The sequence below is a fragment of the Mustela lutreola genome, chromosome 13, assembly GCF_030435805.1.
Source record: "Mustela lutreola isolate mMusLut2 chromosome 13, mMusLut2.pri, whole genome shotgun sequence".
NCBI classification, from domain to species: Eukaryota; Metazoa; Chordata; class Mammalia; order Carnivora; family Mustelidae; genus Mustela; species Mustela lutreola.
This window is the reverse complement of record NC_081302.1, coordinates 15,579,175-15,651,263: the sequence shown is the minus strand read 5'-3', so window position 1 is coordinate 15,651,263 and position 72,089 is coordinate 15,579,175. Positions and strand designations below refer to the sequence as shown.

Here is a 72,089-nt window from a genome sequence, read left to right as displayed (position 1 = left end):
ATTTTCATCTATCTGCCATCTATTTGGGTGAAAGGAATACAATTAGGAAACCAGTTTTATAATTTTCCAAATGACTAGTCATCCATCCAAGCTCTGCTTATTATATAATCGAACTTTCTCCTACTGAAAATCTGATGAGATTTAGTTCTTATTCTGACATAAATATGAGCTATTGATAAGAACCATTCCTTATGCCTACTTGGTCATCATAGCTATAGCCCCAAACTGAGGCATCTATGTCCCGTATAAGGTTGTTGATTCATGATCACTACCTAAACTACCTGCTAACACAGTGACTAACAGTTCTATCTCTTACTTTTCATCGCCAACAATTACTCCCTGTGATTAAAAATTTAGGAGAATGAAATAGGGAAAGACAGAAACAGCACGAGTCACAAACTTTCCCCCAGTCTACATGGGAACAGATTTGAATGTTTAATATCCCTCTGCCTCTACTCCCCAGGATGAGAAAGCAAACAAAAAGTTAGGTACAAGGAAAACTTTTTTCTTTCCCTCCATCTTCCAATGCTGTGAAGTATTCTCATTTTAACTGAAAATGGGAGATGGGAAAAATTATGTAAAGAACTCACCAGGAAAGAAAGCCTATTGTGTAGTAGTCAAAGGAATTTTGTTAGAAATTCAGTAACCAGCATTTACTAAGTGGGGATGACTCTGACAATCTTGGGAGAGTCTGGATCAGACATCTGGGTTGAGTTACCTAACCAGATGTCCCACCAGAAGTTCAAAGTGTCGTCTTCTGTTTGGTTGATTTCGTGTTCTCTGCTTCAAAGAAAGGGATGCCTGAACCTCACCTGTGTGACAACTGTGTGTCATCTTCCTTAAAGAAGATGAGTCACTGAATGTGGGTCTCCATGGCAGTGGATGTGGGGCCCCATGAAAGCCAAGTTCAGCTTCTTTCGGAAATAAGAGTCGGTGGTGCCACTGTCCCAGGAAAGACTGTGTTCGGACACCTGGAGCTCTAAAGCTTATAAAGGGGAAACACTCTCCTTCCCCCGCTGGGAAAGGGACAGGGAATTCAGAAACAAGACTGGTCTGATGTCCAGCCCTACATTCCTGGGGCAGCTGGTCCCCGGGGAGAGGCATGCATGTGTTAACAAAGGACTAGCACCCAACTTCAGTTCATGCAAAGGAAAAGGGAGGGAGCCCTTCAAAAGACAACAGTGGACGAGGGTGCACAGATCCTTTCAATAAAGAGTGGGCCAGGATGTGGTCAGAGGGTCCAAGCTCCCCGTTATAAATAAGTGGCAGGAGTGTAACATACAACATGATCACCGTAGATAACAATGCCTTATGGTTTATTTCAAAGTTGCTAAGAGAGCAAATCCTGAAAGTTCTCATTACAAGGAAAGAAAACTTTTTTTTTTTTTTTTAGATCTCTATATGAGAAAATGGGTCCTAAGAAGACTCATAATTATTTCATAATATGTCTAACTCAAGTTATTGTACTGTACACCTTATACTTGCAATGTGTTGTATGCCAATAATATCTCAATAAACTGAAAGGGGGGGGGGACATGGAGCCTGAGAAAAGGGGCTAAAAATGTCGAGTAGTTACAACAGGAACTGTCTGGCCAACTGTCTGGTTATTTCAGTGCCTGAAATAACCATCTGTCTCTTGACAGAAGTTTCCAGACCCCTTCCTCAAAACAACAAATATGGTTTTATTACCACAAAATTGAAAAATATGTGTAAAACTGTGGTTTTTATCTAATGGAAAGTAAATAAAATATTAAAGACAACTAAATTCAATTATGATTTCAAATGACTGGTCTTGCAGCCAGCAAGATTTGGATGAGTAAAAAATTTATAAAGATGTAATAAATTTATAAATTTATTTCATAAATCATCCCTTGATATGTTCCATAAAATTGTTTTCTTTTAATTTTAGGAAAGTCAATGTTTTATCATTTCGATTTCACATAATTTATAGTAAAGATTGGAAGCTTAAAAAATACAATATAATCATACTTAAAATATTCAATATTTTCATAAAACTTCAAAGTAAACATAAATTTTAAATTATTTTTCCATTTTGTTTCAAAAGCTTTTTGTTCCACCATACTCAAAATGTGTCAGATTTTAAAAAATAAATATGTTAATTAATTAAACTCAAATTTAAGTCAAAGCTACATAAAAGTCAAATTTGTATTTACTTTTAAACATTTAATAAAACTTTAAAAAATATTTTTGTAACATTAATGAAAAGTGGACCAGTGTGATTGGCTGAATTGTTTGCAACCAGTTTTTTTTAAAATCCACACGTGGAATCCTCAGAAGCAACAGGAAAAACAATTAACAAATTGCCAGTGCTTTCTCCCTCAGGGATGAAGTCCAACTGAAGGCTATGTAAGTCCTGACCGATTTGAGCAATTCAAGAAAGGGGGAAGCCCAAGATGGAAATCCTGAATTTCTTACTAGTTAGTCATATCATATAACTGGAAAAAAAAAAGAAACATGATCCTTGCTGGACCCCGAGGTTACAACTTCAGTCATGCCTACTATTTTTGGAAAGAGGCTTTTTAATAAAGTTAGGAATATAATTTCTATCTGTTAATTGAATTGGGAACAGTGATGAGTTATAAAGGAGTCAAGTTGTATTTGTTTTGTTTCTTTAATTTCTGTTCAGTACGTATATAATGGGCGGCAATGAAGTTTATTTTCTTACATTTAACAGTTTAAATACATGGACATTACTTTGATAGACTGAAGAGCCTAATGAAACAGAATAGTCTGGGGCTAGGATCGCAGGTTAAATTCAGCCTTGGCCAGGGGCACCTGGGTGGTTTGGTCAGTTAAGCAGAGGATTATTGATTTCTGCTCAGGTCCTGATCTCTGGGGGTTGTGAGATTGAGACCAACATTGGGTTCACACTCAATAGGGAGTCTGCTTGGGATTCTCTTTCTGCCTCTCCTTCTGCCCCTACCTCCTCACTCGCTCTCTCTCAACTAAATAAATAAATATTTATAAATAAATAGATAGATAGCTAGCCTTGGCCAAATACTGTTCACCAGATAGCAGCCAAATCTAATTCTAATGATGATAAATGTCCAAAGAGGCTAAAGTTGAAAGCCCAGCAGGAAAGATACATTCCCAGGGAGCAAAACGTATTTCTAAAAATTTTAAGTAACACTTCGCCATTTCCACATAATGTCTGATGATGTATTTTCAGGGTTTTTATTATTCTTTCTATTCTTTTCTTTTGCAACGAAACCCACAGTTAACCAGCTTATGTCCTGCTGGGGTTAAATCTATCTATCCCCACTTGATTTCCATCTTTCACCCACGTGTATTACACTTGTGAAACTTACCACTGGTGTTCATTTCTTTGTTTGTTTGCTTTTGTTTGCCAGTCGCTTTGCTAAAATATTAAGGAGTAAACATGAAATTAAATATTCAAATCCATCAGTACACAAATAGTGCAGGGAGAAGAACCTAAAAAGTCTGCGGAAACTGAGCTGGTGCCTGGCAGCCCCTGCCCCACCTCCCCTGCCACGTGATGTGGCACACAATTTCCTTTGGTTCAATGACCAATAGGCAGATCCCATGTAAGGCAGTCTAAGGGTATCGATGCATGATTTGGGGAAGAATGTTCTACAGCAGTCAGGTATGTGAAAGACACAGACAAAATATGGAAAAACAAAAAATGACCTCTGGAAATTTGAAATGATACACTGCAACTTTCAAATATCCCAACCTGTGCAAGTAGGAGGGGCAGGTGGCTCAGCAGGGGGCGTGGTCTGCAAGGTCTCGGGCTCCAGACCCAGAGAGGTGGGAGGTAGTCAACCCTTTCCCTCCTCACTGTTCAGTCCCCTTCTGTTTCTCTCCCACCTCAAAGCAAACCAAAGGGGCCATCTACAGAAAGGGCAGGTCTGAGGATCCCAGCTCTGTCTGCGGTGAATCCAGCTTGAGCCTGCCAGTAAAGTTCAGGTCTCAGAAAAGAGCAGGAAACTGGGAACATTTGCTCTGGCTTCAGAAGGGGGAAATGCGAAATTGGTAATGAAGCAGAAGCACCATGTCAATTGCTTAAAGTTCACTCACATTTAACATTTCACACACCATTTACATTCCTGCTCTCTCTCCACCAAGTGAAAAAGGCAGTGCTGCCCTTTGGGGCTTAGCGGGATGGTTGGCCTCCTTGAAGTGCCTCTCTCTGTCGCTTTCTCCCTTCCGCGCTCTCCTGACTCAGTGGTGAGAGGTCTTCATGCCAGTTGAAACCATCTGTGGCTCAGTGACACCCGGCCCCCAACGGAGCACCAAGAACTCGCACAGACCCTTCTAGTGGGAAAGAGCAAGGATCCCCCAGCAGAGGCCAGCTTAGTGTTGCAGGTAACTTCTCAGACCCCGCAGAGCCAGCTTTTGCGTTTCGGTGCTGCGATCGCCTGGCTGGATCCGTGGGATTTCACCTGCAGCACTGGTGTCACACACCGGGCTTTCCAAAGGGACCTGACAAGTGACTTCGACCTTGACAGAGCGACTTCTCTGTTCCAGGCTGTTATAGGCTGAATTTTGCCCCGCCCCCCGTTTATATGTTGAAATTCCAGCCCAGGGTCCCTCAGAATAGAACCATATGTGGAGATAGGGCGTTTAAAGGGGATGATTAAGTTACAATGAGGCAATTAGGGAGTCCCCATGCCATGGGACTGGTGTCCTTAGAGGAAGAGGAAATGTAGACACCAAAAGGGAGACACCAGACCGCGTGCAGAAGTGGCAGGAGAGCAGTTGTCTTCAAGCCAAGGAGAGAGTCGTCGCGTCTTCAAGCCAAGGAGAGAGTCGTCGCATGAAACCAACTCGCCCGGCACTTTGGTCTTCTACGTCCAGTGTCCAGAACTGGGAGGAAATAAATTCCTCCTGTTTGGACCACCCAGTGTAACACACAGGCAGGGGTGTGAAGAACTTACATATATGAACTCAACTCACACATCCATGTGTGCAGGGAGAGGGAGAAACACTATTAATATCCTTTTGCAGGCAAGGAAACAAAAGCCCAGAATAGGTAAAAATTAAAATTTAGAAATAAAGATTAGGCAGCAAATAAGAGATCAAGTTGGGATTTTAATCCCATACAGTATATGGCCTCTGAATGCACCCCTATACTGTAGGGCCCCCTACCTTAAGAGGAGCCCTTGCTTCCCCACCAATGTCTTTCTTGCAATCTTTAAGGAACAAAGAAAAAAATTTTACCCAATAAAGGCATAATTATGGTGTCTGAAAATAAGGAAACCGGTTCCTCTTCTTTCTCACTTCATTTTTTTTCTAGATATTTTTATTTTTATTTATTTGAGAGAGAGGGAGTCAGAGAGAGGGAGAACAAGTGGGGGTGGGGGGGAGCAGGAGCAGAGAGGGGGAGGAAGAAGCAGATTCCTCACTGAGCAAGGAGCCTGACTCAGGGCTCTATCCCAGGACCCCAGGATCCACCAACCTGGGAGCTGACTCAGAAGGCAGATGCTTAACTGACTGAGCCACCCAGGTGGTCCTCTCACTTTATTGTTGAATTCCCTGAAAATGGGGAGCTACTTGGCTCACTCAGTTAAGCATCTGACTCTTGGTTTCAGCTAACGAGATGATTTCCCAGTTGTGGATCGAGTCCCCACAGTGGGCTCTGCAGTCAGTGCAGAATCTGCTTTAGAGTCTTTGTCCCTCTCCCTTCTACTCTCAAATAAATAAATAATTAAATGAAATCTTTCTTAAAAATTCCCTGATGATGAGTTTATCTTCATATTGTAAGAGAAACTCAAGCTTAAACTGGCCTAAATTTAAAAAAAAAAAAAGAAAAAGAAAAAAAGTGTCCTCTCACCTTCGAACTTTCCCTCAAGGAGACAAAATGGCTGCTGTGATTCCGGACTTCATGTCTTCACACTGTAACACTCTGGCGTAAGACCTTGTCTTTGGGCTTTACTTCCCAGAAACCAGCAAAGATTTCTTTCCAATGTTAAGGCTTTCAGTTCTACATTCGTGGCTGGAACACTGCAGCCAGAGGTATGGGATAGAGTCATTGACTTAAGACAATAAGTTTTCCAACCAAAACGCAGAGCTGAGGGTCTCAGGATGGAGATGGGAGAGACTCCTGGATAACTTGTTAAATAAAGGTTTCCAGGGGCTGGGGGGAGGGGGATGTGAGGATTATTGTTTAGCAGGCACAGGGTTTCTGTTTGGGATGACCACAAAGCTCGGGAAACAGTTGGTGGTGACAGTGTACAGCATTGTGGATGTACTTAATGCAGCTGAACTGGACATTTAAACGTGGTTAAAACAGCAAACTGTATGTTATCTATATTTCACTGCAAAAAAAATTTAATCTAGAAAATAAAATAATACTTTCTTAATGCATTTCCCTTGCATGTCAGCTGAAGCCAGTTGGTATTTCATCCCTGAAGTGCCCCTCTGCCATTGAAAATAGCCCTTGGGGGGCACCTGGGTGGCTTAGTGGGTTAAGCCTCTGTTTTCAGCTCAGGACATGATCTCAGGGTCCTGGGATCGAGCCCCGCATCGGGCTCTCTGCTCCACGGGGGGGCCTGCTTCTCCCACTCTGTCTGCTGCTCTGCCTACTTGTGATCTCTGTCTCTGTCAAATAAATAAATAAAATCTTAAAAAGAAGAAGAAGAAGAAGAAATCTCCACACTGTTTTCCAAAGTGGCTGCACCAACTTGCATTCCCACCAACAGTGTAAGGGGGTTCCCCTTTCTCCACATCCTCTCCAGCACTTGTTTACTGTCTTGTTGATTTTGGCCGTTCTAACTGGTGTACAGTGGTACCTCAATGTGATTTGAATTTGAATCTCCCTGATGGCTAATGATGATGAACCTTTTTTATGTCCCTGTTAGCCATCTGTATGTCTTCTTTGGAGAAGTGTCTGTTCATGTCTTCTGCCCATTTTTTGATGTGATTATCTGTTTCGTGTGTGTTGAGTTTGAGGAATTATGCTCCATCAGAAAGGATGAATACCCAACTTTTGTATCAACATGGACGGGACTAGAGGAGATTATGCTGAGTGAAATAAGTCAAGCAGAGAGAGTCAATTTATCATATGGTTTCACTTACTTGTGGAGCATAAGGAATAACATGGAGGACATCGGGAGTTGGAGAGGAGAAGTAAGTTGGGGGAATGGGAGATGGACTGTGAGATACTGTGGACTCTGAGAGACAAACTGAGGGTTTGGGAGGGGAGAGGGGTGGGGGGTTGGGTGAGCCTGGTGGTGGGTGTTAAGGAGGGCACGTATTGCATGGAGCACTGGGTGTGGTGCATAAACAATGAATCTTGGAACACTGAAAAAAAATTAAAATTAAATTAAAAAAAAAAAAAGGAAGGAAGGAAAAGAAAATAGCCCTTGGGAACCTTCCCTAGCCACTGACCCAGGGCCAGGGCCAATGGGCATTAAAGGAAAGCTGCCAAACGTCAACACAGAGAATTATGCTCAGATTGTATTGAACACTGGCCTTTGACAGGGCTCAGGAAATACCGTGCTATTCACGGGGGCAGAGAACCCTTATCTTAGACTGCCAGATATTTCACACGGGGAGATAATTAAGGTCAAGTCTCATACTGGTGGTTTGAATGGGAAAAAATAGCGGGCTTTTTAACAGATATTTTCCAGTGGCACTTTTTAGCATAGGGAGGAAGGGAACAAGCTCCAGCTGTAAATGGAAAATGAGTTGCAGCATCTGTTTTGTTCTGTGTCTAAGTATAGTGAGGTTCACACGCAGACATCTCAGCCAAGCCCTCCAGAGAGTGAAGCTCTTGCCTTCTGACAGCTACAACAAAGGTGAGCAGATTGCTCTGGGATAAGTTGCATCCTGTCACCGGCAAGTGGAAAACCAGGTCCGAGGCAGCCATCTAGCTGCAAGGTGAGTTCACTGTCATCTGACGTTCTGAGCAGCTGTTGTTCAAAAACAATGAATTTACATCCGCGACGGCCTGTGTCAATTTCAGAATGATTTTATCGCGCCTGCTCTTGTCACCGCTAAGCTGGAAAATGCAGACTGTGACATACTGAAGCAAAAAAGGGACAAATTTGCACGGTACTGGGCTGGAAGAGCCCTTTGATGGTTGGAGATGCCCGATGATGCTGTCAAGCACAGAAGACAGGGCACCGGGGACGCAGCAGATCTCCACTCCCGGAGGCTGACAGCAAACGATTTAGAATCTGCACAAAATCAAAGAGTTGGGTCTATCTCAAGTAAAAGTGTTAGAAACACAAAGAAGCCGGCATCTTGATAAGAGGATATCAAGAGGCGAGAAGTGCACAGAGAGAAAGAAAACGACCTTGAGTCTGTAATGTGTTACAAGCCTCGGAATTGCAAAATGCCTGAAATGAAAAGAAAACGTGCAGCTCAAATGAGAATTGTGGAGCCGAAAAGGTCGGAAGTTGTAGGCTTGTCACAAAGAAGAGACAGGGGAACAATAGAGTTCCATAGGATTATGGCTGAGATTACATGTCTGTGTTCAAGGCTGATCACTTGCTTGCATAAGTAGGTCTGAAACTTGGAGCTCCGACACACATGTGTTTTAGCTGAGTGTACCTCCTTGGTGTCAAGCACAAGACTTTTTGAAACACAAATATTCTTTTAAGAAGAGAACTGATCCCTGGCAATGGTCAAATCAACCTTTGCTATTTAAAGAAGCAAATAAAAATACTGAAAATGAGACCTTCTGTAGAAACACTAATACGAAATTAACTGCTTTGGGAATTAGCTTATCTGCAAAGTGTGTCATATAATAATATGTCTTTCGGTGGGAAATATATTAATGATTCCCTTCAAGAGAGGGCTTCATCTCTGTCAGCGTTCTAAGTGCTTCAAATCTGACTCCCCAATTTTTGTTTTTTTTTTTTTTTTTCCTTTTTCCTACTTTCCATGCAAACAACTACCATTACCATGTCTGGAGTGAACATTGGAATGAACCACCAGAGAAAGAGTAACAGGTAGATCCAGCTGGGAAATTTGGAGCATCCATTTTTCTCACGTAAAGATAACATCTCAGAGGGGTGCCTGGGTGGCTCAGTGGGTTAAGCCTCTGCCTTCGGCTCAGGTCATGATCTCAGGGTTCTGGGATTGAGCCCCGCATCGGGCTCCCTGCTTGGCAGGGAGCTTGCTTCCCCCTGTCTCTCTGCCTACTTGTGATCTCTGTCTGTCGAATAAATAAATAAAATCTTAAAAAAAAAAAAAAAAAGAAAAGACAACATCTCAGAATAAGCAAAGCAAAACAAAACCAAAGGGTTGGGGGGCGGGGGTCGCCTGAGTGGCTCAATCAGTTAAACATCAGACTCTTGATTTCAGCTCAGGTTATGATCTCAGGGTCATGAAATGGAGTCCCACATCCGGTTCCTCCCTGAGCATGAAGCCTAGTTAAGATTCTCTCTCTCTCTCTCCTCTGCCCTCTGCTCATTCTCTCTCTCTCTCTCTCTCTCTCTCTTTTGGAATGAAGGAAGGAGGAGAGGGAGGAAGGAAGGAGAAAAAAAAGAAAAGAAGAAAAAGAAAACCCTTGCCTGTATGTCCCCCTTTAATCTTTACCTGGATAAATATACTAGAAGGACAAACGTTAGACAACATGCTTTCTTTACTTTTCGAGTCCCTTTTTCAATCACCTAATATCAGATAAACCTCAGAAAACTTTCAAAAACTTTTTCAAAATTTACCAGCTTCTTGGTAACAGTTTTTAATTGAAAAAGAAATTTCCCCAACCTCCAGCTATGGTATGAGCATCTAAATAATATGGTGTGATAAATTCTCCCCTGTGCATATTTGACAAGCATACAAGAGTTTTGCCTGGCGGCTGAAATGGTTCCCCAAATTTTTACTGGTTTGTTGTTGAACATTCAACATTTCCAAAATATATTAAAAGGGAAATTCTAAGAGCCTTCATCACGACTACCTTGCCTGCACAGGAAATCATTTCCTCCTAAATGCTATGCTTTATCTGTTCTGATTTCTGAATTCACGGCAAATCTTTCAGTATTTGTCTCCCCAACCTAGGCGATTAACCAGGATAGAGGTAAACAGCTCTAAGAACTTCACCACTTGGCGCAATTTTCTAATAAAACACAAGAGGGCAGGGTTTGCTTTATTGTAAGCCTAATTCCACTCTGCTCCTCCTCAGGATGGTCCAGAAAGGCTTAATAACAGAGGAAGTGAATGAGTCATCAGACTGTGTTCTGGCAGCGAAAGCTCTGCTATTTTATTTTTTTTTTTTTAATTTTTTTTTTTTTAATTTGACAGAGAGAAATCACAAGTAGATGGAGAGGCAGGCAGAGAGAGAGAGAGGGAAGCAGGCTCCCTGCTGAGCAGAAAGCCCGATGCAGGACTCAATCCCAGGACCCTGAGATCATGACCTGAGCCGAAGGCAGCGGCTTAACCCACTGAGCCACCCAGGTGCCCCAGCTCTGCTATTTTAATGAAGGACAAGTGTAAGCCTTTCTATGAGGCGTTATTTACGACACAGAACACAATCGCGCCTGGGAGACACAGTGATAGTTTTAGCAGAGAATGGTCTGAAGAAGAGAGCACCAAATTCAGTCCTATTACAGGCGTGAAGTCTGACTTGAGTCCATGGGGAAAACAACACAAGTGGGTTAAGGGTTTTTGCCAAAGAGACACAGTCTTGATGAGACTGTATGAAGCATACATGCTTTGAATAGGAACCTTGGGTTGTGTTTTATTTTCTTCTGGGAAACTTCGATTTATCCTATTGCTCACAATTTTCTCATGTGTTGTTTTCAAGATTTCATTAAACTACTTGCCAAAGCGTAATCATATTCACAGGGGTTATTTTCAGCTTGAATGACCCTTGTAGCTAAAGCCAAATGATCATGTCATCGGTGGACAGTTTCTGAAGAAACATCTTGGGTCCCTCTCCATAAGAAAGGCACTGGTTTGCCTGCCTTCATAATTCGGCCGCCAACTCTTTCCCCTGAAACCAGGCTTTTAAGACTTCAGATAGTGGAGGACCCTAAAATGATGTCATGACGTCTTCCCTTTCTATCTTAGTCCCTACACATGGTAGAATGAAGGTCTACCACTGGTGGGAAGAATAAGATAGCTGGCCGTGTGCCCTTTAATTAGTTTGCATGGAGTAAATGTCCACAGAGTGTCCAGACAACTCAGAACTGAAAGACGGGTTGCTACTAATTTCATGGCAGGAATTGAAGACCCCACTCTCTTGTGTTTTATCCTGCTAATGCTAAAACAGATGCCAGAGGCCCTGAATGAAAAGTTTTCCTTTGAGATCAGTTCGTTCCTTAAAGAATATTTATAAAATAGTCAGGATGAGTAAGGTTCTGCAGAAATAGGACGAGTTCCACGTTGAGTTTGACCATTGCATTGGGGAGAATAATTATGTCTCCACTGGGGAGCGAACTGGTTCTTTTATGTCCCTGTATCAATTAGCCACCACCAGTTTCTGGGTACTTAAAGTGCTTTGATAAAATGGCATTGGAGCTGTACAGAGAGGTGTCTAAACTGACATCTAGAAGCTTCCGTTCTTAATGCAGAAGCAAACTCCACATAACTTACATTACTTCATTGTTTTCTTCCGGGGTCTCCAATGAAATGATTGAACTGGAGAGCTTCCAGGAGAATCAGCAAGTTAGCTGCTGTGGGACTTTGCCTCCCTGGTCAGTGACTTGAGGCAGCCACTCCACCCCATCCTGCAACCCAAGATTGTGGGGACATCAAAAGGAACTCTGTGCCTGGGAGTAGAGGGATGTCTTGTTTTTCTGCCTGTAAAACTGAGAGCCAGGAAGTAGCAATTGCCAAGAAACTCAAAAGAAAGTAGAAGCCTCCGTTTATCTAAGACCTTATTTTCAAGACTGAAATTGTAATTATGTATGTTATATATATATTTGTATATACATATATGGTTATATGTATACATCTGTATTTATGTATTATATATATACATATATTCTAATGTATGCATACTGAGTGCCAAAAAGATGGGAACTGATGTTCACAAATCAAAAAACAATAGCCTCCAACAGACGAACAATAACCTGCAAAACATTTATTTTTATTTTCTTCTTTAATACATTTTTTATTTCTTGTTAACATGAGATTAAAAGTATTCATTAGGATTATTATAATTAACAATGTTAAATCCTAAGCAAGACACAAATTACTATCAAAGAATTTTAAAATTAGAAGAGAATTAAAGGAAACAGGCGATCAGATTTCAGTCACTTCTGAATGTTAGCTTTCTAACAGCATTTCTTTTGAAACAGTAATTCATAGATATACAGTTTTTCTAATTCTGAGGCTAGAAGCATGTAGAGTGATCTATTCATTTTCTTCAAGGTTGAAGTTTTCCCCCTATCATTGAGAAATACCACCAACTCTACAATGCTTCGTGGTATTTTCTGAGTTTATATCCATGAGATTCAGTGTAAATGCAAACTAACTTGTTCATCCTAACAGGTTTGTTCTACCTTTAAATTTCTTAAAAGGCATTCATCGCTAACTGACTGTAATGTCAGGAAATGTTAGAAAATTTTATTCCTCTTTTATGAACTACAAAATTAGGAAATCATTTCTGTTAGGAAGGCATTATAAAACAGTATCTTTTAGAAGTTGCATCTGCTATAGAAAAAAGTAGCCAAGTATAAATGATTACCCTCTATTTCTGGCTTTAAATAAATTGCTTGGGAATATGATGAATGAAAATTCTGATGTACCAGAGAGACAAGAGAGAGGTGGTTATTTGCTTTATGGAAGTATTCATATAGTTTATCTATAAAAAGTCATTTTCCCTGTTACTTTTATTTTTATTTTTTAAATTTATTTTATTTATTTGAGAGAGCAGGAGAATGAGAGAGAGCATGAGTGGGAGGGGCAGAAGAAAAGGGAAAATCTCAAGCAGACTCGCAGGGGAGGGCAGAGCCCGACTCAGGGCTCCATCTCATGACCTTGAGATCATGACCTGAGCCGAAAGCAGGAGTCAGGCACTCAATTGACTGAGCCATCCAGGGGCCCCTCTCCTGCTACTTCTAACATGCAATTAATTTAAATGTAACTTTTCAGAAACACACCTACCATGCACAACTATGTCTTCATTCCATTATATCTCTTTTGGCTTAAAAGTAGGGTGTAAAACTGTGATCCCCAACAATCCTGAGTTTGGAGCATAAACCTTCTGGAATGGAGTACATTCATCAAACTTTGCCGAATTTTCCATAGATACTGTTAAAGGCAGGAATTGAGATCTACGTGTGGTGGGGGGTGGCTAGAGACCCAAGCAGGGCTTCGGCCCATGAAGGACCCTGGGCTATCTTGACTCTCACATGCTGGGCTCACACATCAGATGTGTCCGTGGCTTTTTGATGCTTGCTCAGACTCCAATTCAGTTCTGACTGGGATTTGTCCCTTTCTCTGGCTTTTGCTATCTTATTTTGGAGGGATAACACTGTTTTGATGAATCTAGCCCCCTCCCCCATAGGTAGAAAGCAGCTGGCTCCAAGAATCCTCTTCTCACCCAACCTTCCCACACATCTATTCCAGTAGAGAGCAGCTGAAATGCGTGGACAGACAGGCTACCTTCTAGAACTTTGGACTCAGCCCTGAGGCACAGGTAGCAGATATGAGCAGATGAAATTTACCTTCAATCTCAGTAACTGCTAACTGCTCAGAAGGAGGGATCCTCTTGGTAAGTCTGAGCATCTTAGTAAATAAAGATAGCTTCATTCTTACCTCTCATGAGATGATGATTACTTAGTGGAGCATAACCATTTAATTCTGAAATGTTATATTTTGTATGGATGGTTTGCTTTTAAATGATAAGGCTTAATTGATTAGCATTCCTAAGTAACTGTCAGAACACCACAGCATGAGTAAAATCGGAAGCCAACTCCTAAAAATACACGCGGATAATTTTCCATCTGAGGCTACCTGGTAAAGAAATTTGCTCAGGATCAGCCAAATGAGACCTCAAAGCAATGAAACTCTACTCAGATCGTCAGGGGTCTAGCCCCACAACCTTTTCCAGCCAGCCTTTCCTGGGAGAAGTGATTCTATAGATGTTAGGAGACTTAAAACAGTATATTAATTAACTAGAAAACTCTATCATTTAATCTCTTGTCTATTTTTCACTATAGAATCAATGTTTATCTAGCTATTGAATATCTGTTAAGAACTACAGATTCTGATAAGTTCTGGAAAGTCTAATTTGCAAACAAACAAACAAACAAACAAACAAAAAACAAACGGATCATTCATTCCTTCATTTACTCTCCATCCTCTTCGGAAAATAAGGCCTATTTTCATCTTCAAGGCTGTTTTAAAGGCTAGAAAAGAAGACACAGAGAGAAGAGAAGTAAGCCACCGGAAGATAACCAGGAAGGCACCTAGAAGCACGGATGTTTGTAGCTAAGCTCACGGAGACGCAGGAAGCATCTTCCGCTTCAACCCTGCTTGCCCCTTTACAAAGGAACACACTTGGGTTAAGAAAAAATGAACCGTGATCTTGCCCAGGTCTCAAATTACAGTGACCTCCAAAATAAAATGAATCCCCTTTATCAGTTGCATGCCTGTGTGTGTGTCTGTGTGTGTCTTCTCAGAACAGGAGGAGGCTTAATACGGGGACTTACTATCAGATAACACAAATTGTCAGCTCTGCCTTTGTCTGACGGTCAAGATAGCCTCAAACATTCCCGTTTGTGTTTGTTAAACAGTAAGTAAACCAGCGACTACAGCTGCACATCCTCTGTCTTGAGAATGAGCACCACAGTAGCAGCAACCGTGTCAAACATCTTCTGCTAAAGGAAGAACACTGACTAATAGCGCGTTCATCCACAGGGTCAGACCTGTGGCTTGGCTGGTGCCTCTCCAGGGGAAGGCGTGAGCTCTCTAGGCTTCTTCTGTGTACTTCTTGTTGTTTAAATGTGTCTCTGCTAGGGGTGTGTAGCCTTTTTGGAGTCTTCTGTACTGAAGGAAAAACAGCACCACAAAAACACCAGCCAAAGCCACCAGCATTCCCATGACCACCAAGAGGGTTGGGGTCCAACCTGGAGTTTCTTCAGCTGGAATTAAAGCAGAAGAGAAGGGTCAACAGTTGGGATTTTCATCAGCTAAAGACTCTCAGAGAAGAATGAACTCATTTGCTTCTCGTGTACATTTTTGTTGATAGAGCAGAAGGATACTGGCTAGGATAAAATTTATCTTCTTCCCCCACCAACAGTTTGTCATACCCACAATTGTTTTTCTTGAGGAAATGGCATTCTATTTAAATACAGCTGACTGCATGTTTTAAATTTCTTCCAATACACATTTACACAGAATAAACCCTCCAAGGAAGTATATAACTACTTTTGTGAGTTAGAAATTCATTTGTTAAGCTGTATGCTAACGTAGTATCTGGGGAACTGGAAATATACAAGCTCCAGATGGAGGAATTCTGCTATTGTCTCTACCTTTTTATAGGGTGATAAATGTATAAGGCAGATCAGATTGGCTATTATAATAGGAGACATTCAATAGCAGGAGCTGATGAAATTTGTACCCATTTAAAGAGTCGTGAATAAAATCTGAATCTTGCACTTGATAAATCTAGTTCTCTACTCAGATATATTTTATTTATTCATTTGAGCGAGAAAGAGATCACAAGTAGGCAGAGCAGCAGGCAGAGAGAGGAGGGGGAGAAGGCTCCCGCAGAACAGAGAGCCTGACACGGGGCTCGATCCCAGGACCCTGAGATCATGTCCTGAGCCGAAGGCAGAGGCTTAACCCACCGAGCCAGCCAGGTGCCCCAACTTTATTTATTTTTTTAAGAGGGTTGGGAGAGCACAAGCAGGGGCAGGGGAAGGGGCAGTGGGAGAGGGAGAAGCGGGCCTCCTGCTGAGCAGGGAGCCTGGTGCGGGACTCGATCCCAGGACCCTGAGATCACGACCTGAGCAGAAGGCAGACACTTAATGGACTGAGTCTCCCAGGCGCCCCTAGGCCAGCTGCCCTTAAATTCAGTTTCTCTGACCTGCGTTCTTGTTCTTCACCCTATACTTGGCTAAATGTAAAATCCTCCTTCTCGTTTTTCCTCCATTCCCCAGAAGGTCCCTCCTTATCCTGCAGGGATTCCTCCAAGATCATGGTAATTTTTCTCTTCTTGTGACAATCCAACATCTGTTGCCAGAACCATCTTCTTCAAACGCAGATGTTTATTCTGACATTTCTTTGTTCGGGAACCAAAGATGATTGTTCTTTTCATTGTGGTAAAATACACGTGAAACGTGTGTTTCATCATCATAATCCTTTCTAAATGCTCAGGTGTGGGGCCTAGTGCTTCACACGCTTGAGCAACCATCAGCACCACCTACCCGCCAGACTTTTTTTCATCTTGCAAATCTGAAATAAGATCTCCCCAGTGCCCCAGCTCTCCAGCCTCTGCAACCCCCATTCTACTTTCTGTCTCCGTAAACTCGACGACTCTAGACACCTCATATAAGGGGAATCATACAGTTTTTGTTGTTTTGTGACTGGCTTTTTCATTTAGTGTATCTCCAAGACTCATGCGTGTCATAGCATATGACAGGCTTTCCTTCCTTTTTAAAGCTGCGTAATATTCCATTGTGCGCATATGCCTCCACTTTGTTTATCCATTCGGCCATCAATGGATGTTGAGTTCTTTCTTGTGTCTATTGTGAATAATACTGCTACAAACAGAGGTTTGCAAATAATCTATGTGAGTACTTGCTTTCAGTTCTTTGCTGGGTCATATGGTAAATCTGATGTTCAGTTTTTTGAGGAGCTGCCATTTTGTTTTCCACAAAGGCTACCTACCCCTCTGCATTCCCACCATCAGGGCACGAGGCCTCCAATTACCCCACAGTCTCATCAGCACTTATTACCTGCTGTTTTGTCAGTAATAGCCATCCTAATGTGTGGAAAGCGGTGTCTCATTGTGGTTTCTGCCTAGCTTTTAAGGCCCTCTGTAATCAGGCTCTTCTCACAGATCTGGACTTAATTCAGGTAATCTTCTACCCAAGTCTTCCTCTCCAGCCAGGCTTCTTCAGGCAGTCCCCTATACAAACCACACCTTTCACAGCGCTGAAAGCCCTTCAATCTAAAATGCTCCCTTCTTTCCACCTCCTCTACAGAAGATCCACCATCTCTTTGAATCAGACTCAAGACCCACCCCTTTCTAGAAGCCTTTCCCAAATGCCCCACTCCATTCTTCAACCTTCTGCTGTAGTTACGTCTCCCCAGACAAGACTGTCAGTTTCTGTGGCAGACCAACACGTGAAACGTGAATTTGTGTCTCCTGAGGAGTTAACACATTCTGGGCATATTCAGACTCTCAATCTATCCCTGTTAATTGGCTGGTGTCAGAGGAATGGACGTACGGGCAAATGCTCATCCCAAACCTTGTGATTGTTGCTATGTTTGATTCCAGAGAAAAGAGAATGAAGTTTCAAAAGCTATCTCAGCTGTCCAGAGAATGGAAACTTCAAATCAGTAAAGAAAACAAGCAAAGTTGCAGGAGTAGAAGGAAAAGCAAGAGACAGATTCCAGGGCTTGAACGACTCTGAAGTCAGAGACAGGGAGAGATGTGAGCTCACAGGTCATTACTATTACACCACAGACAGAGATTTCAGGAAGATGGAAGAGGCACATGGGGTGAACTCACCAGCAGATGGGCTGTGTGTTTTTCTGAGTTCTGGACAAAATAAGATATTTATTGATTGTTTTACCTTTTCTTTCTCAGCCCGTCCTAAAATTGTTTAAGTGACCCATGGAGCTATATTAGGGCCTGGGCAAATAGAAAGATATGTGCCCATATATATACTTACCAAAACATCCTCCCACATTTTCAACTAAATGGAAAGAGCTACTAAAAAATCTATGATGTAAAAGCATGATTTAAAGAACTTTAATTAAGGACACATATACTTGCAGCCCCATGTAGCCTGAATTGTTGGCAGGCTAACGCCAACCTCATAAAGCAACCCAGCAGGGCTGGCATGGGCTAACTGGAAATAATTGGTCTCATTACAAAATAATGGAGGGGTGAACAAACAATGATCACAACAGCCTGTCTTTATTTAAAATGTTGATATTGTATTCATCTTTTTTGCATTTATTTTGATTTTTTAAAAAATAGTACATTACTCTATTTATCTCAATTACTGAGTTTTTTGGTCTCCCCTTAACCTTCATGCTCACGGTAAGTGCTTTATTTTCTTCACAATAAACCAAGTCCTTCCTTCAGGTAATGATTCTCCAAGTCCTGATGAACCCCATCCACGTGTGGCTAGTGCATTTTGATTTTGTGGGCTAGACATTTCAAACCATAGCCAGGTTTATAATAATTCAGATTATTTTCATATATTTATTCTATGCTATTATTTATTAATTCAATCATCAAACCAGTCCCTTTTCTGATGTTTAGCTGGTAGTGCAAAGGCTCATTTTGCTTAATATAAATATTTTAGAAAATCGCTAATAAAATTAACTAGACCTGCATACTTGAATTTAAGGTCCTGGTTTGCATTTTTGAAAAGAAAGAAAGGTCCTTCAGAAGATCAATGAATTATCCCCTTAGAAGTTGTATTTGTTACCTGGCAGATTGATAGCATAGCTGTAGCCAAGCTGGTCTGCAGTTAAAAAGAATTCCTCATTAGTCACTGGAGGGAAGAAAGGAACCATGTTATACATCCGATTGTGACCGATCGGTGCCAGCTCCTGAGGCCAGGCGTCCACAGAAGGATTGGACCTTTTCATCCACTCATCAAAAATGGCATCAGTAAAGGAATGAAGCACCTGCAAGAAAATTGAACATGGCATTGGACATTGATCTGTCTGTCCCAATCAGGTCAATCTGATTGAAGCTTTCTCTAGAGTGGATTGGGGTTCTTCTGGACATAAGGACTTCTCCATACCCAACCATATCTTAGTGACTTAAGCACTGTAATTTTTAGTTAACGTTTTCAAGGCTTCATGCCATCTCTCCAAACAGGATCATCAACCGCTTTGTCAAGTGAATAAATGAAATTTCACTTGCAGGTTTAACACTGGTTTGAGAACAGTAGATGCCTTCAATATGTGAGTGTTAATTATTAAGTTGGGGAGAAAGGCAAGTATGATAAGATAGATATCTTTGATTTTGTTCTTAACAGAAGAAGAGGCTGTGTTTCACAGGATTGTGTTTAACAGTATTGAAACACAAATGGATAGGGGAGGAAGGAAGGGAAGAAGGAAGGAAGGAAAGAAATCTCCAAAATGGCTTTTCAAATTTTTCTCAGTGGGATGGCTCTTTTAGGTACTCATTTTATAACACTTTCATTTAAATTTTCGGTCTTATGCCAGCAAAAGCAAGTCTAAAAAATGCTGTGATGTGCATAGTGCTCATTTTTATTTTCTCAATGAAGCTATTCAAGTCCTTCTCAAATACAGCAATTATTATGTTTTAAAATATTAACAGCAAAATTTCCACATTTATAGCTCCAATTTTGCAACACGACATAAATGCGAGAGTTCAGCCCAACTTTTATGCTGGGTTCCTCTTTTATCCCTAGACTGTAAGTTCAGGGCCTGAGGGGTACTGTTCCCTTCTCTTCCCCTGGGTCCCAAGTGGTGTCATCCCGGAGCCTGTCACGTGGGGATAGGGAGGTATTTATTCCAATAAAAAATGCTTCTCAAACGAATTCTTTCACCCTATCGCCACTATTCCTTGTACTCCAATTAGAGCCCTGGCCAAATTATACTATGACCTGTTACTTATTTTTTTAGTTTCTTTCTATAACTTGTTCCATATTTATCTATTTTCCTTAACAACACCCTAACTCCTAAAGGTCAGAGAGGGGGTCTTTTCACCTTGGAAGCATCAGCTTAGCATGCAACCTGGGCAGAGTCAATGTCTAATAAGGATTTGTTGCCTGAAGACAGTGCCACACAAAGTAGTTTTGTCTTCTGTACAATTCAACAAAAGAGGCCCCTTTCTATCTGGTGTTGTTTCCTCAGCTTACAATCTGATTTCTTCTGTTTTCTGGTGTCTATCAAGCACCAATACAATGGTCCTCATCCTGAAGCATTTTCCCTAATTTCTCTCAGCCTAAATTCATAGCTCTTTGCACTTCTCAAACCCTTTAAGGGCATTGCCCTTCTGGCTTATGTAGCTATTGTATATTTATTAGATAATATCTATTTTCAAATCTTACCCAAGGTTCCTTGTAGTTAGTTATCCCTATCAGGCAACAGCAAGACCTTTCTACCTATATTGTCTCACATGGCTACATATAAGATAGTTAAAGGAACTGAGTGATTTACTCAAGGAATTTTTTCCCAAATGGATTTTTACAGTTCGTGGCAGAGATAATCATCTTAAAACAAAAACATCAAATTTTAAGACCTGGGCTTTTGCAGACATTAAAGATGTTTTTCTTAATACCAAAATCTTTGCTTTGACTAACAAAATCGAAGCTCCAAAGAAATAGAGGTATAATGCTTATTGCATAAGCAACAACCTGGGAAGACACATGATAATGTAAATGATCAATGCTTCCTATAAGGAGAGCTTAGAAAAAGGGATCAGTCCTGGAAAAAGAACTGACTGTTAGTTGTTGGTGTAAGTCACCGAAAAGGTATCTTGTGTCCAGAATCCCGGGAACTCCAGAGAAGGTTAGAAGGCTCCCAGACAAGAAAGTTGTGTTTCATCCTCGAGCTAAAGCCTGGGAAGTTCAAACAGAACTTTTGCCACAAGCACAGAGCCCAAGCAATACAGGCTGAGTGCCTAAGGACAGTATGCACTATTGGTTGCTTACCAAATATCCACTCTCCTTTCTCTGTAACTTCCTTCATATTTTGAGTGAAGGAATGTATCAAATTATCCCTGAGATTGAATTAGGAATCACTGGGTGGGATTCCTAAGAAAGCTCTTTAAAGGTGGTGGTCTCAGCTTAAAAGTGGTCCTTTCCCCCTTTCCATTTATCCTAACTGTTTCCTGGAACATGGGTGTGATGGCTGGAGTTGCAGCAGCCATCTTAATTGCTAACTAACAAACTTAGGAAAAGAAGGCACTTACCAAGGTTAGTAGAGCAAAAACACAAAAGGGTCTGTGATGACTGTCTGTGGTGACTCTGGATGGCCTGACACTGGGGATCTTTTACATTAAGAGAAAAATAAACCTCTCTTTTATGAGGGGAAGCTTCTATAACAGGTTTTCTGTATGAAGCAGCAGAACCAAATCTTAAGGGATACACAGAAAACGTATCTAGGAGTTTTCCAGAGTGTATTTTCCAAAGAAGGTCACACAGTATCTCCTGAGCATTTAGGGACTGTGTGAGTTCAAGTCAGAGATCAAATTGTGATTAGAAAAAGAGACAAGGGACACTCAGGACACAGAAAGATCCAGATTCAGTGCTGCAAGAGGCAAATAATTTTTGGAAAACATCAGAATTCACCCAGTGCAAAGTGTAAATAATTAAACAGGGGACAAGACTCTGCAGCAATTCATAATTTGGAGAGATAAAAGAAGAGGGAAAAATAATAAGGAGAGATTATAGGTCTCCAAAGGGCTATAAAACATTATACGATAAATGCTCTAGTAGGAACCATATACAGAACACCCAATTTATAGAATGTAGTAAAAGAGGCAAGTGTGTGCCAAGAAGATGCAAAGAATGCAATAAACAAAATGCTGCAAGCAATAACGTATCCACAGCCATAAAGAGAAGTGGTGCAGCCTGCAGAATAGGTATTTTTGTTAGAGTTGTGAACATTGTTCTGAAACAAGATACTTTGAATTACTCTTGAGAAACTAGTAGTATCTTTGTTTGACATGAGTCAAACATGAGCTCAGTTAATGTCTCTGTAAAGGCTAAACGTAATGGGAGGGTAATAAATAAAAGCACAAGTAAAATAACAGAATACTGTGGTTGCCTTATATCTGCTATAGAGATACATAGTTATATTTGGACATTAAAAACTGAGTGCTTCAATAATGAGGCTACAAATTTTGTTTCACAAGCCCATTCTCTCTTGCTCCAACTACATAAGGAAAGGTACAGGAAGAAAAAAACTTCCACCATAGAAAATGTGATTCTATGGGCTTTCAAGGTAAAGTTTCTCTAATGCAACCCTTGCAGAAAAAAGCAATCACCAATGGCTTTTGTGCTTGCAGGCATAAAGAAACTTGAATAAAATACAAGGAAATCATGAGTATCTTTTTTCAGGATCACTAGAGAATAAAGTTACTATCAAACTTAACCTTAGCTTAGATGTCTTCACAATCAGATCCCTGCCATAATGACCACAGACACCAGTAGATCACCAAAGACCAGTGCACTGTGGTTTTCACCACTTGAATTCATGTGTTCTTACCCAGAAGACATCATTCATGGTCAGAGAGAGTCTTAATATGATAATGTTCTGCCCCTCTGAAAACTCATATGTGATCACTTGGAAATGACATAATACACACCCAGTCACATAGGGAAGGTCCATTTAAAACCAAGGTTAGGGGTACCTGGGTAGGTCAGTCGGTTAAGTGCCTGCCTTCAGCTCAGATCATGATCCCAGGGTCATGGGATTAAGGCTGGGATCAAGATCCACCACAGCAGTGGGTTCCCTGCCTAGCAAGGGACCTGCTTCTCCGTCCCCCTCTGCCTCTCCCCGCCCTGCCCATGCTCTCTCTCAAATAAGTAAATAAAATATTTTTTAAAAAGACAAGGAAAAAAAAGATAAAGCACCCTTTCTACATAAATTTATATAAAAGCATTGTATACAAAATATACAAAAGTATACATTAAATATATGCAATACATTGTATGTAAGATATACGAGCATGTATATGAAAAGAAATATCAGTTATGTATGGTGGCAGACAGTAACTAGACTAATTATGATGACTGTTTTTGCAATATATACAAATATTGAATCATTATGTTATACACCTGAAACTAACTTAACTTTACAGGTCGGTTATATCTCAATTTAAAAAAGAAATATCAGTTGAGTCCATGCGGAAGAAAGTTTATACTTTAAGGATTAAAGTATTATACTTTAGTATAATCCATACACACACACACACACACACACACATACTATATATATACTATAATCCTTATAGTATACTATAAGGATTAAGGAGTATAAGAGATTCTGTTATTAGTATGGTGGCTTTAAAAGAACTCACTGGGTCAGCATATGTCATAAGCAAGTGGGAGAGAGAGAACCAGGGGGATGTCAGAAGAGATTCTAGATAAGAACTGAGATACTGCCAGTCCATTCGTGTCTAAGGAATCACCAAAATTCTAGGAGGAAGGAACCCAAATCAATGTGATAGCCACTTTAGATTTGCATATAAATGTGGTCTGCCTTTATACTACTTAATTTCATCAGTGACGAAGAGTATGAAGTTCATCTCTTAGCATAGGTTTAGTTCTTCTCAATAGAGCATGGGTCTATCTTCACAAAGCTTAGAGTTGGAAAGAATTTCTTCAGGGGCCATTTAGCCCATGCCAAGTTAAAAAAAACAAACTATCCCCTAGACCAAGAGTATAGAAATCTTGCCACCCTGGGACTCTCTGCCCAAGCAGTGGCCACCCACCATCTCCAATACCTCAGCTCTTTTAAAACTCACCAAAGTGTCACACTCTTTAGGAATTACTAACTTTATCTCAGTTGTTTAAAAATAAATAAATAAACGTAGCATTTATTCAACCTTCTGGAGGCAGTTTGGCAGTATCTACAGACATTTCAAATGTATTTATTTCATCTTTGAGCTGGTAATTCTCTTCTCTTGATTTACTCTACATGGTCATGTATTTAAGCACTGTCTGCCATGCTAGAGATTAGAAACCACCTACATGCCTGTCAAAACTGGTTAAAATTTCAGGATAAAGCCACACTATAGAATACCATACAGCCATAAAAAAGGGATGAGAATGGACTTCATGAACTGATATGGAATGATTTAGAAAAAATACAAAATACAAATAAGAATAACAAAGCCACAGACTTCTGTAGTCTAAAGTATGCTGCCATTCAGATATCATATTTGTTTGTATATTTATAAAATGAACCTAGAAGACTAGGGGGAAATGATAATAACTCGCTGGGAGATGGTAGTGATACGGAGACTTCAGTTTATGCCTTTTATATTTGAACTCCTTATTGCATTATCTATTTTTAAATTTTGAAAAAGTATTTAGGAAACTATGTAACAACCTAAAAAGTGTGCATTCTAAGTACAACTGTATAAGCATAGAATATGAGAGGAAATAAGCAGAAAGTTCAGATGGAATTACAATTAAAATCTTTTTGCCAATATTTCTGTAACTCGAAACCATTAAAAATTTTTAACTATTAAAAATGAAAAATTAACATAAAATAAGGCTAATTTAAATACTCAAGGTATTAGCCCAATTATACTTCTTCTTTTTTTTCTTAAAATTTATTTATTTTGGTGAGGTGGGAGATTAGAGGGAAAGAGAAAAATCTCCAGCAGATTCCCCGCTGAGCGAGAAGCCTGATGCAGGGACTGATCTCACAACTCTGAGATCATGACCTCAGCCGAAATCAAGAGTCGGATACTTAACTGACTGATATGCTTTTTCTTTTGTAAGAAAGATAAATAAAATGGATCCATTTTTAAGTGCTTCACTCTTGAGGGGAGAGAAGCAATGTCCTATATTCTTCTTTGGGGATTTTTTAAACTAAACTCATACTAATTCACAAGTATTTTATACTTGTTATTATGACCTATTAATTTTACTAATTTTATTATAGCCTAAAACAGTAGAGTCAGAAGGGAATTAACTTTATGTAGTCCCATTAGTCTTGTTTTTAGAAACTCACTTTTTCTTTTCTTGTTTTTTTTCCCCCTAAATTTTTGGAGCTATCTTACCCAACTATCAGTCATTGTTAAGAAATACAAATGATGGTAACACTGTATGTACACCTCATTCCATGTAGAATTTCAGTGTCTACGGTGACAAAAACATGAGCTATGCAGTGAATATTAGTCATACAACCTACGAATCTCCCAGTCACTTAGGAATTGAAAGAATGAGAACTTGCCAAATGTACCTTTCTAAAAGGATAACATCCAAATACAGCCCTAAGAACAGTTGCTTTGAAATTAGAAGGAAAATATCTCTAACATAATTTCTTTCTCAGCAGTTAACTCAACTGTTTCTCACTTTAGGCTGTATTGGTTTTCCTTTGTTTCTTCCCTAGATTATGCCTAAATTCAATACTGAAGACAGCACTACTTAGCATTTCTGTGACCTAATCGTATTTTCTGTGATGAATGTGTGCATATCCTTTAATTATCGTATGGATTATTAGAACTTCAGAGATTGGGTTCAGAGTTTTTCCTGTATTTTAACATTATATCTTTTACTCATTATTGTGATCAGATACAACTTTGTACCTCTCTTGCTTGAAGAGATTTCAGGAAAATAATTTTAATAAATGTTGGATGCAATATATTTGCATAAATTGCCTTGTGAACTTGAAATTCCAGGAGCTATCAGTCTTTTAAATGAAATACTGTAACCTGGATCTCAATATAGGCAAAAATTATTTAAGCCAGAATTGGCTTCAATGTGAAACTCTGTGTAAATAGCCTTAAGTGTGAGTTCTGGAATTAGTGCCAAAACACTTCGTGCCTTAAAAAAAAAGGCTGTGGCTTTTTTTCTATTTATTTGCATATGACAACTTATACCAAAGAAGAACAAAATTTTAAATATTAAAGGTATTAAAAGTAATGGAGTAGTTGCATGTAGTTCAAAATATCTAGTATTTTGAACTACATGCAAGTCACAGAATTCCTCACCCATAAAGTCACATGAGCTCTCCTAGAGCAGGAAGAGAAACATGACTGATAGAGAAACAAAATACTGCAGAGAAGGGACATTAATTCCTTAGAGCAGGAGTTGGCAAACTAAAGCCTGTGGACCAGAGCTCACCACAGGTTTTTTATTTCTCTCTCTCAGAGAGAACAAGAGAGAGAGAGAGTGTGAGAGAGCATGGTGGGGGTGGTGACAGAGGGAGAGGGAGACAATCCCAAGCAGACTCCACACTCAGCTTGGAACCCAGTTCATGGTTCAGTCTCACAACCCTGAGATCATGACCTGAGCCAAAAATCAAGAGTCAGACACTTAACCAACTGAGCCACCCAGGAGGCCCTACTACCTGTTTTTTAAATAAAGTTTCATTAGAACACAACACTCACCCATTCATGTATTGTCTATGGCTGCTTTCATGCCACAGTGGCAAGGCTGAGTTATTGCAACAGAGATCATTTGGCCTCTAAAACGTGCTCTATCTGGTCATTCACAAAAAACTGTTGCCAAGTCCTACACACAAAATGGGTATCCTCCAAAGACAGAGATAAGATGTAACAATCCTTGAAACTTAGGGTGTTGAAAAGCCAGTCACTAGCATCACCCTTATTTTCTATAGTAGGAGAGAAAGGTTGTGTGGAGGCATATAATCCTGATTTTGCCAGAATATTCTGCTGTTTTACTCATAATATCTTGGGGTACTGGTGAAGGAGTACTTAACATTTTTTCTCATGAATATGATCTGTGTGTATAAATTTGATAGTTGAAAACGTATGTTTTACAAAAGCTTATTTAGAGAAATATAGGTAAGTAGACATAAAGGTAGATGGCTGAGAAGGGAGACACAAGTACTGTTTGGCATAAGCTAATGCCTGAGATAATAGCTAGAAAAAAAATGTGAAACATCAAGTTAGCACCAATAAAGAGGGCAAGCATCCGACAGAAGAACCAAGATGGCTGTGGAGATCTTGCAGGTAAGCAAGCCCCCACCTTGCTGGAGGCTGGGATCAAGAGTCCACATTTCTGAGGACTCCATGTTTTGTTACCCAAATCTGAGGGAAGAAATGCTTTTTAGAAAAAAGGAAGCTCATCTCCTGCCTTATCTATGGATTCCCCATAGCTCACTCTGGCCAGGCATTCATCTATCTGGGAATCCAGAAAGCTTCCCAGACCTTCACACCACCAGGCAAGCTCAGAGCATTGTAAGCTCTACCTTTACCCTCCCTCTTCATATCTCCTTTTTGTGTACACTGGGTGGAGTAAAAAGTAATAAATCCCCTTTGAAATACCTAAGGATTTCTTGTCAGTAAAATTGCCTTAGGGCACAACTGTCTGTTATGGAGAACAAGATAAGAAAACTTAATTAAGGTTTGGAAATTCAAAGCCAACATATAGTTTTCTGATTCTTTCCCAGCAACTACCATAAAACACATTGTTGTCTTATGATAACTTTTGTATTGTACTTGGCAGTTTCTAAAGCAGCTTCATATTATTCTAATCTATTTAGTGTTGCATTAATTAGCACACCATTCTTCTCCAACACCCGATCAAGATCTGTGACCTGCACTTTGCAGAACAGGAAACAGAGGATTCACACATTTCGACGAGACTCCCAAGACTGCACAATTCAGTACTAAATTAAGAAGTTATTTGACAGTGTTCTTTTGACCATGCCATGTGGCCTCCCAAAGAGACCAGAAGAACAAACTGCTATAAACTGATGGTATGGACTGAATTATGATCCCCTCAAATTCATATGTTGAAACCGTAACCCCCAACACGACTATATACAGAGATTTTAGATACCAAAAGAGGTAATTAGGGTTAAATAAGGTCATATGTGTGGGGCCCTGAAATAATAGGACTAGTATTTTTATAAGAAGAAACCCCGAAGAGCTCATTGCCTCTCTCTCCACTATGTGAGGACACACCACCAAGAAGGCAGTGGTCTGTAGACCAGGAAAAGAGCTTTCCCCAGGAACCACTGTCACTCAGCACCTTGATCTTGGATTTCCAGCCTCCAGAACTGTGAGATATAAATTTCTGTTGTTTAACAATCTATGTTATTTTTGTTATGGCAACCTGAGTAGACTAAGATACACTACTAAAATATTCAGGTGAAGAAAATTCTGGAAAAAGAAAAAAAAAAAAACAAAACCATAAAGTGTTTGCTTGCTACACTACAATCTATACTAGGTAATAATTTAAATTCAAAATGCTGGCAAAATAAAAAGTGACCAGTGGTGAAATTTTGTTTTTGAATTGCTTTGCAACCATCCACCCAAGACACACGACCCTGAAGACAAACACTGTTAAAATAGTTTGAAACCATCCATCCAAGACCCACAACCCTCAAGACAGACAAAGTTAAAATAGTAGTCAATCAGTTAGGTATCTGTAAAGCAGAGACATTGTAGGGGTTTAGCAGTTGAAATACAAATATTTAAGACATCTAAAGGTTCTAAGCCAACTCTGGCGAACTGTACTTAAGGGGGAAAAAAGCAGCCCCAGACATCCTGGAGCTGGCCTGGCACCATCATCACGATTACCCCGGTGTTCTGCTCCGGGGTAAACAATCACGGAACATCAACATCAAACAAGCTCACTCTATGATCCTAATGGATCAAGACAAAAACAAAACAACTCCACGTTTGTGCCTGAATGTAGACAAAACATGAACATTGTCCAAACCCTACAACACCTAACATGAACAGTAGCTCTTCCCCAGCTAATACAAGCAACTGCCTTTGCCCTACCAATTACTAAAGATGATTGGGGTACAAAGTCATGGAAGTGCCCTGCTTCCTGACAGCATCCAACCCAGAGCAAAGCCCTGCCTCCGTCCACCCTGCCCAAATCCCTTCGTTCTTTTCTACCCCTGAGCCACTCCATGCTTCCCCAGTCTGTCCCGACGACGGGGAATACACCCTCCTCGGTCTCGTGGAACCGCGGAACCACGTGGTCCTCTCCCCGGGTTCCCAGCGGTCTTTGGCCGGAGGGGGCTGACCAGGGCAGCCGGGACAGCAGGGCCCAGGCCTGCACCTCCCCCGTCTGGTTAGTGAACAGAGCTTGGGACTCCAACATTTACAATCCCATGGTTGAGTTCCTTTCCGGTTTTCCTTCTGTTTTTAAAGTTATCAGGAGAGACACCAAGAGAGTTCGCTCATCCCGCGTTGGTTTTTGAAGAGCTGTGAGCTCCTCCGTACCAACCCCAGCTCGCTCCCTCTGGACTGGCTGTCTTTCCTCTCAGACATGCGAAGCCAGTTAATAAATTAAGGGACATCAAATGCGGTTTTTCTATTAATTTAAGACATTTGCCATTTTTTTTCTGTCCAGCCCTCCTACCCCACGCTCCATCCCTCCTCGGACTAACACAAACTTTCTTCCCTGCAGGGAGTTCCCCAAAATGGTATGTACTGGGTTCACACGCATGCCCGGACAGCAGGTGAACATGTGGCCTTGCTCTGGCCAATCAGAGCACCTCACTCCCCTTGCCACACTGATTGGCTCATAGAAGGCAGGTAATCCAGGCCTGGCCAATCCTGGGACGGCTCTCTGTTACTATGGTAGCATGGCTGCTTCCAGCCCTGCCTAACGTGCTGCACTGGTAGCGTGCACATCTGCGGCTGCAAGTGGCTAGCTCATTTGCCACGAAGACAGAGACAGAGCTGACCTCTTCTGAGCCCCCCCCAGATTCAGCAATACCTAAAGGCAGCAGCACTCCTCAGTTTCCCAGTTATTTAAGTCAATAAATTAATTTTTTTATTGTAAATTAGTTGGGGTAGAATCTATTCCTTTGCAAACAAAAAAGAAATGTATGAATATACCCGCAAGTTTGCAAACCGATCCAAACCAATTTTTCTGTTCTGCACTACCAGGTTCTCTTACACATGGCGGCCTCCTGCCCTTGGGGGTGGGTATTGGCCATGGTTCTCACTATCTCCAGTAAACTTGTTACTAGGTAGTACCTAACCATGAAAGCATGTAAGGACCGGATTCTGCTAAACCTACATTGATTAACAACTAGACACAGAAGGAATAAAAGAACCTGCTCTTGTATAACCAGGGAGGTCCACACTGTCTTCTGACAAGTGTTGTACATGGAAGATTCAGTCCAAAGTGGACACAATAATATTAGGACGGCAGAAGCAGCTCCATTTTAGGCAGAACGCTTTGTGAAGTGAGGAGGTCAGTACCAAACACCAACAGAGCTGTGGGCTTCGTGTGCTGTTCCAAAGGTGCCACGTGGCTGGGCTTCATGCGAGGGTCACAGTGGTTCCACCACTCATCTTCAACATCAAGCATTTTATTATTGAAAAATTATTATGATTATGCTAATTTATTATATAAACTATGCTAAATTGTGATGTATTTTATAATGTCATTATTACTAACTTATGGATCCAACTCTAGGCTATAAACTCCTGTCTGGTGTCATTGCAAAACTAACCATTTCTAAAGCATGGGTTTCTGAAAAGGGGACTTTAAATGCTGTCTAACCAACTCTAGGGCATAGAATAAAATGAATTTAATGTTTGAATACATCCCATTGTCCACAAAGAGAATAAAACACACACCAAACCTTAATCATACCGAAAAACAAATAAATCCAACATCTTGCATAGAATAGTTTTCACCTATTCCGAGCCCTTCAACATACCACAAAAATAGGGTCGTTGGCAGCAGAATGTGGCAAAGCACTTGTCCCATTCAAGAAGGAATGAACCAAGTTATGTAGGCTCATCACTTGAGAGTCCAAGATGCCGTTCGCTTTATCAAACCCTTCCAGAGCATTCCTGAGAGAAAATCAGTATGTCAGTGACAACAGTTACAACTGATAAAGATATATTTTTATTGTTTCCAGCCTAAATAACAGTCTTCTGACTTGAGATGGGATAGGGACATGGAAAGCACTGTCATAGCTAATTAACTACAAATTAGTCCCAACTTTCATTGATTTTCTAGAAAGGGAGGGAACCCTTAATCAATGCTACTTCTGCACCTGCTCAGTTGACCGTACCTCTTTTAGACACTGTGTGACAATTCTTTACCTTCATATCTCTCTCCCATGCCAGATTCTGAAGTCCTAGAGAACACAGACTGTGTTTTCTCCAGATTTTTATTGCCAGAGCTTAGTGCCATGCCCGGCACATGGTCTGCCATCAGAAATATATTCTGAATTAACACATACTCTCATACTCCCATTTCTCAACTAAATAGACCTCCGCTTGACTATAATATATTCAGCATTCTAAACGTATCCCCATATTCCTCTTATCTTTATCCTTATCTTTTTCTCCTCCCTAGTTTGAATTTTTCAGAAATTCAAACTGTCCTTCTCTTAACTCAGTGATCCTCAAATTTAAGCGTTCGTGGGAATCACAGGAGAAATCACATGGGAATCATGGCCTACTTTCAGAGTTTCTGATTCAGAAGGTGTGGGCCAGTTCTTCACAATATGTGTTTTTAAGCAGCTCCCAAGTAGTGCCAATTATGGTGATCTGGGCCCCCCATTTCCATAACCACTCCCTTAACTCAAATCAATAAAGACTGCAGTCCATTTTAGGATTGCCTGGGTGGCTCAGTCGGTTAAGCATCTACCTTTGACTCAGGTCCTGGGATCAAGCCCTGTGTCAGGCTCCCTGCTCCCTCTCCTCATTGCTTGTACTCTTCTTCACTATCTCGGTCTCTCTTAAATAAATAATAAATAAAATCTTTAAAAAAAAAAAAAGAAGAAGATTGTGCTCCATTTCGATAGCATTTTTACTACTATGAAGAGCAAACTTATGTTCCTTTTCAAACAATCTTAAATGTCAGCCTTTATATGATCCTTGACGCTACTCTGAGAGCTGTGTCTAATCCCCACACAGACTTTGAATTCTGCTGCACTTGGCACAGTTCTGCATCTTTCAGTTTACCTCCCCCCACCCTGCCGCCCCAAATAACCCACCAGCTGTATGATTTACACACGGGATAGAGAGAATCTGGTTTGGGGGAAGACCATGAATCTATCCATCGTGTCTTTTGGGAGCCACATTCATCTTTGCTTAAAATCTTATTTACATCCGTACTTATTTCCCACAATTCTGAAAGTTTTTTTAGAGGGAGAGATTTATTAGTCGGCCTTTCCATTTTAAGTATTGTGATGTCATTGCTGTGTTGTAGCTTGAGCTGCATTTGGTCTATAATACTTCTCTGGGATCTCGGACTTTGATATTAAGGTCTATAGCTGATACATTAAAGAGAAAAGAAAAAGAATAAACATGAGCAAATACTTTTTTAAATACGATATTTAATGAAGTACCTGATTCTGAACACTGTACCTATATGAGAAATACCAAAGATGGTTTTGAATAGCTAATTAGAAAATATTAAAATGACACTATTCATTATAGTGGGGGTTGATGACTTTCCTAACACTGGTTCCTTGTTATCCTCACTTGTCAAGCCCTTCCGCATTACTTAGCCTTGTACATGACTCCCAACATCCGGATTTCCTTTGAGTTCATTACAACCACGGGCATGAAAATCTTAAAGTATTTTAAAATGTCATCTAACAGAGTTCAGAGCACCAACCTGAAGCTGAAGGTCGAGTTCTGGAAGAAAGGGGGGCTGTCAAACTTCTTGAGAGAGAGACAATCTTGTATGTCTTTTAAAGTTGGCAATTTTGCACTGTTCAGTCCCACTTGATTTCTTCTTAACAGACCTTCGTAGGTCCCATTACAGAGGGTGACCCGGCGGTTATAGTCATCCAGGCTAAGGGTTGTATGGAGAGTGAAAATGGAATGCTTTAATTTGTGAATAGTGTCGTAACTTTGGGCCAAACCAACCAATCAAAATCTCAGTCATGATAAAAATTTTATTACAGTGATCCATCCCCCCATGTTGGGGAGCACTATCCAGAAGCCTGTAAGAAAAGCTTAGTGTGTAGAAGAGAGGATCCCTGCTAGATTGGCCTACACCCCTGCAAACACATGAACACGCAGATGATGATGAAGTCCCAGAACCTAAGTCAGGTTCGGTGGGGTGAGGAGGTTCGGAGCCGACGACTAAAGAAAGAATTCTTAAGACGTCGTTGGTGCAAAAGGTGATTTATTAGAGCACGGGGACAGGGCCCGTGGGCAGGCAGAGATGCGGCTGCCCCGGGTTGTGAGGGGTGGTTGGTTATATACGCAGGAGTTGGGTAGGTGAGGACAAAGGGTTATTGGGGCAAAGAATACTATCAGGATATTGAAGGCTTAGTTACTATTAAGTAAAGACAATTGAGGGTCTCCTGGTGGAATGTTACATTCCTGCCATCAAACATCCTTGTTAATGAGATTTAGGTTTAGAAGAAATTTAACTTTATTTGCTTTTCCTTCTACCTCCGCCTCCTTCGGTTTTTATGGAGGGGAGGATGACATTTAGGCTTGAGAAACTGAGTTCTGTGTCTTTGGAATTTGGGCAATTGATAAGGTAACTTCTTTGTTTGTAAATCTCAAGGATATTTGCAAACCAAGGGAGACTCCTGTCTTGTAGGATTGTGATCTTAGCAAGTTAACTATTTATCATTTTATGGCAGTCAGGGGTGCCTAAGGAATGCTACACCTATGGAGGGGAGCGGATGAAGGGGGGGGGTGCAAGGTGCCAGCTTTTGCTTTGTCCTCAGCCAGCCTCCTGCTCCCTCATCAGATGAGAGGTGTGTTCAAGGAAGCTTGACAAAGACACAGGGCAGGGGAGCTGGAGCCAGTATGATTTGGAAGAAACAGATAAATAAAGGAACACAGGGGGCACTGGGGTGGCTCAGTAGGTTGAGCATCTGTCTTTGGCTCAAGCCATGATCCCAGGATCCTGGAATGGAGTCCCCGCCTCAGCCTCCCTGCTCAGCTGGGAGCCTTCTTTTCCCTCTTCCTTTGCCCCTTCCCTGGTTCATGCTCTCTCTCTCACTCTCACTCTCTCAACTAAATAAATAAAACCTTTAAAAATAAATAGATAGATAGATAATAAAGGAAAGCAGCAGAGCCTCTTAAGGGACCTTTCTTTGAGATATGTGCAAAAAAAAAAAAAAAAAAAGGAAGAAATTTAAGGAGTCACTGAGGACAGGATTTTCCATAGGTTGCAAGGCTGGTCATTTGCTTATATGTTCTTCAGTACTTCTCTGCTTGGGGTGTATGCCTCTGCCTCTTAGAGACTTCTCTTGACTCTCTTCTTGGCTTCACACTTAGACCTGTCTTGATTCTTTTCACATTGTATTGTAATTTGTTTACAAGCAATCTGCCTTTGTAAATACAAAACGATATCCAAAAGGGAAGCTCTATTTTATTCATTCTTGTATTGTCAGTACTATTACACTGCCTGGAATACAATCAGTATGTAAGAAAGGTTTGGCCGAATGCAGAAACTATTTCTAGCTTTAAAACAGTTGATCTAGAAATGATAACCAAGCCCATTCGATTCACCGGTGTGATTTCCAGGCCTCTGGTTTTTTGTTGTTGTTGGTGGTGGTTGTTTGTTTTGTTTTGTTTTGTTTTTTAATAAAAGGGCTTAGAATTTTTTTTAAATCCCACTTCCCTCAGGAAAATTATTTTCAGAAACATGTAAAAAGAACCCAGGATGCCCTGGAGACAGACATGCACAGCCTCTTTCCTTCTCTCAGACGTAGGATAATATGGCCTCTGGATTTCCATTGCAGGTAAACGTGTACCATTACCTATCACAGACAATTTCCCAGTTGGAGAATCTTGAGTTCTGACTAATTAGAGTTGGATCATCTTGTCTTGCTGCCCCAAGCAGCTGGTCGGTACATACATCACAGTCGTTCCTCCCGGTGGCAAAGTTCCAGTAGGGCAAAGCAAAGGACTCATTGCCGATAAGTTGCTAAAAGCAAAGGGCATGCCTAGTTACTTATCTCGTGATATCAAATACAATAAGAAAGCATATAAAATAAATACTGATATGGGTCTTGACCAAACGCAAAACTAAAAATACCAAATGCAGAGTTTTGACCAACCTGGAGATCTCTTTCCAGCCACAGCAAATGGTACCGGTGCCAGGTAACGAACGCAGGTCCTTGGTGTGAGAAGTCTATGGCCTTGTATGGGCGCCCTGGTCCTAAAGCAATCAGGAAACATATTAAAGATCATGGAATAATATTTTTTAAATGTGAAATCTTACCCCAGTGGGTTGTATCTGCGGAACCAGTAAATCCATGCTGTTCCAACTAAAAAAAAAAAAAAAATTGTTTTTGTCATTTATCGCTCTAAAAACAACAACAGCGACAACCAAACAATTCCAGAAGCAACTAGCACTTCTAGGGTAAGTTCTCCATCTTTCAAAAGTTTGATTGTCCTCAGAGATCCAGACACATCTAGGTCACTTTCAGCTTTGAGAATCCCTATCAAATGTTTAATTTTTAAGTAACATTTCATTACTCCTTCCAGATGCACACATTTATAAGGGAGGGATTAATTAATAATAAGGCAAGTTGGGCTGCTCTTAGTCCTCATTCAGGCATTTTTGTCACTGCAAAGAACTTCGATGGATTTTGCCTCTGCCGTCAATCAGTTACAATCACCAGCTGACAAGCATGGTCGCCAAGACTAGAACAGAGAAAAATACACTCAGACCAATTTTGCTGGCCACTGGAACCACCAATTTTAGTGAAAAGCTTTGGTCAATCTAATGACCCCCTTCCTGCCCATTCCATCTTTCTTCTGCTTTCATAAAAGCTTTCGATGGTTATGTAGAAACTTTAGCTAACTTTAGTTCTTTTTCAAAGTACCTATAATAACTTCAGACAGCTGAACAGACACGAATATAAATTTAATTCCTAGGTATGACCAGAAACTATAGTCTTCCTTCCCTCCTGAGAGACAACCCTCTCATAAAGCAAAAATTCCTCCGAGTGATGACAGGAAAACTATAAAGGTTTACAGCCAGAAAAGCTTCCTTATCTGTCGATAAAGAAAGACAGATGCTTACCTGAGAGGCAAGATTTTTAAGGACTCGCACTGAGGAAAGACATGCTATCACTTGCTGGTGGCTACGTAGTCCTTTTTAATTCAGAACAAAGATTTGTTCCCCAAATGAACTAATGAGGCAAAATCAAGCAATGGGGAGCCAGTGATAAACACAAGAACAGACAACTCCAATGAGAATCTGACTATTCAAAGGGAGCTTGATGTCTTCATTCACCCTGACTCCAATAAGGGACCCCAAAGGTGGGGATGATAGGTATAGCCAAAGAAAGCTTCAGGATTCCAGAGAATACCCAGGAATGGATTCCCATCCCTCTGGAGTGAGCTGACGTCTGCGTGATCCCTGACTGAGACATATCCGAGGGCACAGATGGTCCTACAAGATTAATGAAGTTCTTAACAAACAAGGCCCCATTCCAAGTCTTACACAGGCCCTGACTGGGGGATCTAGAAGGGCAGGGCGCCATTTTCTCAGGCATCCACTGCAACGGTTCCAAGGGCTAATTCAGGAGGAATTCTACATTGCCAGAGCAGCTAATGCTCTTCCGTGACAATACAACTCTGAAAAAACCCAAGGATCCCAACAGCAAGACACCATTTACAGGCCCCATGAATGATGACGCAAAAGTCTAAAGACTAACACATGCGTGTTTAATGAGATACGCACTTTCCACATAAACCCTCTAATTCTGCACAAAGAAGCTTCATGTGCTTTAGCACATGTTCTGTTAATTCCTCTAATTTGAGGGAAAATGTCAGAGAGGGCTTCCACGGCCAGATTTAGACATGTTTTCTTCTGGAATCAAAAGGAATTTGCCTCCGCTTCACCAGACCTTGCCTTTGAAGATTAATAGCTTCACAGAGGAGAGTTTAGACTTTGAACCCATCACACCAACTCCAGGGGAAAACATTTTCCCAAATGTCAGCCAACGTACTGGTAGAATATTCTTCCTCCTTGCTTCAGGCAGCATTGGATAATCGTCTGATTTTCGTAAGCCTAACCCTTCTTGGTGTTGTTCTCTTGTTAATTAACTTGCCCGAAATTACTTCCCCACCCATCCCCCCACAGTCCCAAACTATAATAATATACCCTCGGCTGAGGGAAATAACCCACCTAATAGCGTATCTCTAACAGAGTAATAATGGAGCCACACGAAGAAATCGTATATGCTGCAGTTGGCGATCTGCGGCTGGGTCCCGTTGGGCCCCAGCAGGCCGAGCCAGTGCTGGGTGGTGATCACGTAGTCAGGGTGCGTTGTGTTCTTGGCGAGGTCTAAGGCGTCCAAGAACTGCTCCCTCTCCTGAGCCGTCAAGGAATGAAGATTTTTCCGAATAACCGGGGCTTTCCTCTGACTGCAGTCGTGGCCGGTCCAGCCAAACTTGCAGCCCCCACAGTTGTAGCCAGCAAAATGTCCTAGTTTATTTTTAAAAGAAAAAAAAAAAAGTGGGGGAGGGGATGGAAGAGGGAGTCAGTTTATGTAGCTTGGAAGAAATTTCTGAATTTGAAGTGTGGGCTAGAAAGTAGGAGAAGAGGAAGGAGTTCGCAGGAAGGCGAAGGGAGCCATTTTCCTACACTTCCTCTCCTCTTGAAATCTCCAAGGATGGGAACAGTAGAGTTCCTTCGAAATACTGCCAGCAAGAAAACAATAAGAAAGGTGTCACAAGCTGTCATGGGTGGACCGTGTCCCTTCAAAATTTGCAGGTTGAAGTTCTAAGCCCCAGTCAGATACAATACGACTGTATTTGGAGCTACGGTCTTCAAAGAGGAAATTAGGTTAAAAATGAGGTTAAAAATGAGGTCATTAAGTGGCCCCCCAATCCAGTCCAATGGGTGTCCTTCCAAGAGGAGGCAGTTTGGACACTAGTAGTTACAGAGGGAAGACTATGCGAAGACCGAGGGAGAAGACAGCAGCCAACAAAGCAGGAGAGAGGCCTCAGGAGAATCCCACCTTGCTGACAGTCGACCTGGGCCTTGAGGTCTCCAGTACTGGAGAGAATGAGTTTCTGTTTCCTCCCCACACCCCGACCCCCCGGGCTCCCCAGCAGTCTGGGATGGCGATGCTGCTGAGCCCTGCTCTCTCTGGCCCACACACCAGGGCCCACACAGAGGGAGTGGCTCATTGACTTAGAAGAGGAAGAGAACATTTGCCAAGCTCAAGGTGGAACCAAACTAAATGGGCTGATTTCCAGGGATTGAGGGGAAATCTGACATACAAAAGTTGGTTTATTTCACAAAGGAGAGAGAGTTAAGACAAAAATCGATGGAGGCCGGCAGGTCGTAAAGGTGAATTAGCTGCCACAGTCTCAGGAAGTGCAAATCACTGCAGGGCTCCCTTGTCCACGGCCCAAATGTCCCTGCTTTATTAGCCCAGGGAAGGAGTACTAGCCCTGGGAACTAATAAGCTCCTTCCTGATTAGCATCTAAAGTGGGAATTATTTCAGCTTGTCCTGGACTTTTCCCTTTTTTTAGCCTTGATTACTGCTTTTGGTATGACCAGCCCCTCCTTCCCTAGGCGGTGATAAGTTAGAGAGTGAACATTCAAATATTTTTAGAGCAAAATGTTGAAGCAAACAGGGTTGGTAATGCTCATCTCCCAGGGGATTAGAGGGCTGACTTAAAGCATTAACATGGGAAACCAACTCTGCTTCCTTCCTCCCTCTCTCCCTTCTCCCCTCCCCCTCCTCCTCTCCTTTCCTACCCCTACCCCCTCCTCCTCTCCTGCCTCTCTCCCCCTCCTCCCCCTCCCTCTCCTCCCAGACCCTTTTACTAGCTCTCACTTCAGTCCACGGCACTTTCCCTCCTCATCTCCTTAAATTCCGCTTTGCCTGGGTTACCACTCCTGCTCTCAGCCTCACGATGGGTGGTCCACAAGGTCATCCTTGACTCTACATGTCAGGGTCAGGTGTTCCTGCCCTGGGCCTCCCCGGTCCCTCACATACCCCCTCCGCTGGATTCATCACAGTAGCAGTAATTATCTACTTGTCTCAGGTAAGGGCAACCGGAAAGCATTTATCCTACTGTCTAGGCCGGTGCTTGGCCTTGTACAAAATGAATATTTGTTGACTGACTAAAAGAAACATAAAGCCAAGTCACCACAATATGCACTTTAAAAATTATACATTCATATTCATAGTCGTACCTCAATAGAGCTGAAATTTTTTTGAAAAATTAACTAAAAACAAAAACATATAAAGCATGTGACAGATAATCCAATAGACAGAAAAATTCTTCTTCCTCTTTCTCCCTATCCTTGTGGATTAGGAGGAAAACCGGTCCTGTAAATAATTTTGATAAATGGTAAATACCAAAGCAGAGGTAAGAAAAAAATACTATGAGCACAGGAGAGAGAGGATTATTTGAATTTCTACAAAGAAAATATTACAATAACATGAAACAAAATGACTAGCATTTGTATCATGTAAAGAAAAATGTCTGGACCTCCTTTTCTATTAACCCAGTGGATTTTTGGATCGTTAAAGAAAATGTCATTAAAAATATCATGAGTAAGAATTTTCTTAAGGTAATTTATTTGGGTTCTATGCTCCTCGAAACACTCAAAATATCCTACCTGTCCTCACATAACTCAGTTAGCTATAGTCTTCTATTTTTTTTTTAAGATTTTTTTTTTATTTATTTGACAGACAGAGATAACAAGTAGGCAGAGAGGCAGGCAGAAAGAGAGGTGGAGGCAGGCTCCCTGCAGAGCCCGATCCCAGAACCCTGGGATCACAACCCGAGCTGAAGGCAGAGGCTTAACCCACTGAGCCACCCAGGCGCCCCAGTCTTCTATGTTTTAACATCACATCAAAATGTAATAAAAAAACACTTAAAAGGAAAAAATTCTACTAGTCCCGAGACTGAAACATGTTTTGGAACAGTTTCAGTTAAACATTAAGATCTACATTGATTATTAGAGGGAAGCTACTAGAATAGAAATTATTTATAAGTTTTTATTGAGCAACCCAGTACCCAAATACCAGTTCTCAAGTAACCAATACCAAGTACCCAAATGTCCACCATTTCCCTAGAGCCAGATGACTGAAGGTGAATACAGAGCCACAGCTTTACAATAAGAGAATGAGGGTCTCCTTCCAAATGCTAAGAAATTGCACACCCCAACTTTAAAATGATTGATTCAATACATTTCTATATGTAAATGCGTAAAACTTGTCTCCGGATTTTGTCGAAGTTGAGTAATTTGTAACTTATGTCATGAGTTTTAATATTCCTTCACTTCCTTCACCACAATTATTTTCGGTTGCTAGAAACAAAATGATCAATAGCTAATTATCTCCCTCCTTTGTTTATTCAACAGATAATTTATTAGCACCCACAGCCTAAAGGGCCGTCAAAGCTCTGCGTGCCTCTCTCTGTGCTCCCACTTGTTTGTTCGGAGAAGTTTCCATGCTTGTAGGTTTGGATTTTACTCTTTAAAGCCTGTCAGATTGGGATCAGAGCTCTGCCTCACAGAGTTAACACAGAAAACAAGCAGGTTAACGTATTAAGCGCTTAGAACAGTGTCTGGTACATAAGTTCTATATTGAGTGTTGTTATTTTTACTAGATACCACTTGGAAGCAGGATTTTATTTTATTTTTTAAAATATTTTATTTATTTATTTGCCCGAAAGAGAGATCACAAGTAGGCAGGGAGGCAGGCAGAGAGAGAGAGGGAAGCAGGCTCTCCGCTGAGCAGAGAGCCCAACTCGGGACTCGATCCCAGGACCCTGAGATCTTGACCAGAGGCTTTAACCCACTGAGCCACCCAGGAGCCCCGAAGCAGGATTTTAAATATTTGTTTTCATCTGTCTTCCTTGTCTACTACACTGTGGACACCTTAAAACCATGTTGTGTTTTTTCCCCTCTTTGTACCTGAAGGGCATCACTAGGGCTAAATAAATGTCAGTCAGGGTGGTGAGAAATGAAGCAGTGAATAATGGAATAAAAGGCATCAGGTACGAGAAGATACATGTAGATATAAGGCACCATAGCTTCATCCAGGAGATGACAGACGTGTGTGCCATGAACCACCAGTGCAGGTCTAACTCTGTGGACAAGTGAAAACAGAGGAATAAACCAAGCACCACAGAAGACAAAAGGCAAAACAATTCATTCTGACTCAGAAGACCAGAGCTGCCTCACAATTATATTGACCCAAGGTGTTTCATTTTACAAAACAATACTTGTCCTCAAAAAAGCAACATAGAAGGGCTAAGAAGAAGGAATTGGGATGGGGAAGGAGGCATACGGGGGAAGGGGGTTAAGTACAAACTTCAAGTTATAAAATAAATAAGTCACGGTGATGTAATGGACAGTATAAGGGATATGGCCAACACTATTCGGTAGGAACTGTTACTACACAGTGTATACAAATGTCGGGTCACTAACTTGTACATCTGAAACGAAGATAATACCTTAGTTTAGATCTTATATATTTATTTATTTATATGTTTATATTTGTTTATATCTCATATCTTAGTTTATATCTTATATCTTATATATCAGTTATAGCTCAAAAAAATTTTAAAAAAATTGTCTGCATGTAAGCTCGCCTATGACCCTGAAATGTACAAAAAAAATTTAAAAATTCTTTTTCCAGCATCTCTCCAAAAACTCAGCGTTTGAGCCCCTGTTACGTTTGGAGCTTCTAAACATGGTCCAAAGTATTCAAGAAAATGCTGCAGACAACAGAAAAGTGCAACAACCTGAAAGCCCAGCACGCAAAACACTTATTTCTCTAATTTAGATACCCTAGTGGTTCCCTACATCAACTTGACCTGAGTTCATTTATTCCCCTAACCTACCAATCGCAGCATCAAAAAATACAAGATGGCCTCTTAGCAGAGATGGCATTTTCTTACTGGAAAATGGGGAGAGAAAGAAAACTAAAGGATCTGGAGATACCAATCTATCTACCACTGAGTATGTCCTTGGGCAAAAATTAAATTTAAAAAGACAAATTCGTAAACCTACTTAGGACTGGGCTAGGGTTAGAAAAGAGAATGAGAACCGCCAAGCCGTACACGTTCCTACATGAACTGTAACAGCTCAACCTCAGAAGGCTATTAGACTAAAGAAGCTTAAGGACCACTGATTAGTGAATTTACAAGGAGCTCTAAATAGCGTATTCCTTTTAATTAAAGATTCTATTATTTTAATAACAATACTTTATACTCACAGGGAGCCTTTCATCTACAGAGCTCAAAAAGGTTTTACAAGTGCGGTTTCATCATTATCCCCATTTCAGAGATTGGAAAAATGGAGGCACTTAGTCACTTGTACAAACAAGAAGCTCTCCGACAACTGTTCAAAAACTATTTGCTGTGCATGTTTTCCAAAAGTCCAACAACACAGCTGCAACTGGTATGCTCTCAGAAACACCAGCTGGCAAGGGAGACGTAGAAGGCAAAGAGCTAATGCCAAGGTCTCCTGAAATTCAGGTCCTCCTGACAATCAAGGTCAGTGGGTTTTGGATTCCAAATTATCCCTCCAGAGAACAGAGAAGTTCTCTCTAGAGGATTTGAGCCCATCATTTGTGTGTGTGTTGGAGGAGAGTTCCCCTCCAGATTTTGTTATTTCTCTTTGTTAGGCTAATGTCTTTTACCAACTTCAAATTCGTGAAGACTATGAAGTATTTTATTTTATTGTGGTATGAACATTTAACATGAGGTCTATCGTGTTCATGCATTTTTAAATGTACAATACATCATTGCTGACTCTAGGTGCCACGTTGAACATTAACTCTCTTGAGCTTGTTCATTTTGCCTACCTGAAACTTTCTGTGCACTGATTACTAACTCTTTCTGTCTCACTCCCTGGGCCCCAGGTAACTAGCATTCCCCTCTTTGATTTAATGAATTTGATTTTAGATACCTCATATAAGTAGAACCATGCCCTATTTGTCTTTCTGTGACTGACTCATTTCCTCAGTGTAAGGCCTCTCAGGTTCATGCATGTTGTCACCCACTACACAACTGCCTTCTTTTCTTTAAGGCCGAGTAGTATTCAGTTGGATGTATATACCACTTGGCTACAATGTGGAGAAATTGGAATCCTTGTGCACTGTTGGTGGAAAAGCAAAACGGCCCAGGCACTATGGAAAAACACAGTATGGAGCTTTCTCAAAAATTAAGAATAGAACTACCATATGATCTAGCAATTCCACTTCTGGATATTTGTCCAAAAAAAAACTGAAATCAGGATCTCATAGAGATGTTAGCACTCTCATGTTTATCGCAACACAATTCCCAAGAGCCAAGATGTAGAAACAATCTTAATGCCCATTGATGGATAAATGTCTGTTTATTTTTCCATTGCATTAACAAAGCTCAGGGTCATTATTACATCTCTTCCTTAATAAATTTTGGTGACCTAGAAAAATCCCAGGAGCCCTATTTGAAAAAAAAAAATTATGAGGATAACATAGAGGAGAGCTTTGGGGTTTAGGTTTTGAGATCAGGTTTAAATTCTGAAGACTGCTTCTCAAACCAGGAAATGCTACCCTTGGAAGGCAAGCAACTCACTCTTTGTGGGAGAATAAGCTGAATGAACATCCTATGTCTTGCCTTGGGACACACAACACATCACAGAATTGTGATTACTGTTTATAATAAATTGGTTTCCAGTTTGGCCACTGCGACTTGGTTGGATGCCCCGAGACTCAAAGCATAAGACCATTGAGCCGATATAAGTGGAGCCAACCAGAGTTGGTATGGAAAGAGCTATGATTCTGAATGAGTTTACACAGACCAAATCATAGAGGGCAGGAGGAGAGCCATAGGCTGGTAGTTGGTCTCAAGAGCAGCCATGGCCTTGACAATGGCTGGCAATGGAGACCATAGGCACTGAGAAAGCTCTGCCTCTTTGGACTGGCCTATAGACATGTGATGTCCTTAACAGTCTGGACATACAGGTCAAACCCTCTTTCTGACCTACTTTGCCCTAGGCATGTGTTTATCCTCCTCCGAGCAAGGGGGGATCCCTTTTCATGTTAGGAAGTAGGTCACTGTGACTCTAACTTCCTGTCACTTCTGGAGAAATATTATAGGCGCCTTCTGGGAAGGGAGATTATAATTATCCCTTCTGTTTGGCCATTCTCTGTTCTCTCCATCCTCACCTTTAAAAAACAAAAGGAAAAAACAAACAAACAACCTTGCTAACCAGGTCAAAATATAAAGTAGATGATGATGAGAAGAGCTAAAAGTTAGTCTGATTTGTTAATATCGTCTGCCACAGGACTCCATAAATGGAGAGGCCCAACCCTTGTAAGTGGTAGCACTCTATCATTGATTTGGCCTGGAAGTAAGTGTTCTAGAAGAATTTTTGAGTCATAGACAAATAAGTTACTGTGTAGTGTGGTTTCAATCACACAGGTAATATGAAACCTGCTGCTTCTCAGACAAAAGCCAGGAGAATCCAAGAAATAATGTCTATAGAAGACAATGCTCCATTAGCTCAGAAAAAAATGGATAGTATATGTTCAGTATGCTATTTAAAATTCTGTCACAATGATTACCCAATGCAAAACAAACAGTTCCTTCGAATCACAGAATTAGCATGACTGCAAAGTGATTATACAGCCAGAATTTTCTGCATGTTAAAAAAAACTAACACCATTCCTACATCAACATGCAGTCCTTTGTACATTTCTTAAGTTCACCTTTTTATATCCCTACATAGTCCCATTATCTGTATTCCCTATGTACCGGCATCCTATGAGAACATGAGCAAATAATAATAATCATTTATTTTTTAAAGATTTTATTTATTTGACAGTGAGAGACAGCGAGAGAGAGAACACGAGCAGTGGGAGTGAGAGAGGGAGAAGCTGGCCTCCCCCCAAGTCGGGGGAGCCCGATGTGGGACTCGATCCCAGGACCGTGGGATCATGACCTGAGCCAAAGGCAGATACTTAACAACTGAGCCACCCAGGTGCCCCTAATAATAATAATTAAAAAAAAGAACACTTGTCATGCAGCCAGCTGCTATGTAGAAGAGAGGCCAAGGGCTTTGCTAAAGTTGCTGGGGCGTTTTCTGTGCGTCAAATGCCCTGCCAGGATTTGACGGTTTACGGCCCCTGTGCGTGGCAGCGGCTGAACCCAGGCAGGCCCTACTGAAGACAACTTGAGAAGGCTCAGAAGAGCTCCAGGCATAAAAAGCGCACAGGGGTTTCAAAGAAACGAGTAATAAGAGAGCCCAAGGTCTGAAAGAGGGACAAGAAGCCAACGTCCAAATGCCCACATGCAACCCAGGCAAGAGCAGAAAAAGCCATTGTTTTACCAGGACCCTCCCTCCCCAGTTCCCAGACGCCCTGTCCCACCGCAGCCCTCCGACTGCGGCAAAGTGACAACCCAGGCATATCATGAACTAGCAAGAGGTACTCTGCCCAAGACCTCTTCCAAACACCAGAAACTCTGAGGCTAGGACCGCGGAAGCCCTGCCTTGGACGCCTGTCTTGCAGACGCCAAGGCTCCCCGCGCCACCCTCCCCCCTTCTACAAGTGCAAACCCATTTCAGAAGGGGAGGCCACGGAATCATCTTGAAAGGACTTGCTCTGAAGCTCGTTAGCTTCCCCCTTCCAACAAACAAGCCAATGGCATGTTGGCATGAGTTCACATAACCGGGCTTGGCCCACATAATACTCGTCTGGTGGACTAGAGGGTGCGAAACGTAGAACCAAGGCATCAGCCCGACTCAGTTTGCTGCCTGTGAAAACCAAACTTGGAGGGCCACGGAAAGCCTCGTCTGATAGTCTTAAGAGTTTCCTCTCGTCCTGAGAAGGGGCTCCCTTCCCAACGAGGGCCTCCCCACCTGGCTCAGGGCACGACCTGGTCGGCCCGCCTCCCTCACCTGTGCACCGGCAGGTCCGATGGAAGAACTTCCTGGGCCAGCCTTCTCGGTCGTCCTGGTTGCGTAGGACGTAAGGACCGCTCCAGGGCCTGGTGTCGGCTTGCACCTCCGTGCACTGGCCCCGGCCCTCCTGGGAGCCACAGATGTTGTCGGGCTCGGGACCCAGCGACGGGCAGCACTCCTTGCTCATCAGGCTGTCCACGGTCATGCAGACCCGGGGGAACTGCGCGTGGGCTCCCGGCAGGAGTGCGCAGCCCAGGCAACTGAGCAGGAGCCCCCAGCCCAGAGGGCACATGGCTTTGTCAGCAGAACTCCTCTCCCTTTCCACTCCGCGATTCTGCCCTGCCTTTCTCCTCCTCTTCCAGTCCTGAGCTCTTGAACACTCGTTCAGTGGATTTTTGGTATGGGGGGTGGGGGAGTTGATACTGTTTGGTTTTGCGTTCTATTCCTCTCCCCTAAAAAAAAAAAAAAAAAAAAAAAAAAAAAAAAAAAAAAAAACCTGCAAAAAATCCGCTGAACCCACGTGAGTGCACGTGTGTACTCGCACACGCATGGGCTGTTTTATGTGATTCAAACAACTAAAACAAATTTAATGCCATTCCAAGCGCCTCTCACAGCCAGATTTAACTGAGGGTAGCGCTTCTCACCATCTTTCCCCCGTTAAATCAGGCTTTGCCTAATTGCGATAATTTACGGGGTACTGCAGTCATACTCCTTATTATACTGGTATTTCTAAACCCCTCCTTTCCTCCTTAGCCCGTAACTTTAATTGCCTTGAACTCGGTTCAAAAGCCAAACACCGTGCTGCCTTTATTCTGTCTGGCTTGCCAAACCACGGGGCCTTGTGGGGTTTGTGTAAGGGCTGGGAGAAGCCATCATTAGGGGGATTAGTGTTAGAGAAACCCTCATTGTTAGCACATGACCCAAAGGGCATAATGAAGTACATACAGTTGCTGGCTTTGTTTCAAAAGGGCAAAACCATCTTCATTATCTGGGCTCATGTGCCCCAGCCAAGCTTGTGACCTCAGACTTCCTGGGGAGTCAATGGACGCAGTGAGCTCCTCGTTGTTGCTAAAAGGCCTTTACAGACAAGCGTGCATTGCTAACCACAATTCACTCCTGACTGCTCCCTGACGTGCTAGAAAGACCAACTGCAGGAGGTCACACAACTTCAGAAATAAAGAAACATTTATTTAGGACTGACGTACAAGGAATTGCTTTGTTCCACAATTAAGGGCTCTCTTCCCTCCAAACGAGAATGCACTATTCTCCTACTCAGCTCATCTAGGCGGTAGATTTTTTTTTTTTTAATTACCCAGGGTAGCCTGCCACCAGAAATTCAAAATTATAATTATCTGATTGTAAGGAAGGCAGTAGGACCATGGGGAGCAAGACCTTGCAAGTGACATCTTTTGATTCCTGTTAAAGTTAAATGTTGTTAGGCTTTGGTCTAGAACACAATGCCTCCCCTCCCCCTCCCCACCCCTGTGCTTCTGGAGGCAGCGAGGGGAGCATCCTGATCTGTAGTGATGGCTGCTGTTAGAGCATATCTTTACCCCTTCGTGGTGGAAACAGGCCTGACTTCGTGCCATCAGTGTCTGTGTAGACAGCCGACATGCTCCGGCGCCAAATGGTTTCCAAGAATACATTTGGGCATAAAGACAGAATGTTCCAAAGAAAATTCGTAAGGTTAAAGAAATGTTCATATAGATGTTCCTCCCTGGTGTGCATCTATGTCATCCCCATGGCATTAAGCTGTTGTGACTCATTAAATGGCAGTTCTCATCTCAGACTGTACTCTGATGCCAATTGAGACTGAAGCCCAGAGAAGCAAAATCTCTGTATTTGTTGTAAGTTCTCGAAGCCATGTTAATGTGCAGCTGCTGCTGAGAACCATAGGGTTAAAATAAAGCAGGATTCCAAAGGAAATGTTGGAATAGAGTCAGCTGAAAGATGGATGTACGTTCATTTCCTGAATCACCATAAGCTGAATGCCTTAAAATAAAGAAATTCTTTTCTCTCATAATTCCAAAGGCCAAAGTGCCAAATCAGTGAGTTGATAGGGCTGCACTCCCTCTGAAGGCTCTGGGGAAGATACCTTCTTGCCTCTTCCAGTTCCTGGTGGCTGCCACCATTGCCTGGGTTGAAGCAGAATCGTTCCCATCTCTGTCATAGGGACATAACCTCTCCTCCTATGTCTCTGTCTCTCTTCTGTGTGTCTCCTATAAGAACACTGGTCATTGGATGTAGACCCCCCCCCCCCGATAGTCCAGAATGTCCTCATCTTGACATTCCTAAGTTAATTACATCTGTAAAGACCCTCTTATCAAACAAGATCACATTCACAAGTTCTAGATATGGACATGACTTCTTGAATACCACTATTGAACCCCCACCCCATGTTGTGGGTGTAAAACTGGAATGATAGCAGAATTGCAATAGCTCAGAGTTAAAAGGGAATTTTGGAGCCCATTCATTCAATCCCTGTGTACCTACTGATCCAGTTCCTGTCAACATTGTGCTGCTTTGGGATTCTGTTCTATGTGTTGTGATGTCCTGGTTCCATAAGTATTAGATTCAAAGTTCTTGGATAATGTCACTGACAGAGTCAATGACTTTCATGTCATAATAGTCCCAGGCCTAGGTCCTAGGATTACTTTTCTTTCATAACAATGCTTTCATAATAACTCACCAAGCCTGTGGCTTTAATTGCAGGCTATCATGACTCTCAAATTACAACCCTGGCCCTGACCTCCGTCGTGAGCCCCTGATGCATATATTCAACTTCCTACTTGACTTCTTACTTGGAGATTTAGACATTTCTTGATTAACATTTCAAAGTAAAGTTTTGTTCTCTCCACCCAGTTTTCTTCTCCATTAGTCTTCTTCTCTTAGGGAAGAGAACCACCACAATCCTATTAATGGTCTTTGATTCTTCTTTTTCCCACCTCCCCTGTATATGCTTCCCAGTGCACTTAGAGTAAAATCCAAGGTCCTTTCCATGCACCAATCAAAGTGAGGGCCCCAGATCCATAGCCATGTGTTCCTGGTCTACATCAAAATAAATACAATAAGGAGAGAAATTGAGAGTCAGCATTTGGAAACTACCATGGCGATATAGCATTGCCACAATGTTTAAGCACATGATCAATGGACTCATCTCACTGAACAAGAGTCTTGTTAGGGGGTTGTCAGACTTGCATGGACATGACCTAGCAGCATAAGCTACAGACCAATACCACTGGACTGCATGTTGGCCTGTGGCTGAAAAAAATTTTCTAATTATTTTTTAAGTTCTTCACCATGGATAGTTTGAGCAGAACTGGCATGTAAGGTCCTCCATGATCTGTGCCTTACCAACCTCTTTCTCCCTCTTGTTCTGCCACCACAGAGTACACCCATGACTCTAGTACTCAACCATGTCACATTCATTTCCATGATAGTCTTTCTTCTGTCATTCCCTCTGCCTGGAATGTTATTCTTCAGAATCCTCCTTGTCACTTGGGAGTCAGCTCAAATGTTAGCTCCTGAGAGAGGTCGTTCCAGACCACTCACTCTGCTATGTCTGCACTCAGTCACCTACTCTCTACCACATTGTGCTATTTTTCTTCAGAGCACTTATGACTGTCTAAAATTATCCTACTTGTTGGTTTAGTTGCTGAAAGTCTGTCTCTTCTATTCTGTCATAAATTTTAGGGGAGCAAGAAACAACCATGTTGCCTTTCCCAGTGCTAAGAACAGTATGAAGCAAAGAGAGGCTACGTGATAACAGTTGGTGAGTAAACAACCTCAGTTCATTTTTTTTATGTTCATCTGAAGAGTCTCACCATTATAGGGAATGACTCTATACAAATTAAGTGTTATTAGTTTGGCTATATAAAATAAATTTAGACTACTAAATACCACTATTATGTTAAGGGTTCCTTATAAGATTTGTCACACTACTAAAAGTGTTTCAAAATTACTGGTCCAATCCAACACTACATATTTGTCCCCCACCACATTATCAGCAACAACAAATTCCTTCCTATTTCTTATAAGATGTTAGCAGCGTCTGGTTAAGCACCTCTAATAAGGAGATTCCTTTAAGAAACAGTTCTAACAGTTAGGAAATTCTTCCTTTTTAACATACATTTAATATTTAATATAATGTGAATTTAAATATAAATAGTGAAAATTTCCTTCACTGATGTTTCCAGCAAAAACCCTTGGAAACTTGCCCCACCCCACCCAGAAAATGGGTATGCTCCGTTTTCCACAGAATTTTCTTCCTTATCTTCCCTCTTCTTCAGACTAAATTTCCTCAGTACCTTCCATTTTTCCTTCATGTGAAGGAAATCTTAAATTCTTTCCTAATTTTAAATCCTCCCTTTAGCCTATACTCTCTTTTTCTGGAAAATTCAGTTTGCCATTTGACTCCATGATGAATGTTTCCTGTAAGTTAATTCAATATTCCTGATACAACCTAAGTAAAGATGACTGAAAAATTAGCTCAGGAGCTTTGCCTGACAGCCACATCACTCATCAGTTTTGTATCTGTTAGCTTAAGCTAAGTCAGGTAGCAATTAAGACCTCAAAATCTCATTGGCTTGTGAAACAATGTCTACCACCCATCAGCTCTGGTTACTCTCCACATTGCCTTCTCCCCAGGACTCAGGGTAAAGAAACATCTTTTCCTTACTCTCCTGATACTGCTCATCTTGTAATAATGAAGTCAACAATGGGCCACTGCTTGAAACTAGTATACCTTGCTCATTTCTGCCCACATTCTATTGGCAAATGCAAATCTCATGGCCAAGACCATGGCTCTCAAAAACAGGGGTTCTGTACAGAGAACCATACAGGGAGGGTCATCAAGTATTTTATTGCATGTTAAATCCACTTAAATCCCTCCTCTTCTTTCATAAAGCTTTCATGAAGCTTCATCAACGTCAAATGCCTCTCCTATCTCCATTCCCTATTTCTTTCCTCTGGACTTGCCTTTGGGGTCTGTATTAGTTTGCTAGGGTGGCTATAACAAAATGGCACAATATATAGAAATCTACTTTTCACAGGTTTGAGGGCTGGATGTCCAAGCCCAAAGTGCCGGTAGGGTTGGTTTAATCTGAAACATCTCTCCTTGGCTTGCAAATGGCTGCCCTTTTGCTGCCTCTCCTCATGATCTCTCTTTTGTGCACATGGGCCCTGATGCCTCCTCATGTGTCCAAATTTCCTCTTCTTGTAAGGACACCAGTCAGCTTGCCTTAGGGACCACCCTAACAGCCTTGTTTTAACTTCACCTCTTGAAATGCCCCCACGTCCATATGGCAGTCACATTCTGTGGTTCTGAGGATTAGGGTTTTAACATGTTAATTTTGAGGGAACATGATTCAGCCCATAACAGGCTCAAAGCATGAGTTTACTTTTGTCTCTATTAAGTTAGGATTACCTTTTGATATCAAGCCATCTGCCAATAGGAAGGTGTGTCATGGGAAACCACCAGGTGGGACTTCCCAAGTCATTTTTTCTGTTATCTAATACACCTCACAGTGCCATTTTTTGAGGACCCAGGGGAGAGATTTTTCACAGGGCTCAATATCCAGAAAAGCTATGCTTCCACATAGCAACTAGCTTGGCCTGGACTTTTAGTCCCCATAGATCTTTCCTTGCCTTGGTCAGTTATGAAGCTTAGAGCCAATTCGCAGTCCCCATGTCAAGCAACAGATTTACACACTACTTATCTAGTTTGATATTTTCTTTCCCACATGTTCCTGGATTCTGTGATTCTTATTTTATCCTTTTGCAAATTTATGCATTTTTCTAGCCTATCTCAAATCTCTAAATATCATATATATATATATATATATATATATATATATATATATATATATATCTGCTTCTGTATAAGTCCAAAGGTAAGAAATACCCGGTCAAGTCATTGTTTGTTAGCAAGCCAAGGGTTAGAAAATAATTCAAAAATTCCTGAGAAGTTGGTGCAAGTAATCAGACATCTAAGAACCAAGCCAAGAAAAGCTAAAAAGATGTCATGTCATGAGCATAGCTGTAATTAAATATTGCCTTATTTACAAAAGCCAAAGTCTTTGCTAGACACTGAAGAGCAGAATCCAGGAAGAAATATCTCATGGGCAGATTGAGACCATTTGTGGCTGGCGGAAGCCATAAAATCATAGGCTATTCTAAGAAATGTTCTGGAACCCTGTAAAGAAGAGGCTGGGTATCACAGAGCTAAATAATCTGAGAGTAGAGAGTGCCTTATTAAAAAGGGATTTGTTTTACAGTAGAGGGATGCATCTTAATAAAAAGAATGTTCTGCGAACTTCCATTTTGCATTTCAGCACCTAGCACCTTCTTGCACAGAAGAGGGATTCAGTGAGTGTTCCTGGGAGTGAATGGAATCAGATCAGGTCGTTTGTGAGTGAATGGTACAGGGCGGACGTGCAAAACCTTGCAGGTAGGATGCCAGCCTGGGCGTCCCAACATTCAAAGGAAGAAAACATGGCTCAAAGCCTAATAAACAATCCAGTGGGGCAGTAAATTTTTTAGAGCTGTTGCTAAAGTTAATACAGAAAAAATCATTTACATCTTTCTTCTGCCTGTCAGTCAGCTGCCTGCTCTTTTCTCCGTGTCTCTGAATGTGAAAATCCTCCCCGTTTCTAGTCCCTGCTGGACTCCTCTGCCTGATGCTTTTTGATCTATTCTCTGCTGCCACATCATGGGGAAAAGAGATTATTCCCCCCTCCACCCACCGGTCCAAATTGTTTTCTAAATACTGGGCATCAGTCCTGATAAGGATTTTGCTTTCTACATCTAAGAGCTTTTCTTTTCTTGGTGGTGTAAATTGTTATTCAGAGGAATTAAAGGGTTAGGAATGTGCTGTGTGGTTTCTGGTATTTCGGTAGGAGGCAGCCCTTCCCTCCTGCCTGCATTTTGGGATAGTCTGCTGCCAGTCAGGGCTGTGTTTATACATCAAACGCATTTTTTTTTTTTTATTTCAAATTTTGCACCACTCAGCTTTATATTCACCTCAGCTCTTTGCTGCCTTCCAGTTCTTATTTTATCATTTTGTTTTCTATCCTCCACCCTGGGAACAGGTTTTCAATTTAAATTTTTTTTTATGTGTACCTTACAATTTAATGACTCACTTGGGTAGGTCATCTAGGTACTCCTCCTTCAAAATATGGATGTGTGGAAAGAAAGGAATCCCTCCCCTTTCTGCTCACTTCTGATCAATCTAAGCAAGTATCATTTACAAGTTTGCAAGAAATAGGACAGGCTGAAAATGTAAACTCTTCAGGACTTTAATACTAAGAGATCTACCAGAGTTTATAAAGGTGTGGCTAGAATTGTTTGGTTGGGGGGGGGGGGGTGGGGGAAGGAGAGAGAGAGAGAGGCCATGTCTATCTAGCTGGGTGTAAATGGATGGGAAAGGAGACTTATTTTTGTTTTATACTCTTCATACATTTTAAATTTTGAACCATGCATATGCAGTACTTATTTTTTAAAATCATCCTTTTAAATTTTAAGTTAAAAAATTTAGAATGAGGGGAGCCTGGATGGCTCAGTTGGTTAAGCATTTGCCTTTGGCTCAGGTCATGATCCCAGGGTCATGGGATCAAGTCCCGCTTCAGGATCCTTGCTCAGTTGGGAGCCTGCTTCTCCTTCTGCCTCTGTTCCTTCTCCTGCTTGTGCTCTCTCTCTCTCTCTCTCTGATAAATAAAATCTTTTAAAAAAATATTTAGAATGAGATTTGTGAGGATGACATTATGCAGAGAAACTTTTTCTGCTAGTTTAGTAAACTATGGCTTTGGCACAACTCAAGATTGGTTTTATTGATCTTGACCCTGCTGCTTCCTAGTTCAATGACCTTGGACAAAGCAGTTACCTTTCGTTAGCTCCAGCTTCCCCATCCAACAGTCCAAGATGATAATATCCACAAAGTTTAATTCTAAGGGTTAAATATGGAACCAAATATTAATTGCCTAGCAGAACTTAGCACATAGTAGGTACTCAGCGAAGTGAGACTATAATTGTTATTATTATTATTTCCATAAAAGAATCCAGTGACACCACGGTCAGCTTTTTAGATTCCTGTACTGGCAAATCAGTAGTCTGACCCTTTATGTCATTTTTTATTTGTTTGGAGAGCCATTACCTTCTTAATCAGTAACCCATAATGCTTCTATTTCAACAGACAACCAAGAAGGGGGGGGGGGAATTCCACTAGGATACGGAAAAATCCTCCCCCATGAATCTTTATCCCAAGATTTATTAATTAACTCACACATATGGGATGGGGCACCTGGGTGGCTCAGCGGGTTAAGCCTCTGCCTTCAGCTCAGGTCATGATCTCAGGGTCCTGGGATAGAGCCCCGCATCGGGCTCTTTGCTCATCAGGGAGCCTGCTTCTCTCTCTCTCTCTCTCTCTCTCTCTATCTCTGTCTGCCTCTCTGCCTACTTGTGATCTCTCTGTGTCAAATAAGTAAATAAAATCTTAAAAAAATTAATCCACACATATGCATGCACACCTGTATGCAAACATATTCATACCTATGCACATACACACACCTGATCCAAGAACCTAATTATAAGTACTTTCTATAATATGCTTCCTTCTGGGAACTAAATCAGTGCTTCTAACTTTGGCACATGGAAAATATTCTCATGCATAATGCAATGTTACTATCTAGAAATGAAAGGAACTGTTCTCTTTTATTAAGTTGTATTTATTTAAGTAATCTCTACACCTAAACCTAACCTGGGGCTCAAACTCATGGCCCAGAAATCAAGAGCCACACACTTCTTTGAGCCAGCCAGGCACCCTGGAACTGTTCTTTCTTAGACTCTTCAAGATTAATTAAATGATATGTTTATAGGTATACTATTGGGAACTTAGGAATCTCTATCAGTTATAACAAAGACATGGGTGAACAAAGCTTAAATAAACCACAGAGACTATGGATAAATCAGATTTGAAACCATTTTTATTCATTTTAAGAGCTGACAAAAATGAAGGCAATCATTAAAAATAGAAAAATAAAATAAATCTTCAAAAATGATTTGATCTGAATCTGGTGCCTTATACGAAGCTCATTATTTTATAACTGCTGTCAAAAAGCATCTAACCATGGTGAATGTCTGATATTTTCTTTGAAAAAATGACTCCTTCTCATTTCATCTCAGCTGCTCTAAGTCAGTTACTTTTTTTTTTTTTTTAGTCAGTTACTTTTTAATAAGCCAAGTGCACAGGCACACACACACACACACACACACACACACACACACACGCATGCACAGCCTAAAAGAATAACTCTAAACTTTTAATTCATTTCATAAGCCATAGAAAAGAAATATGTTCTTACAAATCATGGCAGATAGCTGCCTGCCGAATGTAAATTTCCCTGTTATGAATTTTTCATTTCTGAAAAGTGTTCTAGTAGAAGGAGAAAAACGGGCAAAACAAGATAATTTCATGGAGGCTTTGGTCTAGCTTTTGTTATAGAAGGAGCTTATAATAAAGTAATATTTGTACAGTCACAAAAGCTACTGAATTTATGCTGTGGAAATGGATTCCCTCTTGAGCAGGGTGGTTCAAAGGCCCGGTCAGAACTCAGCAGAAAATGCAGAAAAGATGGAGGGGTGCGCCCTCTTCTCAGTGGAAACGTGTTTGTCCTCACTGAAGACCCGAGCAAATATAAAATTGTACTTGAAAAGCAAAGTTCATGCATAAGGGGACTGGGAAACTTGGAGGGTGAAGAGTTAAAAAAAAAAAATTTTTTTTAAATAAAAACCTTCCCTGTCTTCAATTTCCACTGAGAAAACTTGAGCTCACAGAATGTGTGTGAGTTGCCCAAGACTGCACAGATGGTATATTAGTTTGCTATGGCTGTCGTGAGGAACTGAAAGATAAACTGAAGCATTTAAAATTTTTAAGAGTTGAGTAAACATCCATTCAAATCGGGAACCCCAATCCAGAAGTGATTAGGAGCCCTCCCCCAACAGGAGGTAGGGGCAAGTCTTTTCCACAGAAAATGGAGAAACAAAGCCAGGAAATTATTTGATTGGCTATAGCTTCTGTGGTTGCATTCTTTGGGACCCTTGGCTGTCTGTGATTGGTTGCTCCTAACCTCTACCCAGAGTTCACTCTGGGTTAGGGTTTAGTTTGCTTACACAGACCACCAACCCTTTAGAGCCACCTCAAACCAATGGCCTCCTCCGAGACTGACTGCTTTCACACAAAGTACTACAGACTGAGTGGCGTGGACAACAGGCATTGATTCTCTCCTAGTTCTGGAGGCTGGAAGTTGGAGCAGGGCCAGCCTCCCTCTGAAAACAGTAGTGAAGGATCTATTCCAGGACTCTCTCCTGGTTTCTGGTGGGTTCCTTGGCTTGTGGTAACACAACTCCAGTCTTCACATGGCCTTGCCCTCGTGAACCCATATGTATCCAAATCTCTCCTATTTATAATGACTGGAGTATATTGGTTTCTGTGCCACCTTAGTCCAGTAGGACTTCGTCTTACCTCTACTTAGATCTATAATGGCCCTATTCCCAAACTGGGCTATATTCTGAGGTACTGGGGTTAGGACTTTAACATATAAATTTGGTGATGGGGTGGGAGGTGCAGACACAATTCAGCCCATAACAGATGGTAAGTGGTAAACCTGGGCATCGAAGCTCATAAGCTTTTTGTCTTTTTGCAAGGAGGTCACACTCACCACATTCTCAGACTGCGGGGTATAGGAGGAGAGATGGTGTGGGGTCACATGGGTGGGGAGGAGACTGACGAGAAGTCAGGGAGACACCATCCTCTAAGCCTTAGGGTAGTTTTAGTGATACATTGAACTCTGCTTAATCTCATGGAAAATTCCAAATGGGATGGAGGGGAGCCCACTTCTCTGAAGGTTAGCCTGTGCCAGGCAGTTACCAGGAGCTCCTTTGACTGACTCCACCGTTAGGGCCACCCATAGTCTTTGAACTATATCACAGCACAAATTATAGATCTGGACAAGAAGTTTAAAAATCATTTAGACCAGGCTCTCAATTGAGAAAACCAAGGTCCACCCATCTAGTCAGCCCCAAAGCCTCGGTCTCATGATTCACAGTGCAGTGCTTTCCTAACAACAGGCACTCAGGACGAGTAAAATATGAGAAATCTATTTCCTAATAGGGATGCTTTTTTTCCTGTCATCTTTTTCTAAGCATCTCATGTTTAAAAGTCATTCTTAATCCCCATCTCTCTGGGACACCTGGGTGGCTCAGTCGGTTAAGCAGTTAGGCCTCTGCCTTAGGTTCAGGTCATGATCCCAGAGTCCTGGGATTGAGTCCTGCTTCAGGCTCCGCACTCAGCAGAGGGATCTGCTTCTCTGCCCCTCCTCTGGCTTGTGGGCATTCTCTCTCTTCCTCTCTATCAAATAAATAAAATCTTTCAAAAAAAAATTCTCACCTCTCTGCCAACTCAGCATCGAGGAGTAGATAGGTAGCAAGCGTTTATTTATTTATTATAATTTATTATTATTAATTATATTATATTATATCATTTATTTATTTATTAAAGGAATTTATATAGAAGAACAAGGAAGCACTGCGCTTTTAAGGATAAACTCCAAGTAAACCTCCAGGTGGTCTCCTGACTGACTTGCTTTTGAAGAGACCCCAGGAACTCCTTTATCTCCTTCTGAATGGGGAGGTGGCTTGGGCTTCTCTTAAAAACACTTTCCCTTTTCCTCTCCAAGATATTTTCCCTGAACTGAACTCTAGAGTTTCTGAGTGTGACTGTGCCTGTCCTCACAAAGGAAGGAGCAGCCCCCTTGGGTGCGCCGCCATAATTGTTTGTAGCTGGAGAGTGTCTTCCTTCTCCTGCCTCGGTCAGGGCTCCTTTGAGAGAAGGCACAGCTGAATGATCTCCTTCAAAAATATTCCTCCCGTCAGCCTTCTTCCTACAAACAGACTTAATGTTCACAGGTGAAGTTATTCTCCCCAGAGTCCCCACAGCCTGATGTCCTTGTGCACTTATACATTACCTTCATCCAAGAAAATAATCTAGATTTTGGGTGATTGTCGCATCACCCTTTAAGGAAATATTTAAATATTTTAAGATGTAAAGAAAAACCTATCTTGAGGGAGGCCTTTATTAGACAGTGTAAGAGGAAGCGCCAATGTTGCAGAATCCCGCTAAGAAAGGGAGAGGTGACCGCTATGTTCGAAGTTTGATGAGAAGTCAAAGCTGTTTCTCTTCTCTTTTCTAGTATTAAATTCTCCAGAACGTGTGCTCTGTATTACAGTTCTGAAAGGTGGTACTGTGAAGAGGCACATGGAAGATACATGGAGAGACAGGGACACACGGGATCTTTTTGTCTTTTTTCTTACAACTGCATAAGAGTCTACAACTATCGTAAAGTAAACATTAACTTTACAAAAGTTCTAGAAGAATGGAACCAGCAAGCACCCTGTAAGTACAGCCGTTTTCCAGGTCCTAAAGTACTTTAAGGTCCTTCATTGTTTTTGCAGTAACTGATGAAAGCGCCATAAGATCACTCAGAATGACATTTGTCATTGGAATGGGTTCACGTTTGAGAACCAAGAACAGCACATTTCTTGTCTCTTTCAAGGCCTACTTCCTGGTTGAAATCTTAAGCACTCGCCTTGACTGACCCATTCAACTCAGTGAATGGACCCAGAAAACTAACTGTAGAGGGATCTTTCCAAGGAAAAGGGATGTCTATAACACAGAGCCTAGCAGCTAGGAGCTGAATCACAACGTTTGTTGGAGGAGTACCTGAGCGAATGAATGATGGATAAGTACTGACTTTCATTGCCTTAGGGCTCGAGGTAGTTGGAAATGGGAACTATTCCAAATAACTTGCTGATTTCTTGCAAATCGAAAGCCCAAATTTGGAGTTTAACATTAAATTTTTTCACACTTTTCTGATAACAATACACAAGTCATTTAGAAAATTTGCAAAACACAGAAAAGGATGAGGAAGAAAACGTACATCACTCATCGTTGCACCGTTGAGAAAAAATTCTAATTAACCTTTTGCTGTTTATCATTGCAGATGAATATAAGTCTTCACTCCTTCAGTAGTCTTTTTAATCTAATTGGAATTATAATACATACATTTATATAATCTACTTTTATTCTCCAATTAATTATACAATGAAAATGCTTTTCCATAATTTGCCGTTGTCAAAGTACAGAGCTAAAGAAGGCTGAAAGCTTCACTCAGTCAAGACGCTGTCAGTCATGGGGCATCTGGGTGGCTCAATTGGTTAAAAATCTGCCTTTGGCTCAGGTCATGACCCCTGGATCTTAGGATCGAGTCCTGCATGGGGCTCCCTGCTCAGCAGGGACTGTGCTTCTCCCTCTCCCACTCCCTCTGCTTGTATGTGCTCTCTCTCCTTCTCTCTATCTCTGTCAAATAAATAAAATATTTAAAAAAAAAAACCTGTCAGTCATATCAAAACATGGCAAGGGTTCATTAGACTTGGAAGGTTCATTGTATCAGATTGTGAAAATGCTTCATGTCTGTACCAAAGAGAGTAGAGACTCATTTGCACATGACTCTGAAAGAAAGAACAGTTTTGCTTTCATCGTAACTGAAGACAAATATAAGGAGCTATTTAATGAGGGGCTACTTGACATTAGGATAAATCTCTGGCTACATATTCTTAGCTGACACCCTCAGAAGACTTGCCAACCTCTTAAAATTTAAACTTGTACAGAATCCAGGAGAAAATGTCTCCCCATCGTGCTTCATAAAAGAAGTCAAACAAAATGGGTTCACACTGAATGATTCCACTTATATCGACTCTTAGAAAATGCAAACTAATCTCAAGTGACATATATCAGGGTGTTTGCCTGAGGACGAGGCGGCAGGTAAGGGTGTGCAGAAGGAATTATAAAAGGGAATGGGGAAACTTCGGGGCAGTAGATACATTCATTACCTTGATCTTGGCAATGTCTTGCTGGCATGTAAGTACATGAAATCTCATCCAATGGTAGACTTGCAATGTGTGCATTTTATTGTCTATTAATTATATCTCAATAAAGCTATAAAAACAAATACAAGTGCTAGAAGCAACCAAGATGCCCTTCAATAGATGTATGCCTAAACAAACTCTATGGTAAATCCCTAAAGTGGAAATCTGGTCACATATTTAAAAAAAAAAAAAGCTTTATCAAGCCATGAAAAGACACGTAGAGACCTAAATGCATGTTGCTTAGTGAACAGAGCCAGTTGGAAAGGCTATAAACTGTATGATTCCAACTCTATGTCGTTGTGGAAAAGGTAAAACAACAGAGACAGTAGAGAGGTCAGTGGTGGGCAGGGGTTCGGGGGAAGAGACAGAAGGATGAAGAGGTGGGACACAGGGGATCTTTAGGACATTGAAATTATTCCGAATGATGCTGTAACGGTACAGACACTTGTCAGCACCCACAGGATGTGTAACACAGTGAGACCGACCTTGATGTAAACTACAGACTTCAGCTCTTAACAATGTATCAATGTTGGCTCGTCAATTGCAATACAAGTACCTCACTAATGTAAGGTGTTGAACAATAGGGGAAACTGGGCTCCTTCCTCGTAGGCACCCACTCTCCCCTGTGCAGAAAATTAGGGCAATCATGCATGAAATCTTACTTAGACCTTTGCTGTCTGGCTTCTCGTGGGTCTTCCTACCATTGATCTCACATTTGCTCTTTGGTGAAGGAATGATTCCTTTCATTGTAGAAAGATTATAACGTCTCAAGGAAGCCAAAGAGGAAGCCATTCACCCATTATTCCTTTATTCAAAGATAACTATGGTTTACATTTTGATGATTATACCTTCAATCTTTTTTCAGTACATAAACATAATTTCAAACAAAATTGTGATCATTATCACGTTCTTTGGTATAATTTGTTTCCATTGAACAATATATTATGCACATTTTCTCATCTGATTTTAAGGGCTATATAATAACTCACTGCATAATAAGTAATTGCAATGTTACTCTAATTGCTTTAATCAACGCCTCTATTTTTGGCCATTCAGTATTATTTGCAGTTTTTCACCTGTATTAATAACTCTGCAACAAACATCTTTGTCAATTCATTTTTATATTCATCTCCTATCATTTTCACGGGTTAAATTTCTAGAAGTCTGACTGTGGTGTTGAAGTACTTATTTATTTGTAATGCCAAATTACCTTCCGGAAAGACTGCACCATCTCTACTCCCAAAAGCAGAGTGCACAAGTGCCCAAGATGTGATTTTATCATTAAAGCCAAACCTTAAAGGACACATCAGAGTTTAAACTTAAGTGGCTTGGAAAGGGCTTGTTAAAATATAAGATGCAAAATTTGGAGGGAAGATAAGAATCTAACATAAGACCTTGTGGACTATGTCCCAAAACAGTATTTCTGTTAAATGCTAATTGCTACCCACTCTATATCAATGGCTCTTGAACTGTAGAGAATAGAAGATATGACCATGTCTCAAAGCAAGACGGAAACATGATTTAACTGTATACAGTTTTTAAGGTCATAAGAGGTTTATGTCATCATTTTATATTTCAATTATGAGGAATTTCTTTTAAACCTGATTATAAATAATGTAATACAGCACCTCCTTAGAATTCACAAAAGACAAGACTAGGAACCTTGCCTGCCAAGTCTGTTGTATGAAAGAAACCTAGACAGCAGGCTCTTCCCAGATGCATGTAACATACCTACGTGCCTCTGGGTATTACCAACTGACTCTTCTGTCTGCCTTTCTCATTCTGCTTTCAGTCTGTCATCAACATCCACTTACTTTCAAGGACATGCTACTCTTACCCAACCCTATCTTCTGACCTTGTTCTGAACCCTGTAAAGTGCAATCCAGATTAATCAACTCAGAGCTTAAGAGGTGTATTCTATGGTAGTTGTTTTTGGAACGGATTCTGGCATGTTATCAACACTTTCGCCCATCTCAGAGATGTTACGATGGCACGTTCGGATCTTGTGGATCTTCTCCAAGTATGGGCTGGTGGTAAGGCATGAAATCCGAAAGTGCTATGGCATGGAAATAGGAGCTGTGAAGGAGAGGAGATATTTTCATGTAGTGTATTTTGGACTCAATATGTTGAGCATCCCTTTTTAGCTGCCAAAGCATTAGGACGGCAGCATTGTGTGAAATCCGGTTAGTCGTCAGTTATCAATATAAAACCGAAGACGTACCGCCACCTACTACTGCTCAGAGATTTCCAGAGGTCACCAATTCAATGGAATGACCAGTCGTATGCCAGCCAGATCATCTTAGGCTGGCTTCCCAACGACCCCAGATCGCCATGATCCCCAGAGCCTTGGGGCAAGCAGGCTCCAAAATGCCCAGCCTGAATGTTGTTGTCTTGCTGTTTGCCAAAACATAGGTTGACCCTTTAGATTCCAAATGAAATTAAAAACCCCAGTTTTACAAACGAAAACTCTCAAGCCTCTTAGGAATGATTCAAAGTTGCAGAAGTGTTAGAAAATCTGATGGAGGGGCGTGTGCGTGGCTCAGTGGGTTAAAGCCTCTGCCTTTGGCTCAGGTCATAGTCTCGGGGTCCTAGGATCGAGCTCCGCATCGGGCTCTCAGCTTGGCGGGGAGCCTGCTTCCCTCTCTCTCTCTCTCTGCCTGCCTCTCTGACTACTTGTGATCTTTGTCAAATGAATAAATAAAATCTTTTTAAAAAATAAGAAAGAAAGAAAAGAAAAGAAAATCTGGTGGAAAAGAGAAGAAAAGACATGGGTGGACCAGAGCTTAAAAGAATTATCCAGAACAGGAATGGTCTCAAAACTGGGGCCAACCGGACTTCCACATTGCCTGCATTTTTCTTTTGTTTCCTTTGTTTCATTCTGAATACTCTTTTAATAAAATGCTTCCTGTCTGGGCACCTGGGTGGCTCAGGTCATGATCCCAGGGTCCTAGGATTGAGTCCCATGGTGGGGTCTGTATTCTCCAGGGAATCTGCATCTCCCTCTGCCCCTCCTCCTGCTTGGTCTCTCTCTCTTTTTCTCTCTCTCTCTCTCAAAAATAAATAAAAATCTAAGATAAAATAAAATAAAATACTTCCAGTACAATTTTCTCCACATTATATCCTCCTGCTCCCTTGGTAATTTTAAAGAGAAACAGCAGACCCTAACATAATTAAAACTAAATTTCACTGCAGCATGTCATAAGATATCAAAACAACCTCAACAGATAAGCCAGAGGAAAATAAAGAATAAGTGTCTCCTTAAATTAGTGGACTTAGAGTAAAGTAGATTATTCTGTACATTGTGGGTGGGCTTTATCCAATCAGTTGAAGGCCTTAATAGAACAAAGACTAACCTTCCTGAGCAAGAAGGAATTCTGCCAGCAGATTGCTTTTGGACTTGAACTGCAACATCAGTTTTTCCTGGGTCTGGGTCTTTAGCCTGCTGGCCACCCTGCAGATTTTTGACTTGCCATCTTCGATCACCACATGAACCGATCCCTTAAAATCTCTTGACAGAGAGATAGATAGATAGATAGATAATAAATGTGTGTGTGTGTGTGTGTGTGTGTACACACACTACACACACAGAGAGACAGAGAGAGATACAAACATCTCTCTACATGTATAAACACACACAAACACACACATATACATCCTATTGGTTCTGTTTCTCTGGAGAGCCCTGACTAATGCACTTGCTCTATACTTTTCAGTTGGGACAATTTCAAAATTCTAAGAACAATGCTATCTTTAGGGGATGCAAATAAGGCTGTTACACTCAGGAAGCAAACAGAGGATGGAGGACAACAGCAAGACAATCACAAGCTTCCCTTTCCCCTCCCAGGAAGGGAACAATGTTGAATGAGTCAGAGCACCAAGGCAGGCATATCAAGAGCTGCAGGTAGGTGAGTGTCTGCGGAACCCCTCTGGACACTCAGGGCCCTGCTGAACCCCTTAGCAGGAGAAGACAGGCAGGCCCAGCATAACGAGAGGGAGCTTGCTGATTATCTGTTTATTCCCACAGTTAAAATTGCCAAAGAAACATAAATAAATAAATCAGAAATGAAGAGAAAAGCTCGAGAGCTGTACAGTTCCCCTCCTGAATAAAATTAAGCGTAAAGAAAGCTAAAAGTGTGTATTTATTCCTGCTCCAGAAGCAGTTAGAGTACCAAGAAAGGACTTTTTTTTTTCCCTCTGAGGCATGAAACAGTGGCTTTTGGTGGCAACAGCAGAGAAAACAACATTTTCTTCGGGATGCTCAAAAGCAAAACTGGCTGCATGATTTAGAAACGCACAGAACATTTCTGATTCTTATTGAAAAAAAATAAATAAAATGGAGCATCAGTGTTTAAACACTATTTCCATTTTACACTGGACCCACACAAAAAATATGAAATTACAAGTCAGTTGACTCCTGAGTCTAACCTCAAGCTCCAAGACCTGAAGTATATTAATCGACTCTCTCCTTGCAACTCTGGCCCGTCCCTCTGGCGTTCCAGAATCGCACCCTTTCCATCATAGCTGCTGTACCCCCTACACTCTAGCCCAAATGTAGTTCCCTTTCACCTGCTAAATATTATTTCACTGTAAAAAAAAATAATAATTTAAATCAGCAAGGAGAGCAAAAACTTAATAATATTATCCATCTCTCAAAGATAACTCTATTAACAATGGGTGACACTCCTTCCAGATTTTTCTACCACTGCCAACCTCACACGAGTCATTTTTAGTTTCTTTCTTTCTGCATGCTTGTTCCAAAAAGGTTTTCAAGCAGTTTGGGCACCTTCTTCTTCCTGAGCCTCTGGTTTTTTTTTTTTTAACCATTTATAAAATGAAGATGGTACACATAAGAGCTATGTGATCAGGTGAAAGGGAAAATTAAACAAGTTAGCACACACCCAGTACAAGAAAGTAACTTCCTTGTACTTGTACTTGACCTTCCTACCCTTCCACTTGCTCTTCCTTCCTTCTTCCCTTCCTCCCTTCCTTATGGATCCGTTCCTTGAAAATATGTTTACTGAGCACCTACTTTATGCCGGGCACAGCGCTAAGGTACCAGGCTGACAATAATGAAGAAGAGCCATGATCTCTGCCTCCATGACACATGGACACACTGAAGTCGAGAAAATGACGGGGCTGTGGAACACAGACAAGGACATCAGAACTCGGGGATGAGGAGGAAGCTGGTGTCGCAAGCATGAGGAACAGTATTACAAAGTCACTGGAATGGGGCTGGGAGAGGAAACAGTTTGTGAAGGACGAGGCTGGAGCCAGCAGAAGCTGGAAGAGATGAGGAAGGCCTCTCCCCTAGAGCCTCTGGAGAGAGAGCAGACTGCCGCCATCTTGATCTCAGATTCCTGGCCCCCACAGCTGGGAGAGACTAAGTTCCTGTTGTTGTAAACCACCCAGTTCGTGATCATTTGTTATGGCAGCCTTAGCAAACTAATACATACTCATTATTCTCCTTTTTAAAAATTGCTCATATAATTATCAAACTGAGGGCCCAGCTTCCCTAACGACTAGAATCATTCACGAGTTATATGTTTGGTTTTTACCTGTAAAATAAGTGATGTTGATTGTGCAGAAGTGAGGCAAACATTTTCTTTCTCTGCTGTTTGTTTATGTTTTTGCTTAGGAAACTCATTTATCAAAGCCAAAGCAAAAATAAACGTGAGCCTGTCCTAATCCAAAGCCAAGTTTTCGAGATGTGGAATTAATAAGATGCAACTATAGAACGGTGAGATCTTTGCTCTTTTTATAGAATGCAGTGCTTGTGTTTGCATTGGGCTAATGTAATTAATCATGAGCCAAAATCATCTGCTCCAAATTTACAGTCCTATTTTTAGGGCTTCAAACCATTTGGAAAGCACCATTCTGCTTGTTTGTTTCTGAGAGTGAGCTCAGTGGCTTTACTGCAGGTAGATGCTTGTTGTCTGTTAGCTTGGGCAAAGGTTCTCAACCAACGCATCCCACACCCTTGGCAGTCCTGGTGCATTTGTTTTTGATCCAAGGGGTACTTGTTACTGGAATTCAGTGGACAGGAGCCAAGGCTGTCCCACTCAAAATGTCCATAACCCCCACTGACCTAGATTCCCAGTGCAACATTTGTGCCATGCCAAAGAGAGGCCATTTGTCTTAACACGTGTGAAAAATACTAAAAAGTAACTTCTATTGGCTTCCTCTCTTTGTATTCAAGATACCTTATTCATAACTCCCTTGGGCCTTTCTCCCATCAGATGGTGTGTTCACATGTCCCTCTTCCCCTAGTCTCTGTGTCACATCAGAATTGAGACACACTTCCTTCAACTTGATATCCCCAGAACACGTCAAGAAGAGAATGAATGCCCTGTTCGCTTTGATAAGTGAAGGAATGAAACCTTGGTAAACCAAAAAGTTCAGGAAAATGTTTATAAGAACAAAGCACCCACTCTGTTACTGAAGTACTCTCTGGGATAGAACACAGGATTTGTCATCCTGGCCTAGAGTTCTACTATTATCTTACCAAGTCTTGGTTTCTTCAGCTGGAGAATAAGGGGAGCTAGAGTTTGGTTTGCATTACTCTAAGGCCTTTTTCAGCTTCAACTATTCTGCTTCTTTGTTAAATAAAGATAAAACACATCAAGACAAGACACTATAGCCTTATTGTCAGGTGCAAATAATTTAAAATTCTCGACTAATCTTCCAACAGCAGCCATTATCATATTCAGTGTCAGAGTCTGGATTTGGCCAAACATCCACTGTAGAAACTACCTTTAAAAAAAAAAAAAAACTTGTAAGTAGCTCTAGAATGTAATCTATGTGGTCTTGTGTCACCTTGGTTTCCATGGCAGAATTTTCTTGCCAGCCCTGGGGTAAGAAAGGCAGAATATCAAGAGATGTTTTAAGTAGTCACAGATGAAAGAGAAATACTATGGCACAAAAGAAAAGGGAAGAGAATATGGCAAAAATATTAGGCCTTTTGTGATTCAGTTGTAAAGACAGACTTCCATCTTGCTAGCAAACCCTCTACTACCTTCTCAGCCTCAACCATTTTCGGAAGCAAGCTGCCTTGGTCACGAGGCCCATGTGACAAAAAGTTGAGGGCAGTCTCCAGCCAATAACCAGCAATGAACCAAGGCCCTCAGGCCAACAACTCACAAAGAAGCAGATCTTGCTAACAAAAACATGAGCTTGGAAGTCAATTCTTTTCCAGTTGAACCTTAAGATGACAATAGGCCAGTCTACACCTTGATGACATCCTGTTAGAAACCCTGAAACAGAGGACCCATACCTACATCCTCCGACCCACAGAAACTGCCAAGTAGGTAATAAATGTGTGTTGTTTTAAGCTGCTATATTTGGGGTTGTTTTGTTACACAACAATAGATGACTAATAGCCCAGGTATCACATGTACTCTGTGACCTGGCACTAAATGCCAGTGATTGTTTTGTTCTTCCCTCTGGTGCTTCCATTATTTTTGACTAAAACTCTGTTTGGTCACCTACCATCCAGATCTTGCTTTTTCCATTGAAATGAAGTAGACTCTTAAGAAATAGTTGACTCCTGCATTGGGGCAGAAAAAGCAAACGCAGAGCCTGAAACATTTTGTGGTGCCAGAGAGTAAGGATGTGCTGAAAAATAATGGGCACCTGGGTGGTTCAGTGGGTTAAGTCTCTGCCTTCAGCTCAGATCATGATCTCAGGGTCCTGGGATCAAGTCCAGTATCGGACTCTCTGCTCAGCAGGGAGCCTACTTCCCCCTCTCTCTCTGCCTACTTATGATCTCTCTCTCTCTCTCTCTGTCAAATAAATAAATAAAATCTTTAAAAAAAAGAGAGAGAGAGAGAGAGAGAGAATAGAAGAACCAACTCGAAAGAGACCTCAGTGTTCAACCTAGAACAAGGTGAGCAAGAAAACAAAAGATAATAATGTCTTATAACACACTGAGTAAAATAAATATTCATGACTCTGTACAACATAAATAAGCATGGAAAAGGGGACAGTAGACTTTAATTGATAAACATGGAAAGAATGACAAATTTAATGGTAGTTGTTGTATGATGAGAGATTGTAAGTTGACGTAGTCTAAAAATAAAATATTTATTAGTTACAAAGTTGGAGGGAATACTGGAAAAACCTTGAATGCCACCTTAACCAAATGATCAAATTTAACATCACCAACAAGAAGACATTATATATAAACATCATGTAGCTCCTCCTGATATTTATCATGTAGTAAAGAAAACTTCAATATCACTTTGGTGGTATACTTGCCAAAATTCCCCAAATTCAATTTACTGTGAAAAAAAAAATAAGATGCACTTTGAGAGTTTTACTGTTATCTGACTGTATGGAGCTCTCTGGGTCTTAGTTTCTTTTTCTGGAAAATAAGGGGTTTGGACTGGTCAGTATTCTTCTAAAATGTCAAAGCCATGAAAGACAAGAATGGTAAGATTTTCAAAGAAGAGAGGAAACTAGAGACATGACAACAAAATGCCATGTGGGATCAGAAAAGGGACATCAGGGAACACTGGTAAAATTCAAATAAGATCTCTAGATTAGCTAACATCATTGTGTCAATAGTATATTTGTATCAATTAATTGTTAAATATTAAATATTAAGTTGTTAAATATTAAAATGATTATTAAGTATATATCAGTATTTCCTTGTTTGCAGGATGGTAACATATGCAGGATGGTAACATAAGGGTAAGCTAGGATGAAGGGTATCAGGGAAGTCTCCCTAGTCTTGCAACCTTTCTGTACACCTAGAGTTATTCCAAAGTACAGGGTTTAAAAATAAAAAATTCCACCTGCTAGCCCAAGACTGGGATCCTTATGGTCTTTGGCCTCAGAGCACAACCTTATAGGTACAAGAACTTTGTCCTAAGCTGCAAAGGAGCTTCTCCTTAGTTGATTTCTATCAAGCCATACCAAAGGACACCCTGCTCTTAAATAGGGTTTAGAGTTTGCTCTTCTGCTATATTGATGATTTTAATTTAAACCCCTGTAAGACATGAGCTCAGTTTTAACTAATCTCTTCTAACTTTATAGAGTCAAGAATCTACAGGTTTTCATCTCTGTCTTTCAAATCATTAAATAGAAGTGTTCATACAAATCATTCACAAAAGAAAAATGTACATGTCAAGGTCCTTGTATACTGTTCTTCAGTCCTTTTTTTACATGTTTTTTCACATGACTTATTTAGTCAAACCTCAGTTATTTATAAATGTGTTCAGAACATACACAGCATGACACATGTCATCATGATCTGAGGAAAAAGTGATCTACCAATCATTATTTGTGTTATGTTGGCGGTAGAAGCTGTCTGACATAGCCTTAATTATTTCTCGTAATAACTCACATTTTACTCTTCCTGTATATTGGACACGGAGATGATCACTTTATGGGTTATTTCCTTTCCTCCTTCGATAGCCCTGAGGTAGGCACAGATGAGATAGCCAACATACATTTGCTAGTAATGTCTGGTTTCAGAGAAAGAGCAGGGTGGGTGTGCACCGGGCCCTGTGGGAATTCTGTTCTGAAGAAATGACTGAGTTGGCACAGGCAGAATCCATTACTTGATCAATCCGCTTCTATTTATGTTTCTCTTTTTTTTTTTTTAAGGGGTGCGGGGGTAAGGGGAGGGGGCAGAGGGTGGGGAAGAGAAAAAATCCTAAGCAGGCTCCACACCCAGCACAGAGCCCAACATGGGGCTTGATCTCATGACCCTGAGATCACGACCTGAGCCAAAATCAAGCCAAATGATTAACTCACTGAGCCACCCAGACACCCCTTTTACCCCTTTTAAATCAGATTACTCTATTAGCATTAGGGCTATTGGGGGAGGAAGAAGGAGTTGACAGAAGGAGGTATGAAAGGAAGGAAGAAAGGAAGGAAAGTAGTAAAGAAACATCTGAAATTGTATGAAGAATCTCAGTGTTGTCACAAAAAGGGGAACATTCCGTTTCATGTGCTTTAAATTCGAGAAGTTTCCAACTGGAAGAGAAGGACCTGAGGGGAATAGGAAACCATCTTTAAAAAATGTAAAGGGCTGTTTTGGGAAAGTGGGATTCAGTTGTTGTGCGTGGTCTGAGAAGGACGTTTAGAGAGACAGATTTCAGCTTATTATCAAAAGTTCTTTCCAGCTTCGAAGTCCAATTACAGGTGAGGCTGCTTGAGGACTTGGCAAGCTCCTGGCCCCGGGGGGTGCTCCACAGGACACTGGATGTCCAGCCCTCAAAGAAGAAGTATAAAAACAAGGATTGGTGCTTCAGTTAGATGACCTTGAAAGTCTCTTCTAGCCAAGAAGCTCCAGGAGGAATTCTAAGCGTCCTCTTGGCTACTGGATCAGATCCTTCTGTGAGATGGCAACTTCCACTCCTTGCTCTTGGTGTCACGAATCTAGTCTGCTTGTACATTGATTGTGGAGAAGAAACGGAATAGTATTCAGGGATAATAGGCCAACTTAGACAACCAGTGGACATATGTCAGAGTCTTTCAGAGCCAAGAGAGATCTGTGTAGGTTCTAAAATTTGGAAGACTCGCTTTTGTGAACATCTGTCCCTCGTGGTCCTGGTCAGCCCTTACCTGTAAGTAGAAGGCTGTGCAGTATGGTAAATAAGAGATCATCTCTGGGGTCGCCTGGGTGGATCAATCAGTTGAGTGTCTGACTCTTGATTTCAGCTCAGGTCATGATTTCAGGATCATGATATCGAGCCCTGCCTTGGGCTCCCGACTAGCAGGGAGTTTGCTTGAGGTTCTCTCTCTCCCTCTCCCTCTGCCCCTCCCCCTATCAAATAAATAAATAGATCTTAAAAGAGAGAGAGAGAGAGAGATCATCTCTGGAGCTATCCTGCCTGGGTATAAATCCCGGTTCCCATCTCCTGACTGTGGTGGTGAGAAGATGGTGGTACCCTTTGCCCCAGTATTTCCAGATGTGGTAGAGATGTGGTACTCTTTGCTCCGGTATCTCCAGATCTTTTCTTCTGTGTGGTGGGATTAGACATCCCCCACCTCACCACGTGACTCACTCTGGCCAGTGACCCAAAAGCTATAAAGTCAGTCTGTGATTTGCAGCCTGATCTCAAAATGAGGACAGTGTAGACCAGAACTTCCAGCCTCTCCTGATGGTCATGCAATGTGAGTGAGAAAAAACTCACTTAGATTTGGGGGTGTGACCTTAGCATCACCTAGCCTTCCCTGAGTGATACACAGGCTCTGTCTCTTACTTAACATTCATCAGCCTCAGGCTTCCCATCCAGAAAATGGAAGAAGAGCAGCACCATCTCCTAGGAGTGCTATGGGCACCAAGGGAGAGAGTTAATGCTTACAAAGTGCTTCACCCAGCATCTGGCTTGGGTAGTTGCTCAGAAATGTCCTCTCCTGTTACCGCTACACCATAAGCTCCATCAGATCAAGAGCCATTTGGCCTGGCACATTGTAGGCACTCAATGAAAATTTGTTGTAAATGTAAATTAAGTTGTTCTTGACCAGGACATTAATGATGCCTCCCCAGCCAGTGTTAGCCCATGAACAATACTCAGTTGTAACCTCTCTAGTGTCAGCTTCCTCCTCGAAACTCTCCCTTTGCCTCCTAAGGTACCTCTCTTGACTGGTTTCCTCCTCCTTCTCTGACCCCTCTGCAATCCCTTTTCCAGATCTTCTTTCCATCCCTTACTATCAGTACTGTTCTGCAGACTTAGCACTTTGGTTCTCTTCAGTCTGGAGCCACTGGGTAGATCCTGATAAGATCCTAAGATCTGATAAGATACTAAGGCTTGGGTTCCACCCCCAGTGTTCTGATGTAACCGGACTCCGTGCACCTGGGAGCATATTTAAAAGCTCATCAAGCCAAAATAAGGAACCAGGGCTCAACACCTGCCCTATCTAACACGGAAGCATCTGCCACATATGTCCCTTAAGCATAGCACTCTGATGAGTCCAAGTACGATGTGCTGTAGGTATAAAACGCAGAGCGGATTTCAAAGACTAGAATGAAGAAAAGCACGGGAAGCAACTTGTTAATAATTTTTCTATTGAGTACCTGTTGGAATTATGAGAGTTTGGATAATTGATTTAAATAAAATATGTTATTAAAACTAATTTTACCTGTTTCTTTTTACTTTTTAATGCGGCTGTTAGAACATTTTAAATCATACTCATGGCAATGGTCTATTCCAACGAGGAAGAGCTGCTTGGCACACAGACGAATGACTCCAACTCTTCTCACGGCTCTACTGCCGGTGCCAAGGTCACTCTCCGCCCTGGTTTTCCAGCACCTGTTTCTTCTCTGAACTTCAGAGTTGCGCTTCCAACCCAAACTCAACATCTTCACAGAATCTGTTCTTGCTCCTCCTGCTGCAGCCACATCTACCCCATGGGCAGACCAGAAGCCCTTAAGGCCTCCCTGGCTCCTTCTCTCCTCACATCTTCCTGAGACCCTGAGCTCCAACTCCAGACTCTCCTATTTCTTCACTTTCTCTCAGAATTCCCACTGCGCTGCATGTCCACTATGGCTGCCTTCCCTGCCGGTAGGAGCTGGC

The 72,089-nt window shown here is 41.4% G+C and overlaps 1 protein-coding gene across 1 annotated transcript; it reads right to left on the bottom strand.

Moving 5' to 3' along the window:
• Positions 1-14,850: 14,850 nt before the first annotated feature.
• On the bottom strand, positions 14,851-45,905 carry DCT (dopachrome tautomerase). Its single transcript, XM_059144168.1, has 9 exons — positions 45,586-45,905; positions 36,852-37,151; positions 34,771-34,871; positions 34,471-34,637; positions 32,358-32,537; positions 30,442-30,577; positions 18,552-18,753; positions 15,235-15,240; positions 14,851-15,023 (listed from the first exon to the last, which is right to left on the bottom strand). The coding sequence occupies exons 1-9, from the start codon at positions 45,878-45,880 to the stop codon at positions 14,851-14,853; spliced, it is 1,560 nt and encodes a 519-aa protein (XP_059000151.1). The 5' UTR covers positions 45,881-45,905.
• Positions 45,906-72,089: the final 26,184 nt, after the last annotated feature.

Coding starts and splice junctions, on each gene's coding strand:
- DCT (XM_059144168.1), bottom strand. CDS start 45,880: ATGTGCCCTCTGGGCTGGGGGCTCCTGCTCAGTTGCCTGGGCTGCGCA. Junction 34,872..36,851: donor TGTTAGAGATACGCTATTAG/GTGGGTTATTTC, acceptor TGATTGCTTTAG/GACCAGGGCGCCCATACAAG. Junction 34,638..34,770: donor GGCTGGAAAGAGATCTCCAG/GTTGGTCAAAAC, acceptor CTTTGCTTTTAG/CAACTTATCGGCAATGAGTC.